The sequence below is a fragment of the Dermacentor andersoni genome, chromosome 5 (genome assembly GCF_023375885.2).
Source record: "Dermacentor andersoni chromosome 5, qqDerAnde1_hic_scaffold, whole genome shotgun sequence".
In the NCBI taxonomy this organism is placed as follows: domain Eukaryota; kingdom Metazoa; phylum Arthropoda; class Arachnida; order Ixodida; family Ixodidae; genus Dermacentor; species Dermacentor andersoni.
This window is the reverse complement of record NC_092818.1, coordinates 200449266-200519290: the sequence shown is the minus strand read 5'-3', so window position 1 is coordinate 200519290 and position 70025 is coordinate 200449266. Positions and strand designations below refer to the sequence as shown.

The 70025-nt window shown below is 46.8% G+C and overlaps 2 protein-coding genes across 6 annotated transcripts; one reads left to right on the top strand and one right to left on the bottom strand.

The window, feature by feature from the left end:
- Positions 1 to 16239: 16239 nt before the first annotated feature.
- Positions 16240 to 45396, bottom strand: TTLL1B (Tubulin tyrosine ligase-like 1B). Of its 5 annotated transcripts, XM_050180069.3 has the most exons (11): positions 45182 to 45396; positions 44717 to 44782; positions 35996 to 36231; positions 35514 to 35574; positions 32979 to 33113; positions 25850 to 25952; positions 24851 to 24994; positions 23743 to 23783; positions 22484 to 22636; positions 16449 to 16517; positions 16240 to 16385 (listed from the first exon to the last, which is right to left on the bottom strand). In XM_050180069.3, the coding sequence occupies exons 1-11, from the start codon at positions 45280 to 45282 to the stop codon at positions 16322 to 16324; spliced, it is 1173 nt and encodes a 390-aa protein (XP_050036026.3). In that variant the 5' UTR covers positions 45283 to 45396; the 3' UTR covers positions 16240 to 16321. The 5 variants fall into 5 exon arrangements, with proteins under 5 accessions (XP_050036026.3, XP_054927504.2, XP_054927503.2 ...); XM_055071529.2 differs by lacking the exon at positions 22484 to 22636; XM_055071528.2 differs by lacking the exon at positions 32979 to 33113.
- Positions 45397 to 50260: 4864 nt separating this feature from the next.
- On the top strand, positions 50261 to 69715 carry LOC126532347 (uncharacterized). The gene is made up of 3 exons (XM_050180054.3): positions 50261 to 51728; positions 64596 to 64747; positions 67414 to 69715. Exons 1-3 carry the CDS (start codon positions 51055 to 51057, stop codon positions 67557 to 67559), a joined length of 972 nt encoding a protein of 323 aa, XP_050036011.2. The 5' UTR covers positions 50261 to 51054; the 3' UTR covers positions 67560 to 69715.
- The last annotated feature ends 310 nt before the right edge of the window (positions 69716 to 70025 follow it).

Sequence of the window (70025 nt, the reverse complement as noted above, 5' to 3'; positions counted from 1 at the left end):
CTGCCACAATGCGTTGTGCCGTACGAGGCAATGATAATGCTCAACTCTCTCGGAGATTGCAAACAATGAAGCACAATCGTTGTTGTGCTTCGGTCCTGCGTTGGCTCTTTGATTGGCTATAATTAGCGGTGGTGCTGACGACGAATGTGTGATCAGCGTTTAGCCCAATAAGACGGGGGTGAGTTGATGTTAAACGTTACCTTCCGTGCACGACTGCCGTTTGTCTGCGCAGTACACGGAACACACAGGGAGGCGTGTTTGCTTCAGGCGTTCTTATGCACAGCTCATAATCTCTGACAGGGTTGAGCATTAGCATCACCTCACATGGCACATCGCATCGTGGCAGAAGTGTTAAACTTTATACTGTTTTAGATGGGAATTTACAAAAAGCACAAAGGAACACTTAGCGGACAGGCGCTATAATAAACCCATTATTAGCGCCTCTTCCGTTCGTGTACCTTTGTGCTTTTTGTAAATTCTGCGCTCAAACAGCATTAAGTATGGAATTACCAACTATGTAACACTTAGCGACAGGCGCTATAATAAACCCATTATTAGCGCCTCTTCCGTTCGTGTACCTTTGTGCTTTTTGTAAATTCTGCGCTCAAACAGCATTAAGTATGGAATTACCAACTATGTAACACTTAGCGACAGGCGCTATAATAAACCCATTATTAGCGCCTCTTCCGTTCGTGTACCTTTGTGCTTTTTGTAAATTCTGCGCTCAAACAGCATTAAGTATGGAATTACCAACTATGTAACACTTAGCGACAGGCGCTATAATAAACCCATTATTAGCGCCTCTTCCGTTCGTGTACCTTTGTGCTTTTTGTAAATTCTGCGCTCAAACAGCATTAAGTATGGAATTACCAACTATGTAACACTTAGCGACAGGCGCTATAATAAACCCATTATTAGCGCCTCTTCCGTTCGTGTACCTTTGTGCTTTTTGTAAATTCTGCGCTCAAACAGCATTAAGTATGGAATTACCAACTATGTAACACTTAGCGACAGGCGCTATAATAAACCCATTATTAGCGCCTCTTCCGTTCGTGTACCTTTGTGCTTTTTGTAAATTCTGCGCTCAAACAGCATTAAGTATGGAATTACCAACTATGTAACACTTAGCGACAGGCGCTATAATAAACCCATTATTAGCGCCTCTTCCGTTCGTGTACCTTTGTGCTTTTTGTAAATTCTGCGCTCAAACAGCATTAAGTATGGAATTACCAACTATGTAACACTTAGCGACAGGCGCTATAATAAACCCATTATTAGCGCCTCTTCCGTTCGTGTACCTTTGTGCTTTTTGTAAATTCTGCGCTCGAACAGCATTAAGTATGGAATTACCAACTATGTAACACTTAGCGACAGGCGCTATAATAAACCCATTATTAGCGCCTCTTCCGTTCGTGTACCTTTGTGCTTTTTGTAAATTCTGCGCTCAAACAGCATTAAGTATGGAATTACCAACTATGTAACACTTAGCGACAGGCGCTATAATAAACCCATTATTAGCGCCTCTTCCGTTCGTGTACCTTTGTGCTTTTTGTAAATTCTGCGCTCAAACAGCATTAAGTATGGAATTACCAACTAGCCCGAACTAACGATTTGCTCTGTTAAATTTTAATTGAATTATGGGCCTGTATGGGTTAAACTCACGATCGGATTATGAGGCACGCCATAGCGGTGGACTGCGGATTAATTTTGACACCCTGGTGTTCTTTAACGTGCACCTAAATCTAAGTAGGCTATATTTATAGCCTTCTTGTATTTCGCTCCCGTCGAAATGCGGCTGCCACGGTCGGGATTGAGCCCGCGACTTCAAGCAATGCCATAGCCGTCACGCTATTGCGTTGGACACAGAAGTGTTCATTTGACGTGCGACCGCTTCCGTAGTGTCGCCTAGACCCTACGGTGTTTTAATGCGGCTCTGCGTCTGCACACCCTGCGTCAGTTGTCTGCTTGACAGATTTGCGTGGTGTTTATTTTTTTACAAATACTAAAAGGGTATCGTACCGTACCTTTAGTTTGCCCGCAACCGCTGTTTCCTTGCCTTCTCACGTCATACCTTCCCTCTCCCGTCCTTCCCTACATGTACGGGAATAGCGAGCGAGGAAGGCTGTTATTCACTCGTTTCGCGACTGCATCGGTTCTGCCCATTCTCTGCCTCCTATCTACAGTTCTGTCTAGGTCCCCTCTGCAGTTGCACGTTAGTAGAAAGATAAGCGCCGCAGCTTCTACAATGCTTTCGAGAGGATTCACGGATAATTACAGCTGTCTCAACTAAATTGAACTGAACTTGCGGCCGTACCCATTGTAAAGGGTGAGTAGTATTCCAATGGAAATTGACCCTGGTAACCTTTAACAGCCGAACGCTGCCGAGTGAGACTAGCTTAACAGGACTCTTTGAGGAACTATCAGACATTGTTTGGGATATCATCGGCCTTAGTGAGTTAGAAGAACTGGCGAGGCTTATACAGTGCTGACTAACGGCCATGTCCTCTGCTATAGAGGTCTCCCAGATAAGAAGCAATACGGTGTAGGATTCCTAATCCATAAGGCCATAGCGGGCAACATTCACGAATTCTACAGCATTAATGAGAGGGTAGCAGTAGTCGTAATCAAACTTAATAATATGTATAGAAGGCAGTCCTAGCCTACGCTCCAACATTCAGTCACGATCAGTTTTATGAAGATGTTGAATTAGCGATGAGAAAAGTGCAAACTCAGTATATACTGTAGAAATAGGCGACTTCAAAGCAAACGTGGGGAAAATTCAGGCTGGTGAACAGGCAATTGGAAACTACGGCGTCGATTCTAGGAACGGTAGTGGAGAGATGTTGGTAGAATTCGCAGAAAGGAATAAGCTGAGAATAATGAACACCTTTTTAAAGAAGCGTAGCAACAGAAAGTAGACCTGGAAAAGCCCTAATGGTGAAACGAGAAATGAAATTGATTTCACACTTTCTGCCGATCCCAGCATAGTGAAGGATGTAGAAGTGATAAGTAGGGTAAAGTGCAGGGATCATAGGTCAGTGAGGGCTAGGATTCACCTCGATTTGAAGAGAGAAATAGTAAAAATTGTGGTAGAAATTGTGGTAGGATTTGTGGTAGAAACGCGGCCTCTTGCGTGGGCCGCGATGCAGTGGAGGCGAGCGCCAGCTGGAGGTATTGCAAATAACCGGGCACGCCGCTCCGTGGCGCCCGAGACACCCGCGCGCCGGCGCGCGCAAGTGGCGGACGCAGCCGCCGGTCTTTGAATTGTAGGAGCGCTGGAAAAGGGGTTTCTTGGAGTTTTTACGTAACAGAGTTATGTTGTCTCGTGTAATCAAATTACAATCAGAGAGCTATCGTGCCTGTAGGTTGTGTGTATGTCGTAGTTTGCGAGATTTTTACGCACTTTAGCTTCAGAAATTCAATTAGTTCACTAAGTTCCTTGCGTCATATGGATGGCCAGGCTATGGGTAGTTCGAAAATCTGTTTGGCGGAACAACCGCGGTGGCACGTCGGACGCCGGATTTCCTGCAATGCGGACTCATCAACGCTATCGAGGTTGAACTCGTCGGTTCACTAGCGGCGTTTCTCTAGCGGTTCACTGGAGTGCACCGCACGGCGAGCCGTCTCTTCGTCGGCTGAGCGGAATCACGTCTCCTGGCGTAAAATGTGGGTAGGTTTGCGGATCGTAGCACTACGTAGTGGTGGCGATATGCCAGCGTTCGGAATGCGCTGGCCTGCGCCTCAAACAGACGGCTACCAATGCTGTTGTCGTAAACGTCCTCCGGGTGGATATTGCAATTTGTGAATTATAGTCGGCGAGTTTCTAAGGCGTATCCACTTTGAATGCATTTTCAGAATGACATAGTCTTTAGATTTGCGCCATCAAACTCGTAGTAGAAATGCACTGTTGTTCCACTTACTTTTTTTATCAAAGTACTTTTTTACGCACTGAAGCACAAAAGTAATTTGAACACTCGCGTATTTATTCGCACACATTGGGAATGAATATCTGGAAGCTGATGTCATCCTGAAAATTAATTCCAAGTGGAAACTCCTTGCGAACTCACCGGCTGTTGGAATGAAACAGGACGAGCGAGTAAAGAGCGCTGACTGGTTTTACTCGCTCGTCCTGAGTCCCGCTGTTTCTGTTTTATTCCAATGATGAGCCAACCAGCCCCTTTGAACACACCATCGACTCCAATTTCTATATGGCAATATGTGCCGTAAAGTAAATATTTAAGAATTTAATTAGTAATCTTTGTCAATTATTCGATTATGTATTTCGCTTTCTCGTGCTAGTAATGTCCGCCTCGTCGAATAATCCAGCTCAAGGACAAGAATTATTTTATGACACTGTTGACTTTTAAAAATTCCGTAAAACTTAAACATCATTACCCCACATATTGCTCCGGCGAGAACAACCTCGTAACAAGAAAAAGAAAGAGAAAAAAACATTCCGAATGTTGGACAAAGCGTCACAAGAGGGCGCTACTTGTGTTGTTGCACTCGTCCACGTTTACCGTAGACAGTAGCAACGCCGATGTGTAGGCGGTTTGTTTGTGCTCGTTCTCTCTTTCTCTCCCGCTCTTTTCCTCTTTTTATCCCCCTACTCGACGTGCAGGGTAGCCAACCGGAACTACCTCTGGTTAACCTCCCTGCCTTTCCTCGCAGCATTTCTCTCTCTCTTCTCTCTGGCGTAAACAGTGCTCGGCCGATTGGACAACGTGCGAGCGAACACGACGACGCGCGGACTTGTACGTGTCGGGTCCGAGCGCCATAGAGCCGGCGGGACGAACGGTAGCGCTGCCATAACAAGAGTCGGTGGCTCGGCTTGCACAGCAGCCAAGCAACTCGCAACACACCGTTCCTGCGCAGTGCTCGGTGTCTCGCCGCGGGAAAGGCGTTCGCCGCTCGGGGGTTTGCGAGAGCAACTGGCGCGGCCACTTGTCTTGCAAACGGACGACAACGCCTGCAGCTGGTGGTTCTCGCACCGGTCAGCGGGGCTGGACGAAGGCGGGAGCGAACGATTACTCACAGGAGCTAGTAATTGTTGCCGTCTTGCCGCGGGAAAGATTACTGCCAACTCCGGGACCAATGAACAATTCCGGGGAAAGGAGAACTGTCAATTAATTGCGCATTACTCAGTGGCGTAGCAACAGGGGGGGGGGAGGGGCCAGTGGGAAGGGAGGGGGTGTCATATACGTCTGAAGACACCCGGAAATTGTCGATATCCTCGCTTTCCTCGACTACATCCGGGTAAAGGGTGACAGAAGACCTATGGGCCCCGGGTGCCAGACGACCTAGCTACGCCACTGGCATTACTATTTACTGTGGTAGAAAAATGATATTTAAAGTGAATATGCACCTTTTCTGAGGGGAGAGGAGTGATCAAAGGAATTTTTCATTGCTTGTGTGGAGAAATTTTGCAAAGTGTGTACCCGAATAATTTAACCACCTCACTGCAAAGAGGCAGTGTTGCAAACAGGAGTATTAGAACGTAAATAGCGTTACAAGACAACCTAATAAGAGTCTCATTACGCATCATCTCCGTTCATATAAGTGAGCTTTTCGGGCGCATCAGGCCACCCACGCGTCGTCGGCTTGTTTTCTTCTTCTGTACAACACATCTAGCAGGACAACCCAGCAGTTGTGAATAGCGCGCGTTCTGCGGTCGCGTTATCGCTGTGGGATTCACGTTATCCAGAAGCTGCCAAATATCACCGATGGCGATGGGCCCTGAGCGACGCATCTGCTTGCACTGCCGCCTTTCGTTCAGATAGCCGCTTAGTCGTGCGACATGATGAAACTTCAAGACATGGTATGGCGTACGCCTCTTCTTTATAAATTAAAAAGACACCGTTTTCACAGTTTATAATTGATCTTGCGAGAAGTCGTTTATCTTGAATAAAATACAAAGGAAGTGATCAAAAATGTAAAAGGTTGCAAGAAAAGTGTGGTGCTAACCATTGTAATATCAGATAAACACCACCTTTAAAACAAATCATCATTTGAAACAAGAATGCTGATTCCTTTCGAGGCGCATAAGGTCGACGAGCATGAACGACGAACATAGGAACTTCACGGTGTCAAATGATGATCGAAGAGGCGACGACACACATCCGCCGGCAGAAGATTGCGAATTAGAGAATGTTTGTTATTTTGCTGAAAATGTGCATCGATTTCTTGTTCAAGTAATGCCCGCCTCTCTGAATAACCCAGCTCAAGGACTATAATTATGTGATTTGCAGCAGGCGATTTTTAGAAATTCCGGGAAGCTTAAAAAAATTTTCACCTCGTGTTGGCGATGGGGAAACAGCGCAAGCCTATGCCTGTGTTGACTATTACGTCATCGGTGTTCTTCGACTGCGATCTGGTGCACACTACCTACGTGCCCTGTGCACGCGTATCGCCGATGGCATTATGGCGCGAGCCTTATTTCCATCGCCCCTGCCTTGTCTAGGTGACGTCATGGCGAAAACACACTCATCGCGCACTCCGCTCTCTCAGAGCCCTGCGCCTAATCCTCTAGACTCGCGTTCTCATCTTCCAATATTCCTTTTTTTTTTTGCCATCTGAGCTTATAAAGCGAGATACACCTATCATTGAAAAGTGAATGAAGTAGACAAATAAAGCTATCGTCCCCAAATATGTCAGTGTGGCTTCTGTGGCGTTGAATGGACAAGAAGCTTGGCTTTTCGATGCCAGATGAGAGCTGTGCCCATGATCGAGTGCTACATTGTTTCTGTACATATAGCGACAGGGCGTCAGACTAAGTCAGTTGAAATTATGCGCGGTGGGCCCCGTCCTTCTATATTGCTGTCCAAGTCCGATACTAGAAAAAAAGGAAGAAAAGTGTCATTGTGGCTCACGTGACGTTGCTGAAAAAGGAACTTTTACTTTTGGATGACACATGGGCGCAGTGCACATGATCAAGCGTCACGTGATGAATATATGCTTGACGGCTGGATTTCCAAACGAGGCAGTCGAAAGTGCGCTCTATGTGTGTCCCGCCTTCCTATTGTATCGTCCAAGCCTGATTTGCGAAGAAAAAGAAGAATGTGTCAATGTTGCATGGGCAACGTTGATGGAAACAGAACTTGTATTTTTGTATGCTACATGGGAGGTCAGTGCGCATGATCAATTATCACGTTGTGCATGTGTTTGCATTGGATGACAGCTTCCAAACAGACCTGTCAAATCTACGCGCTGCGTATGTCCCGTCCTTTTATTGAATTGTCAACATCTGATATGGGGTAAAAAAAACAGATTTGTCAATATTTTTCGTGACGTTCCCTTCCGTCGGATCTCAAAGCACGTTCCATATACGTTCTAAAAGTTCTAGGAACAAAGGAGTGTGCTAGGGGGCTGAAACCAACTCAGTGGTGTTGAGAATCGCACGGGCTTGTTCGCGGCATTTTTTCGTTTTGCAAAATCAATTAGTGCCTAACCTTTTAGATATTGATTTCACCAAGAAAGTGCCTATAAGAAAGTTGTAGATAACATTTCAACATGGCCGACTGAAGTGTTTGCAACGAAGTAGCATTGATGAAGCTGCTTGTACTTGCCTTTAAAGAAAGCCCGCGAAATACAATAACAAGCGCGTGATAGCGCCACTATTTCAGCGCTCCCAACGTTTACGCCATCGGGCTGATTTGTGTAAGGGCCGCACTCAGCCAATATTCTATAAAAAGAGAGTGCGGCCCTTACACGAGTGTATACGGTATTGAAGATTTCTTTCGCAAGCCGTAAATGCGAGAGAAATGCGTTAGCAATACCCCGCATTTCTTTGAGGTCCCGGATCAATGAGTTAATCTGTTAATTTATGTTCACCATATTGCAAAGTGTTGTTCATGAACTCACTCGACACATCGCTTGTCATTTCGGGGAGGGAAGTGCAATTGACTAACAATGGTGTGGGTGTATATATATATATATATATATATATATATATATATATATATATATATATATATATATATATATATATATATATAAGTCATCATCATCATCAGCCTAGTCACGCCCACTGCAGGGCAAAGGCCTCTCCCATACTTCTCCAACTACCCCGGTCGTGTACTAATTGTGGCCATGCTGTCCCTGCAAAATGTCATCCGCCCACCTAACTTTCTGCCGCCCCCTACTACGCTTCCCTTCTCTTGGAATCCAGTCCGTAACCCTTAATGACCATCGGTTATCTTCCCTCCTCATTACATGTCCGGCCCATGCCCATTTCTTTTTCTTGATTTCAACTAAGATGTCATTTACCCGCGTTTGTTCCCTAACCCAATCTGCTCTTTTCTTATCCCTTAACGTTACACCTATCATTCTTCTTTCCATAGCTCGTTGCGTCGTCCTCAATTTCAGCAGAACCCTTTTCGTAAGCCTCCAGGTTTCTGCCCCGTAGGTGAGTACTGGTAAGACACAGCTGTTATACACTTTCCTCTTGAGGGATAGTGGCAACCTGCTGTTCATGATTTGAGAATGCCTGCCAAACGCACCCCAGCCCATTCTTATTCTTCTGGTTATTTCAGTCTCATGATCCGGATCCGTGGTCACTACCTGCCCTAAGTAGATGTATTCCCTTACCACTTCCAGTGCCTCGCTACTTATCGTAAACTGCTGTTCTCTTCCGAGACTGTTAAACATTACTTTAGTTTTCTGTAGATTAATTTTCAGACCCACCCTTCTGCTTTGCCTCTCCAGGTCAGTCAGCATGCATTGCAATTGGTCTCCTGAGTTACTAAGCAAGGCAATATCATCAGCGAATCGCAAGTTGCTAAGGTATTCTCCATCAACTTTTATCCCCAATTCTTCCCACTCCAGGTCTCTGAATACCTCCTGTAAACATGCTGTGAATAGCATTGGAGATACCGTATCTCCCTGTCTGACGCCTTTCTTTATTGGGATTTTGTTGCTTTCTTTGTGGAGGATTACGGTGGCTGTGGAACCGCTATAGATATCTTCCAGTATCTTTACATATGGCTCATCTACACCCTGATTCCGTAGTGCCTTCATGACTGCTGAGGTTTCGACTGAATCAAATGCTTTTTCGTAATCAATGAAGGCTATATATAAGGGTTGGTTATATTCCGCACATTTCTCTATCACCTGATTGATAGTGTGAATATGGTCTATTGTTGAGTAGCCTTTACGGAATCCTGCCTGGTCCTTTGGTTGACAGAAATCTAAAGTATTCCTGATTCTATTTGCGATTACCTTAGTAAATACTTTGTAGGGAACGGACAGTAAGCTGATCGGTCTATAATTTTTCAAGTCTTTGGCGTCCCCTTTCTTGTGGATTAGGATTATGTTAGCGTTCTTCCAAGATTCCGGTACGTTCGAGGTCATGAGGCATTGTGTATATAGGGCGGCCAATCTTTCTAGGACAGTGTTCCCACCATCCTTCAACAAATCTGCTGTTACCTGATCCTCCCCAGCTGCCTTCCCCCTTTGCATAGCTCCCAAGGCGTTCTTTACCTCTTCCGGTGTTACTTGTGGGATTTCAAGTTCCTCTAGCCTATTCTCTCTCACCTTATCGTCGTGGGTGTTACTGGTACTGTATAAATCTCTATAAAACTCTTCAGCCACTTGAACTATCTCATCCATATTAGTAACGATATTGCCGGCTTTGTCTCTTAACGCACACATCTGATTCTTGCCTATTCCTAGTTTCGTCTTCACTGCTTTTAGGCTTCCTCCGTTCCTGAGAGCCTGTTCAATTCTATCCATATTATAATTCCTTGTGTCCGCTGTCTTACGCTTGTTGATTAACTTAGAAAGTTCTGCCAGTTCTATTCTAGCTGTAGGGTTAGAGGCTTTCATACATTGGCGTTTCTTGATCAGATCTTTCGTCTCCTGCGATAGCTTACTGGTTTCCTGTTTAACGGCGTTACCACCGACTTCTATTGCGCACTCCTTAATGATGCCCATAAGATTGTCGTTCATTGCTTCAACACTATGGTCCTCTTCCTGGGTTAAAGCCGAAAACCTGTTCTGTAGCTTGATCCGGAATTCCTCTAGTTTCCCTCTTACCGCTAACTCATTGATTGGCTTCTTATGTACCAGTTTCTTCCGTTCCCTCCTCAAGTCAAGGCTAATTCGAGTTCTTACCATCCTATGGTCACTGCAGCGCACCTTGCCGAGCACGTCTACATCTTGTATGATGCCAGGGTTCGCGCAGAGTATGAAGTCGATTTCATTTCTAGTCTCACCATTCGGGCTCCTCCACGTCCACTTTCGGCCAACCCGCTTGCGCGAAAAGGTATTCATTATCCGCATATTATTCTGTTCTGCAAACTCTACTAATAACTCTCCTCTGCTATTCCTAGAGCCTATGCCATATTCCCCCACTGACTTGTCTCCGGCCTGCTTCTTGCCTACCCTGGCATTGAAATCGCCCTTCAGTATACTGTATTTTGTTTTGACTTTACCCATCGCCGATTCCACGTCTTCATAGAAGCTTTCGACTTCCTGGTCATCATGACTAGATGTAGGGGCGTAGACCTGTACAACCTTCATTTTGTACCTCTTATTAAGTTTCACAACAAGACATGCCACCCTCTCGTTAATGCTATAGAATTCCTGTATGTTACCAGCTATGTTCTTATTAATCAGGAATCCGACTCCTAGTTCTCGTCTCTCTGCTAAGCCCCGGTAGCACAGGACGTGCCCGCTTTTTAGCACTGTATATGCTTCTTTTGGCCTCCTAACTTCACTGAGCCCTATTATATCCCACTTACTGCCCTGTAATCCCTCCAATAGCACTGCTAGACTCGCCTCACTAGATAACGTTCTAGCGTTAAACGTTAGCGTTAAACGTTATATATATATATATATATATATATATATATATATATATATATATATATATATATATATATATATACTTTGGCAGCAGCGGTAGCGACCCTGGCACATTGGCTTACATTCCCCTGTTCTACGCAGATTCTTCGACGGCCCTTGTGTCTCCGGCGGTAGTCTTTGTGGCGCTACCTACCCTTTTCGTCTTTGGTGCTGCATCATTCCCGTGTTACCTACACGTGCGGATTCCTCAGCCTGGCTGCTATCTACAGCTGATAGCGTCGACGATTTCTGCCACCGGGTGCCACTGCCGTCCCGATTCCTCGCTATAAAAGCCGCCGACGTGGAAGACAACGACACTTTGGCAGCAGCGGTAGCGACCCTGGCACATTGGCTTACATTCCCCTGTTCTACGCAGATTCTTCGACGGCCCTTGTGTCTCCGGCGGTAGTCTTTGTGGCGCTACCTACCCTTTTCGTCTTTGGTGCTGCATCATTCCCGTGTTACCTACACGTGCGGATTCCTCAGCCTGGCTGCTATCTACAGCTGATAGCGTCGACGATTTCTGCCACCGGGTGCCACTGCCGTCCCGATTCCTCGCTATAAAAGCCGCCGACGTGGAAGACGACACTTTGGCAGCAGCGGTAGCGACCCTGGCACATTGGCTTACATTCCCCTGTTCTACGCAGATTCTTCGACGGCCCTTGTGTCACCGGCGGTAGTCTTTGTGGCGCTACCTACCCTTTTCGTCTTTGGTGCTGCATCATTCCCGTGTTACCTACACGTGCGGATTCCTCAGCCTGGCTGCTATCTACAGCTGATAGCGTCGACGATTTCTGCCACCGGGTGCCACTGCCGTCCCGATTCCTCGCTATAAAAGCCGCCGACGTGGAAGACAACGACACTTTGGCAGCAGCGGTAGCGACCCTGGCACATTGGCTTACATTCCCCTGTTCTACGCAGGTTAGTCCACGCCTTGTAACATTCGCTCTTTAGTTCATTTCATGTTGTCTACTCTACCGCTGCTGCCACTCGAGTCTGCTTCCCTGTGTTTCCGTATCCTGTTCACATGGCAACTGTAGGCACATGTTGCTCATGCAATGAAGCTGTTAGCTCAGATGAAATGTCTGTGTCATGTGGCGAATGTAAGGGGCTCTTCCACATTGGGACATGTGCTGGCTTATCGGATAAACAATATAAGAAAAAATCTGAATCGGCTAAACAAAAGTGGACTTGCTCTGCATGCAGAGTCGCAGGAAAGGACAGTGAAGGCTCAAGCGGGAAGTCGTCAGCTGATGAACTAACTGATATAAGGTCACTTTTAGCGGACATAAGTCAAAAGTTGGATGAGTTGTTGCCGCTCAAAGAGACTGTGCCAGGCATTGAGCGGTCGGTACAACTAATGTCTGATAAGTATGACGAGATGTTGGCACGATTGGCCGCGCAAGAAAAGGACACGAAAGAAATCCGGAAACGGCTTGAACACCTTGAACAAAGCTCTCACGCTAGTGGCGATGCGACAAAGAAGTTAGAGGCTGTTCTTAATGAGCTGGAATGGAGAAACCACAGGTTCAACCTAGAAATTCACGGTGTTAGTGCAGCTGACAATGAAAATTTGCTTGAGAAAGTGAATTCTCTTGCCACATTGATTGAGGTCCCTGTACTCAGTGAAACCGATGTCACTGCCATTCACCGCCTTCCATGCAAAGCCGGCCGCATTCCTGGTATAATTGGGAGGTATCTCAGGCAATCTGTTCGAGACCAGTGGCTGGACAGCCGCTCAAAGCTGAGGGAAAAGAAATCCAAGGTGTTCTTTCAGGAAAACATGACCAGTTACAACCGACAACTGCTTCGAGAGGCTAAAGACTGGGCGAAAGTGAATGGTTACAAATTCGTGTGGCACAGGAATGGAAAGATCTTGCTGCGAAAGACCGAGGGCGACTCTGTCATAGTAGTGCGTCACAGATCAGACTTTCCTTCCTGAGCCTGCTCTCTTGTGAGCGTACTGAAGTTGATCATTGCCGCTTAAAGATGGCTACTGATAGTCCCTTCTTTCCGCATGAGGTAGATAATCTTGTCTCAAATCAACATGCTGGTTCATTGAAGTGTCTTCACCTTAATGTTCGTTCGCTCTATAACAAAGAAACAGATATCGATGACTTTATCAATGGTTTTCATTTTTTGTTTGATGCTGTAATGCTCAGTGAAACTTGGTGCAGAGATGGTCGTGACGTGCCTAAGTTTAGACATTATCAATCGTTTTGTGTGAACCGAACGCGCCGCCGTGGCGGCGGTGTTTTGCTGTTGTTGAAAGAACATGTAAGTTGTGAATTGCTTCCCGACTTTTGTGTTTGTTGCGAAGATTTTGAAATGGTAACAGTTCGTGCGAATGAGTACATATTTTCTGTTTGCTACAGGCCTCCAAATGGAAATGTTCTTCAGTTCCTTTCTTTTTATGAACAGCTGCTGTCTTTTTCTGCAGAAAATAGCAATTACTTGGTGTCCGCTGGTGATTTCAATATCGACATGCTGACCACTTCTGTACCACAAAAGACTATCTTAAATATTTTAGCTTCAAATGGTTATGAAAATTTAATCCGTACGCCAACAAGGATTACATCCGAAAGTGAAACATTGTTGGACTTGCTCGTTACAAATGCTGACACTGAAAATGCTACTGACGGGGTGATGTCACACGATCTTAGTGATCACCTTCCAGTATTTCTTTTTCTCAGAAAACACAACTTAAAAAAAAACAGGAAGCATGAGTATATCTTATGTCAAAGTATTACTCAAACACGTCTAGATAGCTTCAGAGACGAACTTCTACGGTGCGACCTTAGACAAATTTTAGAAATAGATAACGTCGAAATCGCGTATGGCAAGCTTATTGATGAAGTCTCTCGAATATATAAGAACCATTTTCCAGAAAAAAAGCTCAGGCTCGGTAAAAAATTACGGAAGCCGTGGATAACTCCCGAATTGCTAAAACGTATTAATTATAAAAACGCGCTCTATCACAAGTTCGTCAAGACTAAGGATCCAGGTATATTAAAGGAATACAAGTCGTATAGAAACAAGCTAAATAAGGAACTAAAATCCCATAGGAAGTCCTATTTTCATGCAGAATTCAAGGGTTGTTTGAACAAACCTGATACCTTATGGAAAAAGTTAAATGATGTCTTAAATCGTCGAAAATCGGCTCCGCGAATAAAAACTCTAATACTTGGTGGAAACGAAGTATCGGGAAGTGCTCTTGCAAATGTTTTTAATGATTACCTTGTAAACTTTTCTAGTGGTAGTGCGTCGTCTGACATTAGTGAATTTATGCCGAACAGAAATTCATCTTCACTCTTTCTTCATCCCTTTACTGAGCATGAGGTGACATCAGTTTTCCTTTCACTAAAAAATAGCTCGAGTTGCGACGCAGAAGGCATGCAGGTTCGCCCTATCAAGTATGTGCTTGATATCATTTCCCCGTACATTACCTATATTTTTAATTTGTCTTTGTCAAGCGCTATCTTTCCTAAACGGATGCAAATAGCCAGAGTGTCTGTATTGTTCAAGAAAGGTGACGTTAATGATACTAAAAATTATAGACCCATTTCTATATTACCTGTTTTTTCGAAGGGTCTAGAAAAACTAATACTAATGCAGGTTTGGAAGTTTTTTGACAAGCACAGCCTAATTTCTCCAGCCCAGTTCGGATTTAGAAAACGACGGTCTACAGAATTAGCACTACTCCATCAAAAAGAATTTACTTTATCGCAATTTGAAATTAAAAACATTGTCCTTGGTATTTATATTGATTTTACTAAAGCATTTGATTGCATCCTTCACTCGGTTCTACTTGATAAGCTTGAAACCTATGGTATTCGAGGGCACTGTGGAAGCCTTATAAAATCTTATCTTCACAATCGCTATCAATATGTCGAAATAAACAATAGCCGCTCAAATTTGAAGCATATCACCAGAGGCGTTCCTCAGGGTAGTATTCTTGGCCCGTTCCTGTTTATCACATATATAAATGACTTAGTAAATATCTATAAAGATGCGAAATACGTAATGTACGCAGACGACGCCAGTATATTTTTTTCGTCACCTGACTCTAGTAGCCTTGAGAATAAAGCTAACACTGCTCTGAAAATTCTTCATGTATGGTCAAAACAAAACTGTCTACAAATCAATATAAACAAAACAAAAGCAATAATCTTTAGGCCCAAATCTAAGCAAATAAACAGTTCCATCAACCTTGTTTATGACGATGTAAACCTAGAAATCGTAGATAGCTTTAAAATACTTGGCGTTATTTTCACACAAAATATGCTTTGGGACATGCACATAGAATCGGTATTGGGCAAATTATCTCGTGTAGTTGGCATGATGGTGCGGCTGAGACCTCTTTTACCTTACAGAATCAAGGTTCTTATTTATAAAACCCTATTTTTTTCTACACTTTATTATTGTCTGCTCGTGTGGGGTACCACATCACATACCAATCTAGAAAAGATACATATACTTCAGAAAAAAATTTTGCGAGTACTATTTAACCTGCCTTACAATGCCCACACATCAGACTTATTTCTGATAGCAAATATAATACCCGTTTTTAGCCTTTATAATTACAAGTTAGGTCAAGCTTTCAAACGGGAGGTAAAAGACAACTTAACGTTTCTTCATGAGTTATCTAATCTCACCAGGAACACACATTCTTACATCACAAGGTGTACGGAACAGTGGAAGGTGGTCACTCCGCGTGCCAATTATTCTACACAAAAGATATCATACACACTACCAACACTTTTAAATTTGTTTCTGAAATCAGGTCTTGATATTTATATAACTGGTGTACGAGCTTTACGTGAACATCTTGTCGCTCAATCTTTCCTAAATAATTGAAGAACGTTTTTCAGATAAGTTGTGTTCTTGCGTTTACTTTTTGTCCATATTTCACATATAGTCAATTGCTATGTATATATGTGTCTCCTGTTGAATCGCTGTTTGCCTTGTAAAGGAGGCTGCGGGCTCTAGTCAAGTCGCTTGCCTCTAAAGCGACTTTTACCCACAGTCTCCTCCATCACTGATGGAAATAAAGAAGATATTATATATATATATATATATATCATATTCCTATAGGACAAAAGAAAGTGGACGATGCGAGCACTCGTATCGTCTACGTCCTCTTGTCCTTCGCCCGGGTTGCGCTGCCCACCGCTAGGAATATGTTCAGTCATCAACGCGCCCAGCTTGTTGTGTTAATGTCTATATCATAAGAAGCCAACAAGCAATTACTAAGTACGAGTAATTTTCACTATGTAGTCCTTGGCGTCTATACGTTGGTTTCTTATGATATGATTAATAAAAATCGGTTCCCTTTCTTCTCGTTCACGCACGCACGCACGCACGCACGCAGCTTAGTCACAACGAGCACACATCCAAAAAACGCCAACACGAACACGATTGTTTATTGCATAGATTGCATTAGACTGCATTCCCATCAGCCACTTGGCTTGCATCGTCGTCATTGACCACTTCGTATTCTCCGAGTCCTCGGCCAGCTCGTTCTCTCGTTTTCTTCTTCCTCCCTGGAGGGGGGGGGGGGGGAAGGTCACGTGGCCGGAAGAATCGCACCGGGAAGTGTGACTCACAGTGGCGTCTGAGCAGCGGGAAGGATCTGCTCGAAGTCGCCCAGGTCAGCTTCTGAATAGGCGCTGGAACTGCGCGCGAGAGCAGAAAGGCAGTCTTTAGAACATCACGAGTACGGTGCATTTGCTGCTGACGCGCCAGCCGTGTGAGGCCACCAAATGCGTGCGGTGTTCGTCCGTGGCATCCGCGCTGCGTCACGTCAAAATTTCAGGGGGGAGCACTCATTTATGGCACATTCGACTGCTCCTTTCCGGACAGTAATGTGAAGCTTCAAAGGTCGTTAAAAAAAGGTTGCGAATAATTACTGGGATGACAAGCCCGTTCTTGTTGTGTTATAAGGAAGCAGGATTAATACTGTTAAGGTCGGCCAGCGTATAGTTGTTGTTTCCCACTACCGTCAGATGCTCTGACAGCGCTCTCGAAAGACCAGTCGGGCGACGCTTCATTAGATCCCCAACACACATCGAGAATCGCAACAACCTAGTCGCGACGAAGCATTAAAGTCACCGAGGACGAGCGTTTTTACTCAGTGTTTTTGATGCACTCAGCTGTCTTTAACAAAAGTGTGTAATACTGTTATGTGCAAAAATGTGTCTGATAAAATCCAAATAATATGTAAGCTGATTCATCGAACGAAGTATTCCACTTGTCAGTGGTAATTTTCGACAACCGGCCCGCTTATATTGCCCTGCATTTGGGTTGTCGACCTGGATTCTCCTGGCCGGCTTGACAAAAGTGTCTGGCCTTATAAGATGGTCCTTGCACTCAGTGTAGATCGAAAGTTTTCCTTACCAGAAGGGTGCTGCAAAGAATCTGCGAGCGGCCTTTCAGATCTCGGAGACCGGGTCATCGACTGCTAGTGAAGCGGCAGCTTTTGACCGCTGGCACAACTTCAGCAGGCACGAGAGAATCGTGACAGCCATGAGGCTTCTTTTGTCGTGCTGGAGATGTTACACGCCAAGACGGTGTACGGTTCATCGACATGCCCCACTGAATGTTCTTTTCTGCTGTCTCGTTTGTTTCCGCTCGTACAACATTTATTTATCGATGCGTGCGAAAATAAAATCTATAGTTGAAAGTTAGCGCTGGCTTTGTGTATCTCTTTCTTTCTACGTCCTCGTTCAGTTGAGCTTACACACTCTATCACAGTTTCAAGCCGACTAGCCCGCCAACGTGTTTTAACCACATTGTTGCGTTGGTGAAATTGTGACTAACTTTTGAGAAAAGTTTTTCATTGCTAAGGTGTGCAGCCACTTCGCATCAACTTATGATATCGTCCTTATGCAATTTTTAAACATGACGAAAAAAAAAAAAGCTAACTAATATTTCGTTTAAGAAGTGACGCATTTATATAATGTATGTCGGCGAGCTAGCTGGTACACGACTTGAATAAACGAACAACGCTAAAAACGGGGCCACACAGAAACAATACAGTGCACTGCCGTGCGTCTGCTCGTTTGCAGGCCACGCTTGTTGCAATTCCAGGTAAGAGGGGAGATAACCGTTGTTTTCCAACCATATCTCCTGGTGAGTGCTACAGCTACGTGCGGAAGAGGGCAGACACTATTTTGCAAGTCACCTATCGTTCAATCGCGCTTTCGGCGTTGTGGGCATGCTATATTATTCTAGATTTAGAAATACAGGAACAAAGCTTTGCGCTAGAACTTGGATAGCATCATATGATGCATGTTTCACTCACTTTCGTTGGCCCGCTGTCTGACTTGTTTGATGAGCTGTTTGGAAGTAGCTTGCGGTCATGGTATTGTAGTCATCACGCGACGCATATCCTTATTTTATCCCACGCGGGAACTGATGAGGCGCAGACAGTCCGAAGCAGGGCTGCTTGCTTTTTAGAAGCCTAGACTATTACGGCATCCGTAGTTTGCAGTAAAGGAAGCAGGCACGTACCCAGGAATTTTTGTTCGGGGGGGGGGCCCAACCCAAGGTAACTTTTCTGTGCAAATGAGGGGGGGGGGAGTACCTTTACTAGTACAAATGTGAATAACGCCCAGCATTCGCCATAAAAACGCATAAACCCACGAAAGAGAAATGAAATAAGGTGTATTTTAGAGGTACGCCTGGGCGATACGCCTCTCCCTTACTTGGCAAACAAAGAACCACGTCAAATGGACTCGCGCAGGAAAGAAGCGCGGGAATAACACTGCCAAGAACAAGTACAGAAGCGAACGTGTGACATAAAGATTACTTTAGTAGAATGGAACTTTAAGAAACAGCAGTTGACAACAAAGGCACACGGACCGCGCGGAGTTGTGTTACTCCGCCAGCCAATCACAGAAGCAAACGACATCGTCGTCACGCGGCCTTTTCAAAATGGCGTCGTACTTGATACCTCCGGAGCGTCTGCTCTTCTTCAAGAGTCTTTTCGTTGGCGGAAGCAATGAGGTGTGCAACAGACATTGACAAAATGTATTGAGTCTGAGCATTTCACTCTTCAAAATCTGCTGCGCAGTTCATTTCACTGTTGAACCCGTTTCACTCATGAAACTTGAATGCCAACTGAAGTGAAACTTCACAGCGAATAGTTGTAGGGAAGCGAGCATGTTATTTCAGTTCAGTAATGAATTAGGCATTCGCCATTCCAATATAATAGGCGAGGGGACCGATATAAAATTACGCGCTAATAATTTTATTTTTGTAGTTACCGCCCTATTTGGGTAACAGAAAAAGTTTGAAGTACGAATTATTTGCAGCCTCGAGGAGAAGCAGTGGCTGGTGGTTATGTGGCGTGGGCGGGGCTTCATTGCAGATTGAAGTGAAAGCTTTAGCTCGGGTGCTCCTATCTAAATACATGTAATGTAAAAGGAGAATTCGTTTTTCTCAGCAACCGCTGCACCAAATTTGACAAGGTTTGTTGCGTGTAAAAGAAAAACTTAAACTCTAGTGACCATTGGCTTCAAATTTTTCCTTTAAATTGTCAATGTATTATTAAAAATTGGCAGAAATCGAAAATTTTCAGAAAACGAGACTATCAAGTTTGCAACTCTGTCCTTTGGCAACGAGAAATGATATCACAATTCTGTGAATTACACCTAATAGTACATCTAAAGCGTACAAAATTGATATGTTACACATGAATAAAAAAAAATTGTAATATGGAAATACAACTTTTGCAGAACCCTTGTAAATAACGTAACAAATTCACATAAAATGTAAAATGACATATAAAATTTGTCCGCTTTGAATGGTCTAATCGATGCCGTTTACAGAACTGCGATATCTGTTCTTGATGCAGAGCTATGGATTTGTGAACTTCGTGCTATTTTTTTCAAACTGTCGAATATTTGAAAATCTTTTAAACAAAATTCAGGCCCTATATCGAAATTACACTTCCAACAGTCACTGTAATTTAACTGTCTCTCTCAAATGCAACACACTTCATTAAAATTGATCCAGGGCTTATCTCAGAAAAACGTTTTTGCGTTTTACATGTATTTGAATAGGCCGCGTCCGAGTTAGGCCCGAGCTAAAGCTTCCTCTTAAGTTGTACCCGACTATAGTAGCGTTTTTTTTAATTAGCTCTGGAAGAAATATACAGAAATATATATTTGCGGAACAATCACAGTTGTTTTGGATCCTTCGTTTAGTGCTCTAGCAAGTGCCACAACCGACTCGTATTGTTATTTGGGAAGCTACGTAACGATGCGTGCCCGCCAGTCGCGTGCAACCGCGTATGGCGCAGGAAGCTGCGATTCTACGTACTACGCCCATCGCCGAACGTTAGAAAAACATCTACATAAGCACAGCAGAGAAGTGGCAACGTTAAGCGGCTCGAATGATAACTGTAGAAGCGTCATTCAGAACACACGGAATTGTCCTCCACTTCCGGCGGCGTTTTCTCAACTTCCTTTTTAAATAAAAAGATGTCGATCCATAAATATTTACATAATCAACGGTTACATTTGTTAATTTTCGCTTTTCCTTCCTGTTTGGCTGTTGCCTTGGCTGTCTCCCTTAGTAGATCGCTTAATTTCTCAAATCCTTGCGACTATTGTTTCCAGTTGGCAACTTTGCATGAAAAGAGCTGTAGAATTACGGAGAAACCAGACGAGTTAACGGGTAACAGTCATATTGCCTATGAGTTTAAGCGTTATTGCAAGGATTGATGATGGATGCTGTCTCGCATCATTTTATTTTCCACCTTATCTAACCCATATCACGGGTATATGGTTCCGAGGATCTGTCAGCGTCGCGGCGAGCCGTCACTCGAGGAAATAATGAAACAAAAAGAAAAGTTAAAGGCAATTGGCATTTTCTCTGGCCGCAACTTGTTCCACATGCCTACAGACCAGCTGACCACGAACTAAATCCCATTCCTGGCCCCTGGATCAGTCTGAACGAAGAGGTTGAATTTACGAAGCAACAACGACGGACGCGACATCTGAATATATGGTGACAACTACATGCATCTCAAGTTAATCGCGCGGGCACATCACATCCCAGGAGGCGCCGATAACTGTCGCCATCCAAAAGGAGTGAGAAAGGCAGCAAAATGTTGACCGCCGAATAGCTGTCAAGCCTGAACATTTATTTGGCGGTGCTTTAAGAATGTGTGTGAGAAATGGTGGCGGGGGCGGGGGGCCGGGCCCCCCCGGGCCCCCCCTTGGGTACGTGCCTGAAAGGAAGGGCCAGTAGCTCCGAAAGATTTGAAAGTGTCGTGTCTCCTGGCACCCGTCTATACTGAAAATCACCGAGACGTTTAGTTAGGCTGGGCTCTCTGTAGCAAGCAGCACGTGTTACGACATGGTAGGTGAACCTCAGCTAGCCGACTGGTTACGGCTGTCTGGTGTTGAGCGATCGGGCAGTGACGAGACGCTCTCCCTGTGTCCATAACTATCCGCCAACTTCGTTCTTGGCTTGTTTAATGCGCCATGAGGGGGACCGCAGTGTTTTGTGCATGGGAGGGGACCGCCCCCAATGAAATCGCTCCCCTCCCCCCCTTGGACCACAACTAGCCCCCGCCTTGATTCCACACTCAAGCTTTTTCTTTCATCTATGTCGCTCTTTCGGAGCCCACCTCCTGCAACGTTCTGTTCCGTTGGAAAGGGGGAAGGCTTGTCAGAAAATTTCGAGGGGAGGGGGTTGGGCTTCAATCCCCCAGACACCCTCCCTCCCCCATGGCTGCGCCAATGTTAGGTGCTTATTGCTGCTACGGTGGCCACAACTGCTTCACTGAAGCCCCCTATTTTGATAATAACTCCTTCGTTACCGCGCCTATAGAAATCAATCAATTTGATCGACAGTTTCTCTACGTGCTGTTAAACATTTCTATTGGAATTCTTCAACGAGAAGCATTAGGCACCGTATGAAATGATGACTGAACTTTACGTATTTGTGAAATTGGACAATTTTTTGGCAGATTGAGGAGTCTGGAAAAATAAAAATTCGACTGGAGGTATCGTCGAAAATAGTCTCCAGTGCTCCTAGCACTTCTTCAATGAAAAGATGCAAAGTTTGCACTTTGATCAACTCAACATAATTCATTCAATGACAGCAGAAGTGAAGATACAGAAGCTCCTTCCGGGTTGTCTAATTTTTACGATCCGACGTCTATAGGCTGTTTTAACGATGCCTCAAACAACGGCATATGCCCTTGAGTGCGTGTTGTTTTGATAATTCTGTTCGAATCATATCAAGTGCAAAATCATTTTCCCCACCGTGGGTTGCCTTTATCAAACAGCACTTCTACAGCATATGTACGAACTATTACGATCAATACTTGCCATCGCGTGGGGTTTTTCATTCACACAAAGACACGCGGTGGACTTCAGACCCACTTTCGACTGAAGTTCGACTAGCTGCCTAATCTCTTACATTTGACATTTTTCTCTTGCATCTCTTACAGGGCCCTTCACAGCCGTGCTACATGCATCATTTGCAATTCGTTCCTAAATTTCATACAGGACTCATTGAAAACTCAGTGGCCCATATCTGGCCCATAAAAACGTCATCGTGCTTATAGATACACCGGCGCAGGGTAGCAAACGGGACAGTGCGGTCGTCGGGGGGCGTCCCTGACCTTGGCTTCCCGGAGGGCGCGACGAGCCGGAGTACGTCGTCGACCAGCGCCTGCTTGAGCAGGGCGTCGGCGCGCGTGCTCGAGGTCAGCGACGGCGAGGCGTTCACCTCCAGGAGCCACGGACGCAAGTCTTCGTCCAGGAGAACGTCGTAGCTGCGCAGGTTCATCACGTTGGCGTGCCAACCTTGTCGTCATAACATGATCCATGCCAAGCTGCTTTGAAGCTGTTGTCCGGAGCTCTGCCTAGGAATCTCGCCTTAAGTACATGCACAGAACAGCGACTCAGATACCGGCGCTCTGGTTCCGCATAGCGCGGTCGACCGTTTCATTACGGAATGGATGTTTTGTTGCGCCTTCGGTTAGAGAAAAACTAAACATCTCTGGTAAAGCAGCACGCACGTTAAAGTTCCGGTGGTACAGCTCCCGCTGTTGAACGAAGCGAATAGGTTCTGTTCAGTGCAGAGAAACGGTTCACGTTCATTTTTGCGTTCGTGTATATTTTCCCGGTGCTTCCATCAGCTCACCTGTAAATTAATGGGTTAACAGTATACGCTCGATTCGTTGTCATTATACAGAAAAGATTTTTTTTTTTTTACGTAAAAGGATGAAAATATTCGACAATTTGCGCCGTCACCCACTCTTCGCTATCATTTTCTTCTCTCGATGCATCACTACATAGAAGTTCAATTTTATCACGATGACACTGTCTCGCATGCATCTTCTGTTGTCACTACACGAATTTCTAATCGTGCTGTCAAACGGCGATCTTTACAATTAGTCTACAATATTCAGCGCTCATGGAAACAAAAATGTTCGTAGGCCCTTTCATCTCCACATAGCATCGTCGCGGCACGGTTACCGATCGGTCACACGTGTGACTTGACCAGTGCTCGCAGGGTCTTAACTTATGAAGTGTTAAATTCGAAGGCATATAGACCCGCTAAAGCGCCGTTGTCGTAACCTCGCGATTGCCACAGCTGATATGGTTCCACGTTCCGGCAAAATAGACCTGCTCATGTATTTTGCATTGGCTTTTTAAGTAGGAAATTTCAGTGGGAATCTGTCTCCCTGTCAGCTTGCGCCGCCTACCAGGAGCAAGCGCTACATATTTGGCGCTCGAGCCTTGCGGAAGATAGACGCATTGTACGAGAGCTGCGGAGCGATGAGACCAAAGCATGTTGCCCGTCACATTCTCGAAGGATTAGATGCGCTTTCACCAGCCTATATACCACACAGAATCAGTGCACAAGAATGCTTACCCGTAACACTCGAAGCAGTGCCAGTCAGACAGCATGGAAGGCTGCAGGTAAAAAGAAAGCGCAGCCGTCACCAACGACAGTGCAGCAAATTGAATAATCTACGTTGCATGTGAGTCAAGTGAACGACAGTGAATGTTTCCTTGTATCGAATAGTGGTGCCCAGCCGACTGACACTAGGTGGGCATACAGCCACCGCTATGCACTTATTCTGTGCATTTTCGCGCAGCAAGGCTCACTAAATCGGCTCCGGGGTTGGTTCGATTACACACCGGTTCATCGCGCGATGGACAAGACAAAGGCACGGCATGGTGCAGCGAATATGACACCTGCCAGAACCGTGGAGCCTGTTGAAAGAAAAGCATTTCGGTCGATCTGATGTGAGACACCGATTCTGTCGCAGTGGTCTTCTAAACCCATTAGATGAGGCGCCTAAAACCACAAAGAAACTTTCAGAAGTTCCTCACGGGGTTTGTACGTAGTAAACATATATTAAATTTGGGGGCTTAACGCCCCGAAACTGCGCCGTGGAGAGATTAACCTCGACCGCTTGGAATTCTTTAGCGTGCACATAAATTAATAAGTGCACGAGCGTTTTCTTGCATTTCGGCCCCATCGAAATGCGAACGCGCGACATCGTGCTCGGTAGCACAACACCATGTATACACCGCAGCGGGTGCGTCACTCGCTGGGTGCATGCAGGTCCCCCTTGCGGTACACATCTGTTTAACAAAGGCACGCGACAACAACATCGTGGTAAGCAGAATAATAACGTTATGATTACGTACTACGCATGTAACTTCCATTCGAGTGCGTACACCTACGATGGACCAGAAAGAAAGAGAAGGTAGATAAACTCTGTTCATTTTGTTGCGACAAAGCCTCGTACGTGCGACCGTATGCGCTTGTACCAAACTCACGGGAACATCGTGCCTGCGGTAAGAAACAGGTTATCTTGAATGGGCTGAGCTTGAGCGTTACATAGCATGGAGAAGGATTTGGCCAGTTGTCAGCGCAGCGCCTGTCCTAACGCCTGCTTGTAACGCTTAAAGCACTTGAGGCGTTTCAACGCGGGCACCAAGTGAGGCAGCAACCTAAACCAGAAGCTCACCGCGACGGCTGTGAGCGAATGCGCCACCAGCTCCCTGAGGTCTTGGCGCAGTCGAGCAGCGGACGCGGAGCCCCGTGTCCCCCGCACGAACGTCTCCAGGCTGGAGAGGCTCCACTTGCCACCGTGGGACTGGTTGTAGCGGCCCTGCAACCGCCAAACAAATGAATGCACCAGCGACACTGTTCGACATCGGCCTTAGTATATAGTTGATCAGTTTGCAGAATTACTGTAACGAGGGCGCCAGCGCTCAAAAAAATGATGTGGTTTTACGTGCGAAAACCTCCATCTGAATATACGCCGACTATAAGGACTCCGGAATAATTTGGACCACCAAGGGTTCTTTAACGTGCACGTAAATCTAAGTACGCGGGTGTTTTAGCATTTCGACTGCGGTAGCATCGAAATGCGGTCGCCGCGGTTGGGAGTTGATCCCGCGACCTCGTGCCTAAAAGCCCAACTCACTAACCACTAAGCAACCACGGCGGGCGCACTGTGACTCCGGGTGTCTCCTGAAGTAATGCTGCCGATCGATGGAGTTATTCTAGTAGCCATGAAGGGACAGTATGCAAAGTTTCTCACTATATAGCGTAAAATGAAGGCGTTATAGCTAGCCCAAAATAGATTGCTGTCTCATGGCGACCTTCTTGTCTATGCTCTGCTGTTGTCGCTCGCCTTACTGCATTATGATTCGCGATTGCATAACTGTGACTTGTAACCTAACTGGTTGACGATTAACCCGCGAATGCGAAGAGCGACACTCGTTTGGATTTGTTGGCTGAAATTCTTTTTAATGCTAAATCGAACCAGCAAGCAGCCTCGTCTTCAACGTGTATAGAAAGACGGCAGGCTTCCTTTGTATTGATTGGCACATGCAAGGCTGTTTTTTTTATTTCTTTACAGGTTACAGGCTAAGCGCAGTAAATGTCGATAAAAGCGATCGCACGCCGTGGCGACTTCGACGTTCGCCGCTATGCCAGGCCAGACCAAGCCATCACGTACCCCGTGTCTCTGGACGGAGACGTTCGTGAGGTGCACGAACGGGTTGTCGAGCCCCTTGGTTCGGTAGTGCAGCTGGCAGAAGCGGCAGAAACCCTTCCGGTACCTGCGCGGACGTGTCCGTGCCGACAACACGCGTAAGCAGAGACAGCGCAAAAGAACAGTACGTGAAGGAAGCACGGATGTTCCTGCACGCCCAGCCACTTAGGCGCTGCTGCTGGTCGAGTCGTGAGCCCAACCAGCAGAAACGCGTGCACCTTTGCCACGCACAAGGCGTGTGCCTCACATTTCTCGACATCGGTGCGTAATTCTGGAGTTGGCTCGCTGAAAATCAGTGTTCTGATATGAGCGCTGAATAAGATGAATGATGTTCCCTTCGAGAAGTGCTTAAGCCTGCGGAAAAAGTAATATATATATATATATATATTGTACCATAAAATAAGGAGCAGTGGGGCTGTGGCTAGGAGAGAGACAGCGACGACGAGAAAGAACAACCTTGTTTCGGTGCTCGGTCGGCTACACTACCTCTCGCTGCTTCAGCGTTCTAGTCGCGAACGCTTTCTGCTCAAAGTGCTTCGCGACATTTGGTGGAGGTGCTGGACTTATTGCAAACCTGGAACTCCGAAGCCGGACGATCCCTCTCACATCTCCCATGCCTGAGGAGACTAGTACTACCGCGCCACCCATGGCACCGCCTCCAGTCGTCTGTCCTGGTGCGCCACGCCAACGGGATCCTCCCATATTCAATGGCACTGACGATCATGACTTAGAGGACTGGCTGTCATCATACAACCGAGTGAGTGCACACAACAAATGGTCTGAAGCTGACAAGCTTGGCTACGTACCATTCTATCTTTCCGGGGTCGCCCATCTTTGGTTCCGCAACCATGAGGCTGACTTTTCCACCTGGTCAGCATTCCGAACGGCACTTCAGGAAGTATTCGGTCGCCCTGCTGTGCGCAAACTTCGGGCTGAACAACAGCTTCGCTGTCGTGCCCAACAAAAGGGCGAAACCTTTACGAGCTACATTGAAGATGTAGTTGACATCTGCCGGCGTATAGACCCAGATATGACCGAAGATGCCAAGGTCAAGAACATCTTGAAAGGCATAGAAGATGACGCCTTCCAAATGCTCTTGGCAAGGAATCCTCAGACGGTCAACGACATCATAACGCTTTGCCAGAGCTATGAGGAGCTGCGCAAACAACGGCTTTCTACGCGCCAAGCACTCGCTCCGGACGTCGCGCTTTCAGCTCTGAGTGATGGTGTCACCTCTACTCCTTGCAGTCCAGAAATTTTTGACAGAATCAAGCAATTCGTACGAGAAGAAGTGGCGCGCCAACTCTCTCTTCTGCCAGTCGCTCCAGCCTCAGAGCCGCGCTTGTCTCCAGATCTCCGTCACATGATACAAGAACAAGTCGCTAACGCAGTACCACTTGCTCATCAACCGCCTCCTACGCCTGTGCCACTTACGTACGCTGCCGTTGTCGCTAATCCAAGGCCTCCTTCTGCAGGTAATCAATCCAGACTTACCAGCGCCTTTCCCTCACCTCCGCAAGCAGCTGCAACATATTCTCCTGCCCCCCCAAGCAGCTACTGGTCGCCACAGCAGCCCGTGCGCCCACCTCGCCAATATTTCCAACAGTCTCCGCCCGCTGTTCTCAATCCATGGCGCACCCATGACAATCGGCCTATCTGTTATTCGTGCGGCCTACCTGGGCATGTAGCACGGCTTTGCCGTCGGCGTGGATGGTATCCTTCGGATTCTCCGAGGGCACAAAGTAACGGTTTCGACTCTCCGTCCCGTTCTGCTACTGCCGCTCAGCCCTTCGAAGCCTCGTCTCCTCTTTCCCGACCCTTCAATACCCGTCGGTCTCCGTCTACCCGTCGGCGTTCTCTGTCGCCGCTTATCCGTCGTCCTGAAGCTATCCGAGAGGAAAACTAAGGACCGCAGTTCCGGAGGCAAGAACTGCGATCTTAGCGAACTCCTCAAGACCTAATTTATTTCCTGCGAATGTCCTTGAAGTTTATGCAGAAGACATTGCCGTTCATGCGCTTGTAGACACGGGAGCAGCAATATCAGTGATTTCGGACCAGCTTCGTCTTACCCTTAGAAAAGTAGCGACGACTTATTCAGCCATTTCATTACGTACAGCAAGCGCTGCGCCGATTGAACCCTTAGGGAAGTGTACCGTGCGTGTTGTTATAAGCGGCGCTTTATACCATATTGAGTTCGTTGTTCTGCCTCGCTGCTCCCATGCCATGATTTTAGGATGGGACTTTCTGTCCTCTCATCATGCCGTTATAGATTGCGCCCGTGCTGAACTCGCGCTGTCGCCATTCGGCACCAACGTTTTTGAAGATACTGATGACACTTCCGGTCGTGTGTTCGTCACCGCCGACACCGAGATTCCTCCATACTCTGCCGCTCTTGTACCCGTTTCCTGCGTTGGGTTTTCCGACTCCACAGTTTTTTTCACGCCATCTAAGCTTGTTACTCGCCGCCATCCTTTCTTGCTTCCTTTTGCCCTTCTTCCATTCGACAAGGTTCGAGCGCACTTTATGTATCAAACCTGTTTCCTTGCCCTGCTAGGCTGCTCCACAATGAGTGTCTTGGTTATGCCGACGGAATCGAAGCAAGTTTCCTTTACGATGTGCCTGACGACCCGGCTTCTCCTCCGGTTGACACTCTGGGCCTTCAAGTTTCTCCTCCCACGCCGCCGTGTGACCCAACATTTTACCAGAGTATTGATCCCAACCTCACTCCAGCGCAGCACGCCCAGATCGTCCATCTTCTAGACCGCTTTCGCACGTCATTCGACCTACAACAATCTTGCTTAGGCCGCACTTCTACTGTTGTCCATCACATCGACACCGGCAACCATGCGCCTTTACGCCACAGGCCGTATCGTGTATCCGCCACGGAGCGTAGCGTGATCGCTGAGCAAGTTGCAGACATGCTCGAACGCGGTGTCATACAACCTTCGCACAGTCCCTGGGCTTCTCCTGTAGTGCTGGTAAAAAAGAAAGATGGCACAATTCGCTTTTGCGTGGACTACCGGCGACTTAATAAGATCACACGCAAGGACGTTTATCCGCTACCCCGTATTGACGACGCGCTAGACTGCCTCCAAGGCGCTGAATTCTACTCATCCTTAGACTTACGATCCGGGTACTGGCAAGTGCCAGTGGCTGAGTCAGACCGTCCGAAAACGGCCTTCATCACACCTGACGGTTTATTTGAATTTACCGTGATGCCATTTGACCTGTGTAATGCGCCTGCCACATTTGAAAGAATGATGGACAACATCTTGCGCGGCCTCAAATGGCAGATATGCCTATGTTATCTGGACGACATCGTTATCTTTTCACCGGACTTTCCTTCCCACTTACTTCGACTTGAGCGCGTCCTAAAGTGCATCGCCGATGCTGGCCTCCAGCTTAACTTGAAGAAGTGTCACTTCGCTGCCCGCCAGCTGGTCATCCTCGGCCATGTCGTGTCGAAAGAAGGTGTACTCCCTGATCCGGCGAAACTACAAGCTGTTGCCCAGTTTCCCCGACCAACGACTTTGAAACAACTGCGCAGCTTCATTGGATTAGTGTCATACTTTCGCCGATTCATCCGCAATTTTGCCTCTATAATAGCACCTTTATATATATATATATATATATATATATATATATATATATATATATATATATATATATATATATATATAGAGAGAGAGAGAGAGAGAGAGAGAGAGAGAAGTGGACAACACGAACGCCGTATGCCTCACCTTTTTTGCATAATGAACCCTTATCAACTAGCTCAGTTGTCATTCGTTCTATATATATTGTACCGGGTGTTTCTACAGGGGCTTTAGGTAATATATAGAAATAGCTGTTTTGAAATAGGAGAATGGTTCCTTCAGAGACATGCCGTCAGTGGTGGGGACACCCGCCGTGGTCGCTCAGTGGCTATGGTGTTAGGCTGCTGAGCACGAGGTCGCGGGATCGAATCCCGGCCACGGCGGCCGCATTTCGATGGGGTCGAAATGCGAAAACACCCGTGTACTTAGATTTAGGTGCACGTTCTTAAAGAACCCCTGGTGGTCGAAGTTTCCGGACTCCGCCACACGGCGTGCCTCATAATCAGAAAGTGGTTTTGGCACGTAAAACCCCAGAATTTAATTTTTTTTTTAATGGTGGGGACCACTGGGTGACGGGCGATATCTGGTAATTAGTCGCTGATTAACAAAGATAACTGAACTTTTAAACTGCTAAACTACTTGTAAAGCTTAAACATATACTAGGAGATGGGCCAATTTTTCGTTGGATTAGCAATTATCTGATCGCCGCCAGTTTGTTCAGTTAGGCTCCCATACCTCTGAAACTGCGCTAAGTACTTTCTGGTGTACCCCAGGGTTCCGTTCTGGCCGCTATCCTGTTCCTTTTGTTCGTAAACGACATAACTAATCAGGTTGAATCCGATATTACGTTATTTGCAGACGACTGCGTCCTGTATAGAGAAGTACTAAACCGCAAGATCAAATTAGTCTTTATAAGGATTTTTCTTTGAGTCTACACCCCCGAATGTAAGCTCTGCGGGGTCACAAAGGCAGATTTAAAGCACATTTTATTCGATTGCGACAATCTAAAACCGAAAAGAGAATGGCATCTCTCTAACGAACAAGAGTGGGAGGATGCGGTGTCCAACTCGGACCCAGCGGTTCAACTGCAGGCCGTCAGCTGGGCTTTGGAAGTCGCCGACAGACAGGGCCTCACTACCATAACAGGTGGCACTAGAGGAACTGATCGGACGGCCACCTCACGCACCCTGGAAGCCCACCAAAGTTAACCAAATCTTTTCTGTTGACGAAATAAAGTTGTTACCACCACCACTTGATAGCGCAATGGTACAAAAACTGGCCATCAACTTTGATAAAACAGTTTCAATGTCAGTAACAAAAAAGAAATCCAAGCTTACCTTTACATACGGCTGTGATAATACTATATTTAACACTGTCACTCAGTGTAAGAACTTGGGCGTTATCATATCATCAGACTTAGGATGGTCGGCTCATGTAGAGCACGTAGTATGCAAAGCGATGCGAAAGCTTGCGTTCTTAATCCGGGCCCTGCGATACTCTACGAAGGAAGCCGAGCTCTTGGCCTATGTGACGTCCTGTCTTCGGATATGTGAATGTGGTGTGGTTTCCCTTTGCCCAAAACAAAATAGCTAGTCTTGAGGCTGTCCAGTGAAAAGCCGCGCGTTTATCTGTCACAGATACAGGCGCACCGACTTGCCTACTCAGATGCTATCCGAGATCGGCCTTCATACACTAAGCAGTCGTGCGATGCTGTACCGACTCAAATTTTTGTACCTCATGCTGCATAATAAGGTTCATGTGGATTGTAGCACTTATATTTCCTATAACACATCCAGAGAATGCGTTGGCGGGCTAGTTGACGAGAATCCATAATTACTTTGTTTAGCGCAAAACAACGGACACAAGAAAGACGACAGGACAAGGCGCTCGTCCTGTCGCCTTTCTTGTGTCCGTTTTTTTTTTTTTTGCGCTAAGCAAAGTAACATCCAGACAAACCCGTCATAAGCATCACCTTACACTCAAAGAATATTCCTGCGCTAACCGTACATTTAGTTTTTCGCTCTTCCCACGAGCTGTTCGCGATTGGAATGCTTTAGCCCAGATGGTAGTCGCACAGCCCTCTGTTGACAAATTTGTTGAACTTGCTGGCCGAACAGTACTGTCAGCAACGACTAAGTGATGTTATCATCATCGTGTTTATTATTGTTTTAATTACCAAGTGTTTTTGGAAATCTGTGATGTGAAATTATGGATGATGCTATCAATTGTAATCTCACATGCTTATCCTTCTTCCTTCCTTTCTCTTCTTGCAAAACATCATATGTTATTGAAATAAGTTGATTGAGCGTTATGTTCTTCCCATGCTAATTGTTGTTAGCATAGGTCCATTATCCTTTACACTTACTAAGTACCCTTCTGTATTCTTATGTAAATGCCTGTACTACAATGTCTACAGACCCTTCTAACCCACTCCTGTCCCCTATGGGAATGACAGTATCACAATATGAATAAAATAAGCAAATTAGTTTCAGCGGGCTCATCGTAAGTCGGAAATTGAACCGCGCTTTCCGTACAAACCACATCAACTTTTGGATCTGGCGTGCGATTACCCACGGAACTGTGGCGCGACGAGTTTCGGCTCAGTGAGCGAGAACGAAACGGCGAGACTGCAGGGAGCGCGACGCCGCACTTCACGCGTCGTTCGGCGTCGTTCGTTCGCCCAGCGGAGGAGGAGGGCAGCGCTGTTTCTCCGTGCTCCTCGCTGTAGTTCGCCAGATCCAAAAGTTGATATGGCTTGCACGGAGACCGATTGCTATGAGCCCACTCAAACTAAAGGATTAAACGTTGATTAATGAATCTTTGTTAATTCGTATCTGATTACCACGTGTAACCCGTCAACCCGTGGTCGCCACCACTGACGACATGTCTCTGAAGGAACCGTCCAATTATTTAGAAACGGCTATTTTTAAATATTACCTAAAGAATCTGTAAAAACACCCGCCACAAGACATGGCACATCAATGTCACGCAGGCTATCCTTGTCCAATGAGATCGTTTCTACGGCAATGCAACCATTCAACGATGACCTTAAACGACACGCACGTACACAGCGATAAGATGTGCATTAAACCGTGCCAAGAGCGCTTACGAAGACGAGATAAAGAGTGAGGGTCGAAATTGCAAACTATCGCTCCTTTCCATGCTGGAAGGCTATCGCGAATCTGCCTTGCATCAAAGGAGAAGTAGATTGCACTGAGCCTCGACTGTTCTTTTATGCTTGACTCACTCCAGATATCTGCAGAAATAATAATTCAGCTTATGGTCCGTGCTAATGCGAGGGGGGCTCCACAAGCCAGAGCTCAGATGCATTCCGCGCTTGTTTACGAACCACAAACAGAGGTCGTAGCAAGGACGCCATAGCGGAGGACTTCTGCTGTGGCGTCCCTCACAAACAAGGTGTGTTTCTGCGACGTTAAGCGCATATAATAAATTAATCAATATGGGCAAGAGAGTGCTGTGCGAAAGGTCGCAAGTCTTACAGGAATGCGTGCACAGGCTGGAAGGAAGTGACGAGCACGTAGAGGCGCAGGTCAAACTTCCGGCCTCCGACCAGCAGGGGGGGGTCCACGTAGCGGCACAGCACGTGCGACTCCCGGTTCCCTTGGCTCTCCCAGCTGACGGAGAACGTGCGTGGCCGTCACGCGGGGGAAGTTTTACGCAACTTATAAAAATCGCCAGTGGCAGCTGGCATAGTTCTAATCGTTCAGCTGGATTATTCGAAAAGGCGGACATTACTAGCACGAGAAATCAAAGCACATTCCCGCGAATTAACAAACATGACTAATTATAACTTCTTAAGTAATTACTTGACGGTATATATTGCAATTTACGAATTGTAGCCGTTGAGCATGCAAGACGTATCCACTTGAAATGAATTTCCAGGATGACACCAGTTTCGTGATAAAATTTTCCAAAGTATGGGATGAAATACATGGGCGTTTCAGTTACTTTTGTGCTGCACTGCATGAAAGAGTTAACGTGGTGCTTTTTTTAGCGCAAAAAAAAACAAAAACAAACAAGTCAGAGGCGAAAGGAAAGGAAAGACGAGCACTATTTTCCTTTCTCCTTTCCTTTCGCCTTTCACTGTTTTTCTTAGTTTTTTTTCCGCTAAAGAAGCATCATGTTAAGTAAACACCAACTCGCCCGAGAAGAAGTTATCCGCATGAAAGAGTGTTTTAGTAAAAAATGTCAGCGGACGAACAGTTAATTTTTACGGCGAATTTGATGGCTGACAACCGACCTCCGTAGGCGATGTGATTGTACCTTGTACCGTGTTTCCCAAATTGTTATTTTGTCGAACAGCTTCGCTAAGGTTAGGTGTACATAGACAATTCCACTGTTTGTAAATAGACGTCCCGCGGGAATTCAGGTTTGGTCCGCGACGAAATTAACGGGAGACGAAGAGGGATGGCAGGCTTGAAAGAGCGCATGTTAATGACATATCAAGGGCCAGCGATCTTGCTGTCCAATTTTTCTCAGTTTTTTAGACCAATCTCACCGCAATATAGTTAAAGCTTTTACGCATGCTGGGGGAACGAGTCGAATTGCTTTTTAATAAATTACAGTATTACGCATTTGGGCGCTCGAGAACGTATCTTTTTTTTTTTGTAGACAAATGTCCCTACAAATAAAATTAAAGTAGAACCGGAATTTCTCCTTTTTTTGGGAGAAGGGGGGGGAGGGGTCGATGTCAATTCTATTTGTTCCATGGCGCACGTGCTTCATCGAAGCCTTGTGTCACGCATTTGCTACGTTTCGTATGTAACCTCGTGTTTTCGGTTTTTTTTTTTTTTGTTACAAGGCTAGTGCGCACGTGGAAGCAGCTGATCTTTTCTTGCCGCTAAACTTGTTCTCGCAATTTTCTACTGTATCTCTCCGAGTAGCCACGCGGTTCCAGTGTGATCATTTTCCGTATTCTGAAATCCAGTAGAACCACCTTGCTTCTAAGGTATCTTTAACTTCTTGAACGAAACTTCAGATCATCTTCGCCTATAGTATTCGCTTGTTTAACGCTTAGCGCAGTAGTCCCCAATTCATACCGTATACCCGCCGTGGTTGCTTAGTGGCTACGGTGTCCGGCTAGTAAATGCGAAAAAACCCGTGTTCTTAGATTTAGGCGCACGCTAAAGAACCGTATAGGTGGTCAAAATTTCGGGCGACCCCCACCACGGCGTGCCTCATAGTCGGTGGAAAAAGGACACAGTGCAAAAATGACACGAGAGAGCGACACGCACACAGCCCTGAAAGTTAAATATATGCGTAAGTGCCACATAGCTGGACAAGCCAGTTCAGGTAATATTTATAGGCGCTTGGAGCAAGTCAGACTATTTTATTTTGTATTTCGCGCAGTTAAATAATTAGTTATTATTAATTATTGAACTTCATTAAATATTATATTCAGAGCAACCGTGTCGATGGGAAAATTACAGACCATCCTGGAAAGTTTCCTATGCAGCTTTCTATTGCACAACACGTGCTGCATAAATTTTTTCTCCCAAGCTTGAACGAAAGCCTGTGAAACACGAAAAAGTGCCGCGCGACTAGTTTCAGCAGAACTTTTGGTTTGCGATTTTCTGAATAGCCAATTCGCTCGTCACACAATGTTTGAGAAGTTTATTAATTAATGACAACTAATTATGTAATCGGCGAAATGCAAAACAAATTGTCTGGCTTGCTCCGAGCGTCACTTTGGTTCCGTCCACAGGGGGCACTGGTCTGTTTTAAAGTTTTGGCACGAGTCGCGTGGCCCACGTGGCGTAGATAACCAAGCTTTAAATTCGCCGCTCGTATCAGTGTTGTATTTATTTATTTCTGTTTATTCATTTGTTGATTTCGCAGTGGCGAATACGCACTACCTTTGCACTGCGTTACCGACTTGGTTTTCTGGGAAGCAAGTATAGGCTGACTGACTCGTGACACTGTGGTCTTTGGTCGCATTGTGATCGTCTCGACTGAGTCGGAAGCGGCAACACTAACGATTCTGGCACAGAGTTGGCAGACGCGTGCTTACGTACCTGTTGATTAGCGATTTCACTTGCGATGGCCTGTTGACCAGCTTGATTCCGATGCCCTGCGCTGATGAGAGAAGAGCATTAAATGCGGCCCTTGTGCAGTCGACAAGCCTCGCGTGAGAACGGCGCTTGCTGGAAGAGGGCGCGGCACGCCCTGCCTGGAACGCGCTGACCATTCCGCGGCCGAAGCCACCTGTGCTCTCTACCCGGAAACCCGCTTCGGTCAACCGGCGAGAACCGGCGCATTAAACGCATGTCATGGTCAGCCGGTCGACGCCATGTCACGCCGAGGCCGCCACGCCAAGGCTGGCAGCCTCCCCAAACATGACCAGCAGAATGTCCGCTGGCCACGAATTATTTTCGCCGACTGCGAGACACCTTACAGAAGCGAGGACGAGGTACTTGTGCGATTTAATCTCGACGATTTCTCCAGCTGCTGGTTCATAGCTATTCGATTTTGTCACAATTTTTGGGCTAGTACGTGCCTTTGCCGCAGGGCTTGACAATCCAGAGGCTGGAGCCTCCCCCGGCTCGCTTCTTGTACTCGTCGACGAACATGCTGTAGTCCCGGGGCAGGACGTACGTCGAGGGCACGATCGCTGGCGGCGGAGGCTCGTCGCGCTGCAGGGCTCTGCTGCGCTGGCGCTGGTATCGCTGCATGTGCCTGGCCAACAGGTCCTTGCGCGTCAACTCGTAGTGCGTCGGGAAGTGGTTCACACGCCTCGCGTCCACATGTGGAGACAAGGAGTGAAAAAGTTGACAGTCACTTTAACATGCACTGAAGAGGATGAAGGCGAAAGCCTGCGAGCTAACGAGACATTCATTAGATTACTTTGACATTCTCATTCGATTGCATCGTTGCTTCCTATTACCCGTTTTCTCTTGTTCTTTTTTTTCCCGTCGCCTTGACATCATCACTGGTTCTGCGTCGTTAATGGCACTCGGGTAAAAATAAAAGCTTTTTGTGCGCAAGACAAACAGGGACAAAGAAAAGGAGCAACACAAGGACGAGCGCTTTCTTACAACTCTTGTTAACACTTGTTGGAAAGCGCTCGTCCTTGTGTCGCTCCTTTTCTTTGTGCCCGCTTTTTCTTGCGCACAAAAAGTTTTTTTTTTTTTTAAATGAATCTGTTCCAACTATGCCGACTCGCAGTTACGCTTCAGTTAATGGCACGTTGAACGGTCGCGGCAAATATATGCAGACCATTAAGACACACACCTAGGCTCGCTGAATTATTTTCTTTTTATTTTAACACTTTAATCTACGAGGGTAGCTACATGGGCACGTAATATGGAGCCTTCTACTTTATTGCAGCGCAGGCACAATGAGAGAGACACGGCAAGGTGCTCGAAGGTTGGCTCGCCGGACGTCCGGCCTGCAGGAGCCGCCTGCACCAGAATCGACGCTCTCACCAGCTGGACGGCTGCGTCCCCGAGCCTCGCCGGCTGTGGACGTGACGCGGCGGGCGGTGTGCTATGCCGAGCACGACCCCGCCGTCGGGCACACGGGAAGCTCCCATTCGTCGACCGTGGCGCAACGCCACCTGAGCTCTACGCGGCCAAACTACGCTTGCCGCACGACCCTGCTGTCCGATACCAGTTGGGCGACACCTGCTTGTAACGAACTGTAGGCTGCATGCTTCCCTTTGACTAATTCGCAAATATCCACGTGGCCTCTGGGATGTACTTTATTAACCGTGGTGTATGTGTGCATTTTCTATGCGTTCAGTCTTAAGTGTGTCTGATACAAGTCTGCGATGTGTTTGTACTTCTGCGTACTGTCTCTTTCTGGAGTGATCCTGAACCCAATACCATAAAACCACCTGAGGCCTTGGTAGACCACCTGTGTGTTATAGCTTTCTGTCGGATAATGTACGGGTAAAGCACCCTTTCGCGCGCTCTTTTAGTCAGTGGGTGATTGTTTACCTGCTTGCATAGCATCCAGTGCAAGAACCTACAAGGTGTTCAAAATTAAGCTTTATGGTTTTCTTAAAATTAGGCACTGGTAGACACGCGAAGACCACCTGCGCAAATAAGTTATGTGGCCAGCAGGACCCAAAGTGAGATGATAATTATCGCTGGCAGCAGCCCAATTAACTAACACTGAATAATTAATGAAGTCTAGGGTTTGACGAAAACTCGTCTGGCGAGGAAAGAACATGGCTGAATAAACGTACACTCGCCAACTGAAAAAATTCAAAACACAGATTGACGTTTCGGCGCCCAATACGGGTGCCTTGTTCACAATGAACGAATGCATGGTGGTCTTTATTATATACGCGTCGGAAGACGTAATGCGCTTGCGTACAACTCAGGGAGGGGTCCCCGTGTCCAGTTTATCGTGTTAGTAGTAGATTGTATGCAGAATGATTCAAGGAGCAGTCGAGGTGATAATTTTTTTCTCTCTTTCTATGATAGAAGCCGAATTCCAGTTAATACTGTGTCCAGTCTTTTTGTGATGCTCTGCCAGGGCGCTGGAGACCGTGTGTCCTTTGGCTACATGATTGCGATGCTGCTGTAGCCTTCGTTTAAATTTCCCCGTCTCGCCTACGTAGCTCGCATGACAGTCCTGGCAAGGAATTTTGTAGATGACGCCCGGAAATTTTTCTTTTCCGAGGCTGCCTTTCACTCGGACGAGTTGTTGTTCTAGCTTGCTTGAAGGGACGTGGCAGATATGTACATCATCATCTTTGAAAATTCTTGATATTGACTCGCTCACGCCTCGTGCATAGGGGAGAGACGCCCATTTTCTTGTTGTCATCGGCCTTACAGGGGGTTCAGCTGCACGCTTTTCTTCAGTCTTTATAATCTGGCCGGGGTAGCCATTGCTGACCAAATCCTGCGTCACTCTCTTCAACTCAGCTCTGCGTGCGTCAATAGTCGAGCACAATCGGAATGCACGGGCGAACAATGTGGAGGCAACAGATCGTTTTTGTCCAAGGGGATGGGCCGAATCAAAGTGCAGATGTTTCCCTGTGTGGGTAGGCTTTCGGTAAACACTTGTGGAAAGGTCGGATTCACTGCGCATGACTTCAAAGTCAAGGAAGGCCAAGCGACCATTAACTTCTTCTTCAACGGTGAATTCTATTGTGCTTTGGAAAGAGTTCAGGTGCTGTAGGAAAGGTACGACGTCTTCGCGGCGGATAATAGAAAAACAGTCGTCGGCATACCGCAGGAACAATTTTGGGGTGGGCTGAAACGTCGTGAGGGCCTTATCTTCGAGGGCTTCCAAAGCAGTGTTGGCACAAGACACTGACACTGATGCTCCCATTGCCGTTCCAAACACCTGCCTGTAAAATGATCCATTAAATGAAAAATATGTGTTGCGTAAGCAAAAATCCAAGAGGCGGCACACGTCGTCGACTTCGAATGGGGTGCGCAAAGGCAGAGATGTGTCGTGTTGTAATGCTGTTCGGCAGCAGTCAACCGCATAATCTACAGGTATGCGTGTGAACATAGACTTAACGTCAAAGGAAACCATGACGTCTTCGCTCCCTAATGTCACGTTCCTGACCTTGTCGACAAAATCAGCGGAGTCCTTTACGTACGTCGGCGTTCGTCCAACGAGGGGTCGGAGCACACCACGAAGATAGGCAGAGAGACGGTGCAACGGAGAGCGAGTGTAGTCTACTATAGGCCGCAGCGGGACATTAGGTTTGTGAACCTTGGGCAGGCCGTATATTGCAGGAGCTGAGCCGTTGTGGCACAGCAGCTGGTTATACAGTTGCTTCTTTTCGGGAGGCACAAACTTGAAAACGTCAGTCAGTAGCTTCTGAAGTTCTGACTCGGTCTTTCTTGTGCGGTCCCGGCTGACCTTTGAATACGTGGTCAGGTCCTGGAGATGCTCCGTCATCTTCGAAACGTAGTCATCCCGATTCATGACAACCGCGGCATTCCCCTTGTCCGCAGGCAAGATGACAATGGCTTTGTTATTTTGCAGTCTTTTCATGGCTACTTTATCGAGGTGGCTGATACTTGAGGTCCTAGCATTAGGAAGCTTTGAAAGAGCCCCAACAGTGCGGGTACGTGCTTCGTTTTGCAGAGACGGCTCAACATGGCGTACTGCCTCCTTAACTGCACAAGCCATTTTTCACATACTTTGCGTGGTACCAATGTTGAAATTCAGGCCGCGGTTTAGTAGATGAAGCTCTGCGGTATCAAGGTCGTGTGATGACAAATTGTAAACACCAGCTTGGTTGACAGGGGCCTGACATTCGTTCAGCAGAGACGAAAACTTCTTTTCCTGGCACCTTTCTCTTTTCTGTCGAGTCGCCGTAGCTGCTCCGTTAGAGTCGAGTAAAATCTCGTGGAATTCCGTGGGAGCGGTGCGCTCAAGCGTGCATTGGCTAAAGAAAACATCGTTCTCCAAGCGCTTTATGGTAGCCTTCGTTTCAAGGATGCGTGCTTGTAAAAGAAGGCTACAGCAGCATCGCAATGATGTAGCCAAAGGACACACGGTCTCCAGCGCCCTGGCAGAGCATCACAAAAAGACTGGACACAGTATTAACTGGAATTCGGCTTCTATCATCGAAAGAGAGAAAAAATTATCACCTCGATTGCTCCTTGAATCATTCTGCATACAATCTACTACTAACACGATAAACCGGACACGGGGACCCCTCCCTGAGTTGTACGCAAGCGCATTACGTCTTCCGACGCGTATATAATAAGGACCACCATGCATTCGTTCATTGTGAACAAGGCACCCGTATTGGGCGCCGAAACGTCAATCTGTGTTTTGAATTTTTTCAGTTGGCGAGTGTACGTTTATTCAGCCACTGAATAATTAACTTATCGTTGACTGCAGTAAGTGAGTATGTTTGTATTGAAAAGTTAGAGGCAGTCATGTTTCTACACAATATCAGTTGGAAGAATTCTTCTAGCGTGTCGGTGCTCTGAGATATCCGACTCCAAGTTTTAATTGTCGTATCATGCGAGAGAGTTAGGATGGGCGCAAAGCTCCTCCCTAATGTGACGCGGCTGTTGCGTGCGGCGTTTAGTCGGACAACGGGGCGGAGACATTGCCAAAGGTATCTGCCCCCCTTCCGCTCTCGGCTGGCAAAATAAAATTCGAACTCGAAACCGCTGTCGTAACACCCAAACGCGCAGCCTGTAAGGATGGCGGCAGCTGCCATGCCGAGCTAGTGGCGCGAGCGGAGAAGCCGGAGGACAGTGCGTGTGCGGGCAATGTCCTTGCCTGGGCTACGGAAATAAAGTCACTGCTGATTTCCAAGTATTGTTTTATTGAAATCAAGAGCAACAACTGCACGGTACATTGAGCTGTAATATCGTGATTTCGCGAGCGGAGAGGGGAAGGCGAACAGTTATATTTGCCCACGGCTCCGCCCCGCTGTCCGACTAAACGCCGCACGCAACAGCCGCATCACATCAGCTTTGCGCCGATCCCCGCTCTCTTGCATGCGTAATCATGCGAGCGACAATTAAAGTTTGGAGTCGCATATATCGGAGCACAGACATGCTAGAAGACTTCTTCCAACTGATACTGTGTAGAAATACCACTGCCTCTAACTTTTCAATACAAAAATACCCACTTACTGCAGTAAAAAACAACTTAATTATTCAAGTTTGGTAAATTAGGCTGCTGACAGCAATAATTATCATCTTACTTTGTGTCCACCTGGCCACATAACTTATTCGCGCAGGTGGTCTTCGCGTGGCTCCCAGTTCCTAATTAAAAAAAAAAAAAAAAACCATACAGCTTAATTTTGAACACCCGGTATATCACTCTGTTGCCGCACTCGTGCACTTACGCCACGTTGCACTCGTGTGCGGCGGAGAATCCTGGTTTCAGGCGAGAGCTGTTGGTCTGTGAGCCCTTCACGGCGGCGAGTGCGTGGGCTTTGCAGGGGGAAATAATTTTAGAACGACTGCATCTGTGTTCATAATATGCACCAAGTTTAATGCCTCAACTTCATGGCACTCATTCAGTACCGCAGTTTCTCGATCGGGCCGTAATTGCATTCTGGGCAAATCCCTTCCTGCCAAGGAAAGGTCTGTAGTATTTTACCCGTACTGTACGATTCTGTCAATGCACTCTTTGGTCGTCATCAGCTTGAAATCAAGCGTGTCCTTCGAATGGACCAATTGTCTATTCAATTCGCATGGCGTGATCGGTGACCCGGTTTCTGTATAGCGTTCGGTGCGGGCCGGTTGCCACGGCACATGGCCTCAGCAAGCCTCAAGCACTCGTTACATCGTCAGTGACTTCAAACAAGGTGCACTGTGCGCCCATACCATGCCGTTACGAAATAAATATGCAGCTGCCGTGACATCTACATCCTAATGATTGTACGTTAAATTATAAGCAAAAAATACCCCCCCCCTCCCCCCGCCCTTTCAGTCCGTGAAGATGGTCGAACACCGAGGCAGTGTTAGTTAAACGGAGTGTTACACCAGTGAAGTCAAACTTCGCAAGCAGTCTATATTTTATATCTGTTGTTTCGCCGTTCTTTCACTTCATTTTCGCTTTTGCGTGCTTCATGTGGTGAGCGTGCTTTAGGAGCGCTTCTTTTTTTTTTTTTTTTTTTTTTGCTGTTCAGACTGCCGCGGACTTTGCAACTGTGACCAAAGTCTCGATCTACGAATTCCCGCTTGAAGCGAGCAGTAGCTCCACCGTTGAGGATAATTGCTTCTCTACGTTGACGTCGTTCTGGAGCTTCATTCCGACGCCGCCGATGTGTTTCCGCGCCTCGGGCGCGCACTTCAGGACCGGCATCCCGGCAAGGCCGTTTAAACCCGGCATCCCTGGCGCGCAGCTCGGGATCGGCCCTACGACGACGAGCCCGTTCACGAGCCAACTCTGGCTGACGTTCGCGGCAGGCAGCTTCTTCCTCGGGAGTACACGCGACACGTGGTCTTCCCATAGTTGTAGCTGGGATTGAATGTGCGAAACCACTAATCCAAAGCTACGTATATTGGGCGCAACGCCCACCACCGGAGATGCGGGCGCTGCAATAGTTTTGACGATTGGTTGGATTGGTTTGACGATTGACGTCTTTGTGTTTCTTAATGAGGTTTTTTTTAATTATGGGGCTTTACGTGCCAAAATAACTTTCTGATTATGAGGCACGCCGTAGTGGAGGACTCCGGAAACTTCGACCACCTGGGGTTCTTTAACGTGCACCTAAATCTAAGTACGTGGGTGTTTTCGTATTTCGCCGCCATCGAAATGCGGCCGCTGTGAGTTCTTAATGAGGTTACACACACATTCGGCTACGACGGAGAGAACGACGTCAGGGACGGTATGCCCACAGTCCGCCGTTTGCGCTTGCGTTCGATGCCTCGAGTTTGCTCGGTGGCGTAGTTAGCGGCATCCGCCCGGTATTGCCGCCTGCGATTATTCAAAATTAAATTGTTTCAGAATTAAATCTGTCCGTCACGTAACACAATGAATTGCTCACACCCCCTTAAGCAATGGCTCATACCTCCGTAAACGCGGCACGACCATTACGATGACAGAAAAGTGAAATTCTACGCTGTAATGACGAGCGGCAACGGAGCCCGCTATGGGTGAAGACGACGACGCTCGAGCCGTTGCTGATGATGATGGTTTTAGCGAAGCCCGACAACAACTGCACAGGGTCCGTAAAAGCAGCTTCGATGTAAAGATTTCGAACGGTTTCGTCAAACGGCGCCAAGCAGTAACCACGAGAGCTAGCGACAATGTTGTCCTTCCGCGTAGTATGAGCGATTTTAGTTCATACCTTGACCAATGGCCAAATAATGCGTATGCACAGGCGCAGTATACTGGAATTCAGATGACGTGCGCCTGGATCATTACAATTTATTTCTTTTTTTGTTGTCACGTTATAGTGACGGCGAAAAATGAAGTAGTGTCAAAACTGAGTTACGAATTTAGCTCTTTATTGGGAAAACTTGTGCCCACCAAGACAAGCAACACTCGAGCACAACGATAGTAGCCAGCAAAGTCGGCGATCGTTGAAAATCTGATCTGCGGGTCAAGCGCGTCGGCTTTTTTGCATGAGTCATCCAAGGTTACAGCTGTGGTTCCAGAGTAATCGCTGGTGCCCGCGTGTCTTCCAGAAAGTACTATACAATTCTTGTCGCGCTTACAATCCGATTACACAGGGTTCGGTGACAACAGAAAACGGATAGAACCATCGATATAATTCGAGAAACTTGCCATACATGCAATCACGTCCTGCGCTGAGTGATAGCGTTTAACATTTGCTACCTGACCAAAAGTGGCCACTCGAGAAAAGAAGTAGACGTGCCAGTACATACATTCAGAGCAAGTCGTGTGACAGTGTTCTTTGCGATCGGTAAACATCGCATCAACCTGAAACAGGCAATCACTCTCATGCAGCTATAGAAGTAAAAATACATGTAAGGCGCTGAGAAAAAAAAAGAAAGTTCGGGAGAGACACTTAAGACTGCTTTACGTGTGGGAATGCGAAAGCGTTGTAGTCGCTTTGGTGAAATGTTTTTTTTTCTGCGCGTTTCTTGTGAGCGCATGCTCTCGCCTTCGTTTTAGCTGCTCCTCGGTATACGGCCGAATGAAAACGCGCCAAGGGTCTTGCCCGCGAGTTAACTTGAAGGATCGCTCAGTGGTATTCAATTGGACACCAATGCTTTCTTATTTTATGCACTCATTTTGTGCCTTCGTGACTTCGTATGCCCATCTTCTGCGCCGTCGCGGGCGCACGCTCTGGGCTGCCTGCAGAGCCGCCGTGGCCTCGGAGAAGCGTGCGCGTCTCGCACCTCCGTGGCCCCGGTACGATTCTCGCCCAGACCGAAATTTACCTAACATTGTTTTTTTCAAATGGCATCAATTTGTTTACAGGGACCTCCTTGAGAAATATGACGTCGATCCGAGTATTTTTTATGTGGCTTTACGCTTTGCCGTCGGCCATTTTTGGTACCATAATTCGGTCAAGCCGCCGACTACAACGCTGGATTTTCGCGAAATTGGGCATATAATGCTCTCGCATTAAAACTGTAGCAAAAAGGCAAACGTTGTTCTCTTACGGAAAAAAAAAAAAAGAGGATCAAGAAAGGCATTCCTAATTGTTTGAGGCGACACACGAACAGCGGCCCCCGGACAGATGACGGAAAAGAGGTATGAAATTAAGGAATTGCTAAGAAATATCCAATCTACAAATTTCTATGAAGACACGACTGTTAGTTTTTCAACGCTCACGTGACACGCTGGGTCAGAAACCCACTGGTTGTCGGAGAGCCTGGTGTTCGAGTCAGGAGCCATGAGGCACCGAGCGTTGGCGACGGACGTCCTGCGCAGAACGGTCACAGATCATTTGCAGAGCGCGGATTAAAATCGGAGGCGTGACATCAGCACGAGGCTATCGAGTAGAGCGCGCTCCTTGGCTGAATCTACCCGATAGGCGACTCGGAGTCGAAGCTGAATAGAGCGGCCTAGATGCTGCTACAGGAACATCAAGGGAGAACACGGGGTGGGCGGGACACGGAATAATCCCCAATTCAGCGGACACCGAGCATGGAAAAGTTTATAACTGACCCTATTTACTGCAGAATTACCATTATACTCAGTCTAAATGCCTCTGGTTTCTACAGGAACGTGACTTTGTTTATTACGCAGAAGGATACTTTCCAGAACGGCGCATCCTGGCTGCCTCCGCATTGCTGCCCATTTTTCACAATGGCGCGCTCACCAGTAGATGTTCCAGTCTTGATGCGGTTCGACCTCGGTCCAATTCCGCTTGGCGAACGCCTTCCGCACTATGGGCAGGTCGACGTCGCAGCAACACTTCATTTCTCCTGACGAATGAGCGAGGAGCGATGTGTTTTCCTGTTGTTTTTAACCGCAGCGTCTTCAACTTAGCTCCGGCTGGCAGAGCTCTTGGTCGTGCACTGCTATCGACTGCCACCCGAAGCGGGCCAGAGGAGCACGTAGTTTCACGCGGGGTGGGGCAGAAAGGAACAAACGATGTAGAGGGGGAGCCAGCAGAGGTAGTTGCTAGGCCCGCTTTTTCGCTGAGCGGGTCGATACGTTACGGCACGACGCTCGCGAGCCATCGAAACGGTCACGCCGCGGCATATTTATTTTCTTATTTGTTTCTCGCTGCGTGACGCGAAACCTCGCTCTTGCATGTATAATGTATTTTGGCGGCACATTATTAAAAAGTGCTCTTTATACCTTCTGTTTAAAATTAGTTACTGAGAACGTGGTAAATAGCCGCGAAAATTGCAAGGTGAGTTATTGACCTTAAAGTGTGACATTCTGCATGCTCTTTCTAGTGGCCACTATCAAGTACAGCGCCTCTCACATAATTATGGAATTCTTGCACTCACTACACAAAATCGAATTATTTCAAGTCCTGCGCAGGTTCGTGGGAGTACAGGAAAGTATCAGTCGACAAAAAAAATGGATAAAGCAGAACCAAAAACTAACTGAAGCGCTGAACTGAATACATAACGCGAGTCATTATTTGGAAGTGTCATCATACATTCCATCATATACCCACGGTGGTTAAACGACTCCAAGACCAATTTTGTACTCTGTAGTGAGTAACAAGCTTTGTTACATGGCGTTTTGAAAAGCATTGGCGCAAGAACCTTCTAGTTTTGGGTGACGTTAAATTCCTGTACATCTAATGGAACAGCCGCTGCGGCACCGTCTCTTCGCGTGCGTCTGAAAGCTCGGATTTTGTTAATCTTTGTGATGCTTTGAACTTGACTCAATCTGTTGAAGAGTGAGTGACTGCCACTGCATCAAACCTGCTAGATTTTGTCCATACATCAATCCCGGATGTGTTTTCACCATTTTCATACAGTTTTGCCCAGGACTAAGCGATCCCTGTATTCTTCATATTCTTTTCAACTCCCCACTTGAGCGAGCACCACAAAACAGTAAAATTAGAAGAGATTATGCTAAAGCGAACCAAGCCGCTATTAAGGTTTCATGTTGCGAATTATTTTGCGGTTTATTTTGCACGATTCATTTCGCGAATCGCGCATGCGCATCTCCGCGCACCGAAGTGTAGAAGATAACTTCTCCAGGCAGAAAGTCGCTTAGGCCCGAAAGGCGAATCATCGATTGCGATAGCAAATTAGTGGACAGCTATGCGAATCAAGGACAGTAGCTCTGTTGGCCGTCGAAGTTTGTACGCGTTCGTTTACTAATTAAATCAACGAGCACGGTGTCACGTGCGCGCCAGCAAACACGAACGCGTTTCAATCGATGCGAATTGGCATTCGCGCAGCCTCTCGCTTCAGCGCGAACCAATCGGCGAGAACACAGCGCACACCACGCAATCGGCGCACTCTGTCCCCATCGCAGATCGCTTTCAAGGCGGGGACCGCCGCCGCTGGAGTATGTTGTCGCACTTCACGTGGAACATCACAGCGACGCCGACGACGGCGGAAATGAGCCTGGAGTGTCCTTTATTTATTCATATTTTATTTATTTATTCACATACCCTAAAGGCCCATTCGGACATCACATAGGGGGCGCGGGGGGGGGGGGGGGCGGAGCCAGTTACAATTACAAGCGTGCAAAAAAGAACATCGGTAAGATACAGTGACATAACTATATACAGAAAGAATAACATACGCAAGTAAGCACTCAACACAGAAATAACCACACATTTAGAAAAATCTTGAACTTCTTAGCAAAAACATCATGGTTAATGGCAGATACAATGACCCTCGGTAGTTTATTCCAATGATATATTGCCAAAAGTAATGGTGAATGACGATGCAGATTAGTGCGAGCAAAAAAGGGTTGCACTTTAAATGGGTGATCAAAACGCTGAAATATACTATGAGCTGCATTGATGAAAGATACGCGGAATGGAGATCTACTGTGATAAAGCGCGTGTAAATGTGATAACAATGTTATCAGTAGGCGGTATTGAAGAGAGGGCAATGAAAGTGATTCCTTGATATCCGTAACACTGTAGTTTAGCGAGTATTTCTTTGGGATATATCTTGCTGCTTTATCTTGTATAGCTTCGAGTTGATCGATCAGAGGTTTGATGCGGATTCCAAATAATGGATGCGTACTCTACCTTTGAACGAACAAGCGCAGTGTATGCTAATAACTTAGTAGCCGAGTTCGCCAAGTATAAGTTACGTTTAATGAAGCCGAGTGTTTTGGTTGCCTTACTGGTTATGGTATTAATGTGCTCGTTCCAAGATAAATCAGGGGATAAATTAACTCCGAGATATATAAATGTGGATACTTGCTCAACAGGGATACCCTGAATCGCGCGGTGAATGTAATTGTGAATATAATTGCTATTGCAATAAAATATTCACGCTTATCGAAATATGTGTGCGTCTGCGCAACGTCCATTCTATGTTTGGCTCTCCGTGATTTACAGCCTCGCTAAGCTGTCCTCGAAACGAAAGAAAACTAGTTTACAGGAGTGCATTGCCAAGTGATAAAGCCCAATGGCGGCATCTTATCACAACTGTGTCTCGGAGTAAACGCTTGAGCTGGATGCGGCCAAGCACATTTTTTACTCCTAGCATGCTTACTTTGGTGCTCCGAAAAAAGCTGAAAAAGTTTTGGGAAGTGGTCAACGGTGAAAATAATGAAGATTTCAACTTTTTGGCGAACTAAGAAACGTCATACCATCTGATATCTGCTCTGTTGCTCTGCAGAATGTACTTAAACGATCGCTTTTGGATAAGTCTTCTTCTGCATCGCCTGTAATTTACAACCCCTTGATGCGGCCTATCGGTTCCATAATCATTGACTGGGTTGGAATAACAGAGCTCATGAAGAACTTGGAACACCTGGTACTGATGGGATAACTACACAGTTCTTGAAATGCACTGTAAATTACACATCTATCATTTCGTCAACTTTTCGAGCAGTATTTAGAGTTTGCGGGCTGCCCAGCTACTGAAAGGCCAGGCTGGTGGTGCCTATTCCAAAACGAGGTAATCCTGCGTGTCCTATCAACTACAGACCTATTACACTCATCAGCATCCCCTGCAAGCTACTAGCACTTTATTTATTCTAATTTCGTAGCATTTCTAGAATCAAACATCAGTGAATATAAACATAGTTTCCGAAAACACTTCTCACGCAACAGCTCATGCTTATTCATGATTGTATTGCGCTTAGATATAGAGAGAGATAGCAAAGAGAGGAAAGGCAGGGAGGTCGACCAGACGAGCGTCCGGTTTGCTACCCTACACCGGGGGAAGGGAAATCGGGATAGAGGGAACACTGTCTGTGCACGCAACAAAGTGCGTGGAAATCAGTCAAGTCAAAGCAAGTGCTCCGTCGATACGTTAGGCTGCCGTCAATCTTGGGGGTTCATAGTCGGTGATGCACGTTGAAGTTACCAGTGAAGACCAAGGATCCGGTGGGCGACAGCAGTACGTTGCAGTGCGTGGCAGTATATTTTCAAGCTAACTGAGGGAGGACCTAAAGAACGAACATGAAAAAAAAAAAAAAAAAAACGCGGACGTACGTGGCGCCAACTGCCAGCTCGTTTAAGAGAGCCCGCTTTTATGCCCGGTGATTTGGAGGGGGGCGAGAAAGGGTGAAATATAAGATATGACAAGGCGATGGCATGGTATGATGCATGCGATGGGCCGGAGGAGCGGCGCTCACTTGCACCCATTTCACTGGACCTCAGCTTTGATGAGAGCGATGGACGGAGTGCTTACACACTTCTTTGCTATCGCAAGTGCTTCCCGTATTTCTCGCTGGGTCTTAGTTTTTGCTGTGCCACTGACTTTGGTGTTATCTATTTGCGCAGAGCGTTTGCACCGTTTGAAGTGCGCACTGCAGTTGCTAGTCGCTGTCAGAAAGTTGCACGTGTATTTGTGCTCCCGTAATTTGTTGTTTAGCCAGCGTCCTGACAACTTTCCCGCAATTTAATGGTATGTGGTAAACCATGCAACTGGCGCATTCTACGTAGTTGTTCACGTGCTTAGTCTGACAGAATGCAGCGCTTATTTTCGCTTTGGAACCTGCGTTCACCCTCTTGCATATACCTTTTAGTTTCTGCGGAGTGGAGAACAGTACTTCTAAATTAATTAATTATTCAACGAACACGTACTTATCGTTGGCAGCGCTGTGGTAGCAATTGAACACTATATATATTTCGTCTGTGGTGTCAGCAGCTTCTGTAAATGCTATTATTACTATTATTATTACCTACTTACGCAGGTGTGCTTGCTATGCAGCAATGAAACACCGCATACATTGGATGTTGAATTTACACGTCACTATAGTATGCATGAGAGAAGATATGTCGTGTTATCGCTTTCCGACGCCTGCTATATTGCGCTGCTGTACAATGAATGCCATCTTGTCTTCCACAACGTTACCTCAACTGGGGCTGTTTCTGCAAAACATTAATCAGACCGTCAGAAAGCTGAGCTAGTTGGTAAGGATTCATTATGCAAAAAAAAGGTGAGGCGTGTAGACAGGACACAAGAATAGAGAAGTGGACAACACGAACGCCGACCATAATTAATCAGACCGACGAAAATTTTTTGTTGCCTTCTGTGTAATCTGACTTAGAGACATGGGCGCATCCTGGCAGCATCAGTAAGACGGAATATATTTAGCGAGGCTGCCTTGCCAAAATTTATCAAAATGGACACCTCAGCCTTCTTGTGTGTGTTGGGCAGAACGGCTTAGCTTATGTGATAAAGCTCTCTCAAGCCGGCTTATTTTCCGCGTTAGGTTCCCTGTTTGCTGCTATAGTCATTTCCCGTGCCAGGTCCGCGTGCTCTAGTTTGTTTCAAGGAACTAACGTGAGCCGACATTTACCTAATGGTCCAAAAAAACATGCGCGAGCCACGTCTTTAATGGCTTGGCGACTATCGTGCGCGTCACAACACTCGCCCCCATCTTTGATGTTCTTGCGCCATGCCCTTTCCGTATTTTTTTTTTTCTCTTACTCGCGTGACGTGCCAAAGGCGGCAGCGGGAAATCGACACCGCAACCACGTGATGCGATGCTCTCTGTCGCTAGCGTCTATAGATTGCGCGGCCGCGTTTCTTCCGATCCCGAGACCGCCCGCTCGTTTTATCAACCCGCCGTACGCTTTAGTTTGTCTTTTGATCCCTCTCGAGCGTCGGCAAGGCGCTGATGCACGACGCGGGGGTGTGTTATTTCGCTTTCCATCTTCCGGGGCCGCTTCCTTGAGACGTAGCACGCTGGGTGTCCCATTTCGGCAACAGTGGCGACGCATCTCAAGACTCCAAGTCTTAGGAACAATTACGCTTTGGAGCTTGCCTCGCAGACTGGGACCTGGTGCACTCCGTGAAACTGTTTCGCGAGTCTGTTGATCAGGTGCGCGCAAACGAACGGATTTTTTTCTGAGTGGCGTGAGAGTGAGACAGCGAATGGTAGCCTGCCTCTCCAACATTTCGCCGTCACGACAGCGTAACGTGTGCTTTTTGAGTCATTATTATACGGTTGTCGCGAGAGACTTTCTTTCTGCGTCGCCGCTGAGAGAGTTGTAACTGCCTCGCGCGGCTTGCGGTGCGCCATTCACTCGGGCCTTTTTCACTTCACGTGGCCAAGCTGGTGGCATCGACCCTTGTGGCTATGAGCATGCCGTTGAACGAACTGGTCCGCGGCGTTTTGTTCGCCGTCGCCGCCGCCTCGTCCTTCCAGCTGGACGTGACGGCGGCATCGGCAGCCCCGCGCTGTGAGAACACCAGCCGTCCCATGCAGGCTGTCTACACGTGTGTCGGCTTCACCTCAACGCGGCACTTTGCAGAGCTCGTCGAGGGCTCCCTGCTCACCGAGAGTCCGCTTTCCTTCGTACTTTCCGACTGCGAGCTCCCAGAGCTTCCGGCCAATGCCTTCGCCGACATTCCCGTCCACGTACTGGAACTTAGCAACGTCACGGTGAAGTCCTTCGGATCCTCTGCCGACGGCCTTCTTGTGGGAGACGTCGAAGAAACACTGGAAAAGCTCGTCTTCCGCGACCGCAGTAGCCTCCCCGCGTCCTGGTCGTCGCTCAAGAACTTGAAGAGGTTGAAGGTACTGAGGTTCTTCAACATGGCCGCACTGCAGTTGACGTCAGATTGCAACGCACTCGCCGGCAGTTTGACCATTGTGGAAGTCGTTCAGTCTAGCATAGCGCGAATCGACGAAGACTGGCTCGCGCGGGTAACCGGCCTGGAGTCACTAGTGATTCGAGATTGCGACCTCAAGCAGTTTCAGCGGTCCATGTTGCCCAGGCCAGCGCCAAACCTCTGGAACTTGGACCTAATGTAAGCTAAACGGTTGGACATCGTAATTTATTCCGTTCACTCGTCATGAAACCAAAGCAGGTCTTTCGTATTGCCTGCCGGTGCATTCGGCTGGTCGTTTCGAGCGCTCCGGCGCTGTTACAAAAGTTGCGCAAGACAGCCTCAAAACCGTATTACGGGAATGGGTGAGCCTAGCAGTAATTGCATGGCTCGCCACTTGGGGCCTTTGTGTGCTCGCAGTGAAGCTGCTTGCTGTTTTAGACGGCTCTTGAAGAGCTACCGGAACGCCCTGAAGCGGCCAGTGGAGAGTGAAATTGCTGCACCCGAGACAATACGTTCCACGTGTGCGGACAAATGAGGCCGCACGTATTTGTGAGAACGGACAGCGAATATGTAAGCGATAATGTAGGGACACCGCAGGTATGGTCAAGATTCCAGGGATTAAGACGTAGTGGCTTTGGCGTTGCGCTGCTAAGCGCGAGGAGGCGGGATAACGCAATGCGGGATGAGGACGCAATGCAGAAGCGTGCATTGGACGCATGTTCGCGAACCCCAAGCCTCGTAATGACGTGCTTGTGGAACAGAAAACCATAGAATTACTTCAAGAGATTTCAGGGGTTAGCTCTATACGTCAGGAGCAAGGTAGCATTAAAAGGAAGTAAGTACTGTGTTACTAATTTTTGGTTAAAGCGCTTGCCTTATTTTATTGTTCTAAGCACGTTTCCAAGCTAATCATCCCTCCCCAAATGAAGACGAAAATAAGTACCCTCTTTGTTCCCGAGCGTGAATGAAATTAACAAGGGTTTATACATAAGAAGAAGATTGCCGTAAGTATTGCTTTGAAGTTTGAATAACAGCGCAAGGACAGCAGAGGGGACAGAAGAGAGAACAGAGCGCTAACTTCCAACAGTTTATTTTGTTTTCAGAAAGCATAGCAAGTTATATAGCCACACACTAGCACACCAACCATGCACATGTACAGAACGCCGCAACAAAGCCATACAAAATTCAACGTGGCATCGATAGCCCGTAGATGAAGGAGGTCAGATACCTCGGGCTGCGGATGCCGCGTTGAATTTTGTTTGGCTTTGTCGTGGTTATCTGCGCATGGTTAATGTGCTAGTGTGTGGCTATATAACTTGCTATTCTTTCTGAAAACAAAATAAACTGTTGGAAGTTAGCGCTCTGTTCTCTCTTCTGTCCCCTTTGCTGTCCTTGCGCTGTTAGTCAAACTTTAAAGCATGTTTTACCAACAAGTCGAATCCTACAACCTTCGTAAGTAGTGCTTATTTTTTATTCTGTTATATAGACTGAATTAAACAGGGAGCCGATGCGGAGTCGCCGCACTGTGTTTACGGCTGGCAATAAATTACGAAGGACATACGCTGTCCTGCCGGGAAAGAAAAGCAGTTGAACGAAAAAAAAAGACAGGTGTTAAGGGAAGCATACTAACAAGCTTGTAGAATCTCGCGCGTGCATAAGTTTACAATGTTCCTTTTACTTGCGGTCGTTTTCCTATAGGGACAGGCCGTGCAGAGTATAATTGAGCATAAACGATATGTTTGACTGGTGAAACACCGCCTAACTTTTCTCTTCACTGTCGCGATGGCAAGTGTATACCAACATGTTCAAACAGTACAGTTGTGTTTAAACGTAAGAACGAAGTGCGTCTTATGACGGAAATGTAGCACATCATTAACAGTGATACCATGTGCGTAAGCCAGCCCTCAATCCTCTTGCATAAAAATAAAGTATAATGCTGAAGAGTTCCTTCCCGAGAGCCGACATGCCTCCACGATTGACGGGCTGGTACTGTCTTCCTTGTTTTCCGCTACTGCGCTACATTTCAGTCGGCTGTCGGCGTTCGTGTTGCATGAAAACACGGGAACAAGGAAATCGTTTTTCTCGGCAACCAGTGCACTGAATGTGATGGTTTGTTAAATCTAAAAGAAAAGGTTAAAATATGAACACTGTAGAAAGCACATTCTTTAATTAGGTTGTGAATTCGTCAATAAAAATATAAAGTGCTAAATAGAGAAATAAATATAAAAGTCAAATCTATCAAGTTTACAACCTTGTCACTCAGTAATCGAAAAAGACATCACACTTGTGTAAACTGCACTTAATAATGCATCTAAAGCGCACAAAATTGATGTATTATGCACCGCTCTGTAATATACCACCAATATATGAGTAGGAGACGTTTGTGAAACCCCAGTAAACATTGTAACAAATTAACGTAAGCTGCAAATTTATGTAGCAAATTTGTCCGCTCGAGATACTCTAACAAGTGCAATTCACAGAACTACGATGTCTGTTTTTGAGGCGGAGAGACGGATTTGTCCACTTCGTGCTTCAATTAGCTTTGAAACTTACCAATTTTCGATAATTGTCGAAAAAAAAATTCTGGCCTTAAGTAAAGATTCTATTTCCTATGGTCACTAGAGTTTAACTTTTTCTCTCAAATGCAACTAATTTCATTCATTTTGGTTCAGGGTTTGTCTCAAAAAAGCATTTCGGCGTTTTACATGCATTTGAATAGGGGGCGTCTGAGTTGGCCCCGAGCTGTGTATGTACTGAAGCAGGGTTTAGGTACGGGCTAGTTGGTATTCCATTGCAAACATCACCCACAACACGTACATAGACATGGACCAAGCGAACGACGAAGACAAGCGCTGTTTATTGAGAGTCTGTGTGACGAAGTCCGGCACGGTCACACCTACGTCTGTGTCAAGTTGTTTCGCTGTCTTAGGGGTCGTGAAGACGAAACAATTCCTGTTGCCACCTCTGTTCGAGGGTGCTGTCAATAAGCACATTCAGCTCTTGTCGTTTCCGGGCCTTAAAACCACTATCTTAGTTAGGCATCCTAATGAATGCACGATACTTATCATTGAAGCAGCAGCGATCGCTGGAGGTGACTCGGTTAGTAAGCCGTCAATTGCTTTAACAAATGAAGCAGATAAAGAAGTTTTTTCTTTTTGAGGTCGCACATGCGCTCTCGTTCATCTTAAGGCGGCGGTCATGGTGTCTTTGAATTTTGAATGCATACTCATGTCGGTTTTTATGGTTTAGGGCGGGGGGGGGGCTTTTGTCTAGGTGTCTCGGTGTATATGCGTGTTACTCAAAATAAAAATCAGTTGGAAGTACAGCGCTTGTCTTCGTCGTTCTTTTGGTTCCTGTCTATGTGGGCGCTGAGAGTTTCCACGAGTTTCCTACAATAATTACTAGAGGGAACTCTGGAACCCACAGAGTTTCCTACAATAATTACTAGAGGGAACTCTGGCGCTGCAATCGTTGAGCCACCGTGGGAATGGTGGAAAGTACATGGATTTGTGTGACGTTCGTGCTTGTGGATTCGTTTTTTACGCGCCTAAATGTATGCCTTCATTGTCGTAAACTTCAGCGCAATCTGTACTGTTCCAAGCGCATAAGACGCTGCGAACACGCACAATTGTTAGTAGTTGCAACGGTTCAGCTTGTCGAGGTGGCTAAATCGAAACGCGGCATCTCAAGGCACTGGCTTGCCCGCGATAAACTCATAAAGGTGTTATATGTCGCTTGTCGACGCATGCGTCCCTGGCGTAATGGTTTCAATATCGGACGTCTTTGCTAGAGGTCCTGTGTTCGAATCCTCCCGTTGGACAACTTTAATAATGTTTCTTCAATTATTTATTACGCAGCACATTGTAGAAAATTACAAGCTGACAAAGTCACATAGCCGCTTGAAGCCACAAAGACGAAGCTTAGGCAAATCCACGTACTTCCCAATATTCTCACACTGGTTCAACCGCACCCACTGCAGCTCCCTCTAGCAATTATTGTATGAAACTCTATGCTACCGAACTGCTCGTTCCTCAGTCATCGCAAAATTAGTTATGGTCAGACGCAGGTCAAATAACTCGCGTAGAATCTGCCTGCCCCGCCCCCACGCAGCGCTCATCATCAGGCCTGAAATGCTCACTAGTGGCGAACGCCAATGGCAGACTCGGAGCACCTCCGGTAGCAGCCCTTCTGCTCCCTGCAGAGCAAGTCTGTTCCATTGGGAGTGGCTCCCGTCATTGGCGTATTGGCAGCAGCTCTAGATCCACTCCACGGAGCCACGCTCTCTATACTCCCCTACAATTGACGGAGTCGACCGGAAGTAGCGTGACGTCATCAGGCAACCCACAGCCAACGTACCGCTATGGCGCGCGCGCCCGCAAACGCGAATCGCGGTCTCCATGAAGCAATGAGTGGTGCTTCGCATCGTCAACCTGCGCCTTTACTGCTTGCGGAGAGCGATGTCTCTAACTCCGAATAGACCAGGAATCAAGGAAGAAGCTTAGTGCATTCAAGCGAGCTTTCGACATCATTTTTCGGCTGCCGGCCAGGGGACCGAAAGCTGCGCGTTTCGTCGATGACGTCGTTCGCCAGTACTCGGATGAGGAGGTAACAGCTTCTTTTGTGAAGTTCTGATTTTATAAGTCTTTACTTTTGTACCGAATTGATGGCGCGCTTCGCTGCGTCTCCGATGTTTCCGACACAACATCATGGTGGACAAGTGAAGCAGACTTACATGCGCTGTGACTTCCATTAGAGCGCCAGGAGGCTAGAAAGGAACACGAAACTTCAAAACACAACACGTGCACAAATTCAAGCCGAAAGCGACAAACAATGCGAAGGATTCTGGGCGCTTTCGGATGTGCGCTAGCGTCTCCTGCCAATTGCTGGAGGGCCTTTGCTTAAATTTCGTTCTGTTGCCCTCCGCCGTAGTGGAGTGCTCCGGCGCAGAGCTCGTCGGCCACTGCCATTGGAATTCACTGTACGACACAGTGGCATAAGTCACTCTGTTCAACCAATAAAATGACGTAACAAACGGCATGGCAAAATATACAACAGACTTGCGTTGAAATTGAACTACCCGCGGACGACCTTCTGTGGCTACAAATTGGGAAAGCTATGGAGGCAAAGCGCGCACAAGCGAGAGCGCTCCTGATAATAGTCCCACATTTTCGTCCCCGCGTTAGTTTAAGCTGTAGAAGAGAGCAAACACAAACGCCTCATCTACAACAGCAAAATAAAACAAAACGCACCGCAGAGTGTTCAGTCTGACTTCTTCCGCGTCTGGGCCAATGCGAAACCATGGCCTGGGGAAGCTACGCCGAGTATTTCATCCTAGAAACCGAAAGCGCTGCCAGACGCTGCCGGACTACTTGGCGCGGCAACACATCTGCAGAAGCTCTGCCCCCGCAGCTTTCCTTCGATTGCTACAGAAAACCATACGAAAGTATGCCGCGCTCACTCAAGACCGCCTTATCACAAAACAGCTGCGATAGTCGGAACTGCTCGGCCACCGATAGCTCGTTCGGGTCTCGGTGCGGACTACCTTATATAAGCGTTCCCGTGATGTGAATAAGCTACGAACATGCAGATGCTGCACAGAGCGCGCCATCATGCATGTCTTCAATATGTCATTAGGTTATCCGCTCGAGAGAAAAGAAAATGTAAGTCCAGGATCCTTCAGACACGTGCTGCTTGGAGGAAACGAAGGCTGTCACTCAGTACCATCAGTATAGTACACCACAGTAGCGTACCTCACGGTTCTGTCAAGTCAAAGTACAGATTTTATCTCTCTCTATTTCCTTCTTACCTGTCTGTGCCACCTCCCCCCGTCCCCCGAGGAGGGTTGCAAACCGTATATTTTTTTTTCTGGTTAACCTCTCTGCCTTCTTATTCTTTGTCTCGTCGCTCCCAACCTACGAGGAACCTCCCGCGAATGGTTCTTTGCTACGGAAAATTTGAGAATATGCATGATTTATCATGGTGCGAACTTCGCGAGCATCTGCATATAAAAGAATCTTATTTCTTACACAGCACTTGCGCTCCCGAACATTCATGATTGCACATTCACGAATGATGTCGTTTGAGCTCCGGTTTCCAGATCGCAGTCGCAAGAGAAATATGTGATCGCATGTAAGCTAAACCCAGATATTGTTCCTTGTGCCAGCGCCACTTCTGATTTTAATATGCAGTGGAGGAATAGAGAACGGCTGTGAGATCTTGAATGCTGTGTATGAAAGGTACTCATCACTGGGAGAAGGAACTTTAATATCAGAATAATATTTGATGAAAATGACATTTCTCCCGATTTATTTATGCATACATTGTTTGAAAGGAAGGGACTGTCAGGATTGGGGGCTCAATCCCATCGCTCGAGATCCGTTGCCAAGATTGGAGTCCGGCATGAATTCGAAGGTAGCTGGCCCATGCCGTCGTCCAACTTAAACACGCTGAGGACGTTGATGAAGGGAAGAACTGCTTCTCATCGAGAACGAGGAAAATGGGTTTATTTACAGAAATTAAATCAATCCAACATGACTGCTCAAGAGAAAGTGTGTCAGTCCAACCTGACTGCACGAGAGAAGTGTGTCGAGCCTCCGCCCAACAGCCGTTTTTAAACGCTCGGTCCTTCGGCGATACAAGGCAGCGAATGTTCGTTTCGTCATCGCAAAACTAGCCGCCTCCCGCGACAAGGTGACGCACACACACACGCAAACACACAGGTGCGAAGGACTGGAGCCGACGACCGAGGGGAGTCGTTCCGGGAAGCTCGGAGACATCCTGGGTAGCGCGTTGTCCCGCCGCGGCTTGCTCATGCGTAGCGAAATCAGGTTCGCGCAGGGGAGCTCGGGCACAATAGTTCGTCCGTCGAACCCGTTTCGTCACAACGGAGATGGGGCTCGTGGATGGAGGCGGTTTTCAGCACAAAGCCCGCTTTTTCGAACGCAGTCTAGCTGCAGCGACGGAGAGTGGGGGATGCGCGCCTTGTCCCCCAGTCGTAATTGGGTGGCAATTTTTCCTTGCAGCTCGCCATTCTTAACAGGACTAAGGGTAGATTAACTCTGCTCTGACTAGAGTCCCTCCACCCTACATTGCTCGAGAGCAGTTAGTAATCACGCTTTCTCTCTCCTTCTCATTCTTTTAGCGCTTAAAGCAATATCAAATGTAACGAAAGAAGGATCCGCGTCGCGCCAAGGAATTGCATCACACAGTGCACCACTGTTCATCTTCCATCGCACTAGTGCGAAATGTATCCACAATAATATCCTACGCAAAAGAAAACAGCCTAAAAAAATTTTACGACTATTGCTACACTCATTATTGCCAAATTTGAGTACAGTTCTATAGGTGTTTTCATTTAGCGATGTATTGGCTGGCGCAGACAATCGGCCTCGTGCGGCGCGCTGCAAACGCGATTGCCTCGCTAATCGGGGTGGGGTCGCGAGAGGCAGCGCGTGGGTGACGCGTGGGTGCGATTCGTCGCAGCCACCGCAGACAATCTCCCAGACGACGTTCACTACTCCGGCTTCATCACTCAGCCACTATCGCTCGGTTACGCCGACAGCGACGCTGGCCGCAGGAACTGGCGACTAAGAGCAGCGCTCTAAATATAGATTACGTAAACGGCAAATCACATCATACTGCGAAGTAGACGAGCATACACAACTACATACTACAGCAAGAAGGGGTACTTGAAAATGCAAAATGCTGCAACAATTAGTAACACCATGTACAACAAACAGTAAAAAGTAATTTTTAATTTTCCACTTAGCTTAAAATATTACAATTTTATCTCCTTAATTTACATGATTGGAAGCCAATGCGAATGCAAAATAAGACGGCTACTGTTCGTCGATGAGAGACCGTCAAACGCCGGCTTAGTATAGTTTCCGTGAGTGGTGCTGTGTGCTCGGAAAATGCAGGCATGCACGCGCACACACAAAACGTAAAACCTCGAATGACCAGCCGTGGCGGCTACGCTGTTAGCGCAGCTAAGCAAGGGGTTGCCGTATCAAGGCCCGGCCACGGCGGCCGCATTTCGATGCGGGTGGAATGCAAAAACGCTGGTGGTATTTAGGTGCACGTTAAGAAACCCAAATGTAGTCAGAATTATTCACAAGTCCACCACTACAACGTTCCTTATAACTATGTAAATATTGTGGCTTGTAAAACTCCAGAATTTCCCCCTTTTTTTAGCAACCTCTAATGGGCCCGCACGTCTAACGCCGACTTCTCCACAATAAATATCGTTATGGGGTGAAGCTTGATTTCTGGGCGCAGTATTTCGTGAGAGTGGTCAACTGGGGACTCTACCAAATGTAAGGCGTGTTGTCAATAAACAGTAAATCAAGGCCTGTAAAATAGGAACGTTGTCAAAGGCGATCAGAAAATTGTTGAATACATCGAGAGGGAGCGTTGCTGCAGAATCTACGATAGGATGTTCCGATGCCAGCTCATAGCGCGTGTCAAGTTTAGTGCAATGTTGCAAGTATTCAGCGGCGGTCCTGTCAAGCAAAAACAGTGAAAAGGAAAATCCACATGCAATACATATTAAAGGGCAAGGGAGAAACTATTTTGGCTACAGCATTCTGTCTTCTATTTTTTGTCTACTTTGTATTGTTTAAAGTTACTCTATTTTGTATACTGGGTAAAAATAAGCCGTCAGACCGGTCATTTCTTATGACAGGCCCATCATGCATTGAAGCAATCGCTAAATTCAGATTTTGTGCTGCCTTAGGGGAAATTCACGTCTTGTTACCGTAGAGACGAGCAGAGTTTCGGAAGGGTAGCAGATATTTTACAAACGCTGCTTTATAAGCCGGGATGACCGACCACGCTCGCATGAAAGTAGTAGTAAAAACTTTCTTGTTAGCTTGAGGTAGTCCAGGAGAGTTCCGCCCTCAGACTAAGGCATCGCTTGCCTCCGCTGTCCACCTGACCTGGTGTATTAGGGCCAATCGGCCCTCCAGGTCCTGGCTAGACAGGAGTGCCTCCCACTGGTCCGTTGGTGTGGTGCGTGTTGTGAGTTCCCCTATGGGGCGCAAAGCTGGTGGGAGTTCAGTGCATCCGACTGAGATGTGGATGAGTGTAAGGCTCTCGCCACACCAGGGTCATCCCGACTGTGGCTATCTCGCTCGGAACATAACGTTCCTTTTGATGAGGTGTGGAAACACTCTGGTCTGAGTCTTTCTCCGATCGTGTGCGTCTCTCCCATGTAGATCTTTGTGAAGGGGCGCACAGGTTTTTCGAGTGATTCGTTGATGAGCGAGGATCTCGCGCGGTTGTCCTGTAACGCTTTGCGATTGGAACTACGGAGGCACTGTGAGAGCCCGCCCCATCGCCCAGTTAGCAAGGGCTCGGGCGACGGTCCAGGTCCTCGTGATCTGCGCACAACACGATCTGGTGGAGGCGGGTGATTCGACTCCCAATGAGCCTCTTAGGTATAGGCTCCATGCCACTCTCGAATTTGAGAGGGTCCTCTGCTCTCTCCCCCTTGCAGGTCGCCATCACGAAGGTCTCCACCGCGGTGGGAGTTGTAGAGCGTAGGGATGTCTGTACGACTGTCCGTCCGGCTGTCAGTGGATACCACCACAAAACACGCTCGCGAGTCTCGTTTGTATCATTTTACAGCGAAGCTGCCCATAGCTAGGATCCGGGATCTTTTCCCGCCCGTCATGCCGACAGGAAACCCAGTGGGCCGATATTGGCGGCAGGGCAGGGCCAGGAGCAATGGCTCATACGCACCAAAGGCAGAGGCGTGAAGCGTACTGCACATACAGCTTTCGTTTCAATACGAAACGCACAAATAAAACAAAGCCGTCAAACCACATGTTTGATGACGAGGCGCGCGCACATCCGCCTTGATCAACGTACGTTGCCGCCGATCCCTCGCTGGTGGTCGTTGTCGAAGACTTTAACGTACACATTTTGAAACCCCATACAAAACAGTGGTTCACCCACTCCATGGAAGATTTTGGCTTCGGTTACTTCAACAATCCGATTCAACCAACTACCGCACACGGGTCATGCGTCGATTTAACTTTGGCGAGAAATATTTATCAAATAAGACCGGGAAACATCTGTACGTATCACAGCGACCACAAAGCAGTTAGAGCAATAATTTCAAAGTAATAAATGAAATAAACGTATTGTAAATCGCATTGAAACGTGTGTTGGTGTCATATATTAATTTGAAGAGCAATGTGCGTAATGGCTGCACATCATGGGATCTGTGTTTGACAAGTTGCCCCATATTACGCACGACGTATCTGCAGCTTCGCTGACCAACCACTTTCTCACCAGCGGATTGGCGGTCATTTTCGCTTATGGCCCCGCATTCGCAATTCGCTCCGCATCAACATACGTGGTGTTTAGGTTGCCTTTTTTCTCGCATTGCTTTTCGAGGTGGATTATTCTGGCCGTGCGTCGTTCTCCATTGTACCTCCGTATCCATATTAACCCAAAGAATCGTAGCGACAACGAAGCCTCAAATGAAGGCAATAGAAATTCTGCTAACCTGCTTAAGACTACCTCTGTCCCGTTTTCACAGCGGACGACGGCATACTACCACAAACAGGCTTCTCTAGAAACAAGCCACTAGAACCGCTTGCGCTAACTGAAAACAGGCATACTTAACCTACCGCTGAACTTAGACCCAACGAAATCACCAGCGTCTGATGGCATACAAAAATGCGTTCCTTCGCAGATACGCTCGGTGGATGGCCAAGTACTTATTGATAATTCTTAACAAATCACTGTTTTCAGTACCTAAGGATTGTAAAACAGCTAAAGTAAAACAAATTCACAAATCAGGAAGTAAAACAAAACCCTTTAACTACAGGCCAATCTCACTAGCAGGCACAGTCTGTAACCTACTAGTACACATTATCCTAAAGCACATAGCCAAACACCTAGAACAGCAAGAAATACTAACAGCTTGTCAGCATGGTTTTCGCAAAGAAGTTCCCGCGGCCAAACAACTAATTGAGCTTGTTCACAACGTATCATAAGGTATTGATCTACAGAAACAAATTGACCTAATCTTTCTCGACTTTTCGAAAGCTTTCGATCGCGTAACACGTAAGAAATTAATTTATAAACTCGAACTTACCTTGGAAAAAGGACTTACTCTCGAGTGATCAAACACTATACTAATAGTACTAAATTTGTAGAAGTTAACATGCAACATTCCATTAAATCAAGCGTAAGATCCGGATTTCCACAAAGAAGTGTTCTGGCTCCAGTTTTATTTCTCATATACATTAATGATCTGCCTTCTAATATTCCTGTCAGTGTTAGACTTTTTGCTGACGATTGTGTTCTATATCAGGTAATCAATTCTTAAAATGTCTATCTAGCTTTCAACGACGCTTTATCATTAGTACACAAATGGTGTAACGAATGGCAAATGCCGTTGAACATGAAAAAACCGCCTACTTTGTCAATTGCGAGAAAAAAGCACAGGTCCGAATTCCACTACACTATAGATAACGCTACACTTAACACAGTGAAAGTACCTCGGCCTAACATTAACACACGACTTTAGATGAGAGCTCCATGTTAAGAACGTAACCTCGACCACACAAAAAAATTAGTTTTTTTCTAAACAGATGTCTTAGACTGGCGCCCCCAAACACAAAGCTACTAGCATATAACACATATGTCAGATTAGTATTAGAATATGGTAAAGTTGTTTGGTTTCCTTTCACCAAAGAGCTTATTAACAACCTTGAAGCAGTTCAAAGGAAGGCATTAAAGTGTACTTACAATCAATATAGGTTAACAGATTTACCCACGGAATTGCTAAAACATGCCATTATCCTCGCCTTACAAAACCGAGCCAAGCTTGCGCACATTAAAATTGATGTGCCAACTTATTCATAACGAATTAAAAATAGAAAGTTCCAAATACTTAGCTAAACACGACTCACGCGACATAAACAATTACTATCATTGAACGAACACCCAGTTCATAGGGAATGTCATAAGCATTCGATTTTTCGCTTAATGACGCGTGAATGGAACAAGCTGGATCCTACTGTTACAAACAGCCCAACCTTATCTACTTTAATATTAGTCGAAAACGAATTATGTGCTTCAGTTATGACCTACCTGTGTTACCATTTATTTCTGTGCCATTTAATTATCTCCTTATAGCGTATACATAATCCTATTTTACTCACCGACATCTGAAACGTATCTTACACGTTATTACCTCGTGTGCTAACCTAACTTTAATACCTTTTATGACATTGTCATTATTCAGTACCATTGTTTATTTATGCTAATTTGTTACCTCTTTTCCTCTTGTTTATTCTTAAATCTATTGCCTTATAGTATTTCGTTGTTATTGCCTGCCGCCATTGCTAATTCTCAGCCTATTTCATTACATCTCTTTTCTTTAGGGCCATGTATTACCTACCTTTTTGTCTTTTGTACCAATACCTTTTGTATTGTGTGTGATATAAGTATTCTGATAATTGCTATTGTTATATTGTAAGACAACTATGTACATGCCCTTCCTGTTCCGATCCCTGATGGGGTCGACAGTATAAATAAATAAATAAATAAATATTCTTTGGTATCGGCGCTACCAAGATTCCGCTCTGTTTTCTTTGGAGATTTACACGAGTCGTTCTGTTGAGGATACCTTCGAGTATCGCGCGCCCGGAGGGGCTCAGACGCTGTGATGTCCACACGGCTTGTCTCAGCTGAGCATAGGTGCTGTGTATGCCGTGCGCCAAGCGTTTTTCAGTCGGCATGCCTGAAGGAAGTCCCAGAGCGGCTTTGTGGTCAGGAAGAGACCTTGAGACCTTTCACTAAGCACTCTTACATGCACGTGACCACAAAAAGCCCTGTAGCGCTTCTTCAAGGCGACTGGGCTGGTCGAATGCTGGTCACAGCTGGCGAACGTTACTTTGCGAATGTTCACAAAGCTGGTTCTAAATTATTCTTTAAATCTTTCATTCTTTTGTGATATACCCCCTTCCCCCGTCCCCAAGCCTACCAGACACGACCTCAGTTCACCTCCGTGCCTTTCCCTCTTGGTTTCTCTCTCCCTCGTCACAGTGGGAATAACTTGACGTCACTGCCCGACGACTTTGGCGAAGACTACCCGGCCCTGAAGTTCTTGGATTTGGGCAGCAATTATCTGACGACTGTTAGCAGGGCCAGCCTGGCGCCACTTCTGGACGCGCCCGTCGAAGCCGTCGAGCTCGGCGGTGAGTAGTCGACCTTCGGAGCAGCTTAAATATTTTCTGTTCAGCATCCGTTACATTACAGTAAAACGAAGCGACAGTAATAGAACAGAATAGGGAGAGGACAATGACGGGCAAGGGGGTTCGAAGCAGGGCTCATCTTGATAAAAATACGAGCAATCTGTGTGCCGTTCCTGCATCTCGGCTAATTGCCAAACTTTTCACAATAGCCGTCTGAGAAATGGTACATTGAGGGAACTAAAAACATCGTTGTTTTAGTTTGGCAGTATTGCGCTTGTACTTCGTGGTAACTGAATTTGCAACACATATGGCGCCCTACATTTATATCACTCCGCCTAGTAAAAAGAAAGGCGTTCTTTATGAAACACGTCGTGAATGTTTCGGAAGTTGTTCCAGTATGTGATTACTAAAAGAGTCTATAAAAATGCTGGGCTCATGACCCTATTCTTCATTACGACGTTCGGCAGTCTTCTCCATCGTTATGCCTTTCGAGGCACTGCGCGCTTAGTGAAGGAAAACATGCTTCACGAATAAACGCTTATATTTGGAGCAAAATAGAGCAGAACTCAGTCTCTGCAGGTTATGAATAGCTGCGGCTCTCATCGTCTGAAAGCTGCCGCACTATACTCAAACACTGCAAATATGTTCGAAGGAATCGACAACCAGTATTTGTAAGATATTGGCGAATTCTCTAATGGCGACATTTTGAGCCAATGGGAGAGGCCGTAGCAGCCCCCTGGACCAATCAGACCTGACAAGATGACGAATTATACAATATGGCGGAGTTTGTTAATGTCCAGTGCAACGGAAAGATTACCAGTCAGCGTGTGCAATACTGCAGTGGTAAAGTGGGAAGCGCCATTGAACATTTTTAATAAGAGAGCTCCGATCATGTTTATACATTGCTATGTTGGAAACAGTGCGAGATGAGCGCGATGGCGATTGTAAGCCGGCTTTGGTAGAAAGCAGACAGCTCTAGCCCCAAGAAATTAATCTTTTGTAACCAAGCCGGTGTTCATGCGGTTCATGCTTCCTGAAGTGTTGAATTATTTCTGTAACAATAGCTGTGTGCCTTTCGTGGTTTAATGTCCAACTGATTTGGTCGCACACAAGTCAAGCCAAGTTCCTTGTAGCCAAGCCAGGTTTTCGAACTCGAAACGACGCCTTCACTACAGTCAACTGTAATTTTGCACGCATGTTCACACGAGATGCGCAGTTAATTCAGCGTGTTGCCATTCTGAAGCATGTCGTCGCTTGGAAGCTTAAGCGAACTGGAGCTGAAAATTTCAGGCCGGATGCGCGCTTATGCAAGCTTTGTTTGCGCGAAAGAGCGCGAGGGTTGCAATTGCGTGCACGCAGCGCGACGGCTCTGCCATTCCACGCGACGGCTCCGCGCAGGCAGATCGTAAAACGCATCGAATACAGCGCGAATGTTAAGAATGTGGGGTTAGACAATGCGCATGGTGCACTTAATAACAGCTGGCTTACGTACAGTAATATGCGCTCCCGTGTTAATAATCCAGTCCAGTAGCACATTTTCGCCGCAGAGCGGCCCGACATCCCATTTTTCGCGACATTTTGTGCTAATTTAAAACTATAGATAATTCCTGCTTAAGCCTCGAAGAGAATGTTCCATTAAATCGCTGTAAATCGTGATGATGTATAATCTGCACCAAAATATCATAACACGTTCAAGGCCGTTGTTGTCCGTTTAAGAAAACAATGCAGGAAAAAAAAATTATGGAGTGGCAGAGCGCACTTATGGAATCAAGTCGTGCGAGTAAACAGCGCGTTTCCGCAGCGGCAGGACTGGCCGACCGGTGCAAATGGTGGGCAAACACGTCCGATTTGCGTTGAAATAAAACTGTGCACGAACAGCAAGTGGGCATCAACGAGTCGCGTTCCGAGCCATAGCTCCGCAATAGTCATATTGCTTGAATGTCGATTAAGTGCTGCCGTCCATACAGTGCTGCCAGCCCCAGAGAAGTTTTCCTAGATCTAGAGATTTCAGGTCTTGTTTAAGAAAAATTCCCCAAATCTAGAGAAAATTTGCGGACACAGAAAACAACTCTTGTATGCAAGAACTTGCGCTTGAACATTATTTCAGCTTGAGTGCAGCGACTTATTTGTTAAAATATATATAAAAAAGAACTTGGAAATAAAATTAAACTGTAAATTTGCAATCTATATGCCTAACAAAGAAGTTTATCTTTACCCAAACCATATTGGCAAAGTGAACAAGCGTGCCCATAAGATATCTAGGAAAATCTAGGGAATTTCTTATCCGATTTAGGTGAAAACTGACTTCGGAGGTTTGCCGCACTACGTCGATACCAAACTTGAACTGCGCGTGTCACACCTCTTTAATCCTGTCTCCTGTTCTTCTGTACTTGTACTTTGCTGCGCTGTTCAGAATTAAAGATGACCATCCAGAAAGCACAAATTCTGACCTCGCCGAGTAATGGTGTCAGCTGTCTTTATTGAGACGACGCGCATCGAGGTATACTTAAGAAGGATGTGTGGTACAAAGTTAAAGTTACCGTAAGAAATGAGAGGAGACAGCGAGGTATAGCTTGGTAGCCGGTCGCTTCTGGAACGACTAGGTTTGTGGCCGAGCTCGTGGCCTCAAGCCCGGCGCGTTCGTTTAATCCATCCGTGGTTGAACGCAGGCAATCCCCTGGTGTGCGACTGTACGGTGGAGCACCTGCGTGCCTTCGCGGCCGGGTTGCTGAGTGCGGATTGCCGGGCGCCCGAGGCACTCAGGCGGAGGAGCGTGCACGATCTCACCGACGAAGACCTCCGATGCGCCGCTTGAGGCTCGTGTGCGCTTGTCGTCAGCCTTGTGCTTGCGCTGTATTAGCGAGCCTGTTTGGGTGCTTGACTCGTGGCAGCCGCAGACAGGTTGCAAATGCCATGGGTGTGTTCCAATTCTGGCCAACATCGGGGACAGACAGCCAAGACAGCTTCGAGGCCACGTAACGGAACGCGTTTAGAGCCGTCTGGAAGACGCATGCAAGGTGCTTTCTGCGACGTGACGCCACCTCGCGGCCACAAGAAAAAGTTGAGAAAAGCGCGTGTTATTTCTGTATTTTAAGTCCTTGCGCCTGCAAACCTACAAAGAGCAAGCGATGTAGCTTACATTAAGGGCATAGGATAGCGTGTCTACGTTTTCTTCTGCGCGGACAACCTCCTTCCTGTCGGCTTTCCAAGCGTCCCGCTCAGCCGCCGTCTTGTTTGGACAGGAAAGTAGCCTGCATCGTTTTTGCCTTCGATGCCCTTTTCGCGAAGCGTCTACTTTGACGTCTTCGTGAGAATTGGAACGAGACGGCCGCTGTTCGCTTAGCCCTCTACTTTGCAAAAGCGCGCGTGTGCTTAGGTTTGATCAGGCGTGTGCTTAGAACACCCGATGGCCAAGGTTTATCTGGGGCCTTCCACTGCGGCTTGTCCGATAGCCAAAGTGTTGCTTACGTTCAATCACATGAAAAAATCAAAATTAACGAGGATATGGGATGCCATGCTCGACACTGTCGGATGCGTACGCTTTTGGTGGCGTAAGTTTTGTACACTTGGCTTCTCTGTGGCGTCATCACCATAATCGCGAGCCTGGGACAAACCCATCTCACGGATGTTTCCTTTGTACTTGTTTCTGATCTTGGTAATTTCTGCTTTCGCCACTGTCTTGGTGCCCGACGGGTCGAGCAGGTGTTTGACGATCTTCCACGTTTTGCCCGTGTTGTTGTTGCTGTCCATGGCGCTGTGTGTTTCGATGTTCTTGTTCCGCGATTTTGCGCCTTAGATTTCTATTTTGTTTTTGCCCTTGCAGACGTTTCTGAATGGATTTTTTGGCTTGTAGAAGGTGCGCGAGCTGGCTGTCCATCCGCAGAGGGTGACTGCCATCGTCGTCGTCGTCTTCTGCGTCTTCTCGTCGAGGCCCCAGTCGTCCTACTCCATCTCGGTCGTGGCCTTTTCTGCGTCTCGTAGCAGCTCCCCGCTCCATTTTTCTGTGTTTCTTATGAGTCCCTGCTCCTTTTCGTCTCTGATATTGAAGAATTTTGTCCCAGTCTACTAGTCTGAGCTTATTTTTTATTCCCTTCGTGACGCGGGCATCTCCTACGGCGATACTGAGGATCCTGTGATCGCTCCCCAGGTCCTCGAATGTGTTTTCCCAGGTGATTCTCCCGCGCCCCTACACAGCGTTAGGTCCGGTGTGGTGTCCCTATGGGTGCCCGACTCTGGTGTGCGAGGCCGGCTTGTTGAGAAGGGTTAGGCCGGCCTTTTCAATGAGGTCGGCCTGGTCTTTTACCTTCTTTGACGAGTACCCATATCCCCATTGCGTGTGTGGAGCATTCAAGTCACCTGCGATGACGAGCCTGTTGTCGCGCGCGGTGGTCATCTTCTCGTTAATTAAATCTTCGAAATTGTGTTAGGACCTTTTTGGATGAGCTGCTGTAGATGTTCAAGACGAAAGCGCTGCTCTCCCCTCTCCCTCTTGTTTTGTAGCACTTCTATGAGGATGATGCCAATGTCTATCATTTTTCTCATAATGCACAGGCTGGCGTCCAGTGCTGTCTTGACTAATGTGATTATGAGTATCTCCCTCCCCGTCCATCTTGGGCGTTGTTTGTGGGTGGCGTACCCGGCAATTTTGGCGTGGTCGAATGTTTCCTGGAGAATTATTACGTAGGGATTCTTTTTTCTTTTTTCGGTCATTTTAATGTGTTGTGCCATTATTGCTTTTTTTTTTTTGAGAATCCGCGAAAGTTCCACTGCCAGATGACGAGTTTTCCCTTTTTGGTGCCCGCCATCTTTACCAGACCTTCTCCAGCTCTGCGCTCCGAACGGATTGTCATGAGCATGGGGAAGCAACAGAATTGATTGGCGAAAGCAGAAGTTACTGTAGCTACAGTGGCTTACGATTACATGCAGCGTGATTGTAGATTGATTGAAAAATAAAGGAATGTTGAAAACAAAGGTCTGCCAGCAGCGAGTTCATTATTTCCTCTCTAGAACTTAGTTTTAGTTTCAACTGAGCAAGCAATTTTTATTTAGAGTTGTAGTAAGGAAACTAATACCCCTGTCAAGCGGGCACGTTACGTGCACCTACGGGGAGTGTACTTCAGGACCTTGAGTGGCACCTTAGGCTACGCGGTCCTAAACGGAAAAACAGAGCGCACTCGCACAAAAAAAAAATGGCCATAGTCTAAATTCGTGTTTTTTTGAATATGTAGGCTCAAATTAAAAAAAAAAAACTACTAAAAAGCGATTGCTTTAGTTGTATTAT

Bases quoted from the DNA above. Each gene is read 5' to 3' on its own strand.
- LOC126532347 (XM_050180054.3), top strand. From the start codon at position 51,055: ATGAGCATGCCGTTGAACGAACTGGTCCGCGGCGTTTTGTTCGCCGTC. The intron at 51,729-64,595 runs GTAAGCTAAACG...CCCTCGTCACAG, and splicing joins CTCTGGAACTTGGACCTAAT to TGGGAATAACTTGACGTCAC. The intron at 64,748-67,413 runs GTGAGTAGTCGA...GGTTGAACGCAG, and splicing joins CGAAGCCGTCGAGCTCGGCG to GCAATCCCCTGGTGTGCGAC.
- TTLL1B (XM_050180069.3), bottom strand. From the start codon at position 45,282: ATGAAGTGTTGCTGCGACGTCGACCTGCCCATAGTGCGGAAGGCGTTC. The intron at 25,953-32,978 runs GTAAGACTTGCG...ACGTCCGCGCAG, and splicing joins CAGCCTGTGCACGCATTCCT to GTACCGGAAGGGTTTCTGCC. The intron at 22,637-23,742 runs GTAAGCATTCTT...GAACCTGCGCAG, and splicing joins CACTGCTTCGAGTGTTACGG to CTACGACGTTCTCCTGGACG.